Here is a 53,759-nt window from a genome sequence, read left to right as displayed (position 1 = left end):
CCAGGAGAAGGAGGAGGAGGAGGAGGAGGAGGAGGATATTTTGTTTAATTACAGCAGAGAGGACATTTGTCTAATTTGCTTCAACAGACATCAGTATCTGAATGTCACAAAGGCAGCGAGATAAAGTCCTTGTGGTACAGCGGCCCTGTAAGGACAAAAAGGTGAACATTTAAGGGAGTGTAAAGAGATGTCGCGCCTTTTTATGGGTTTATCCACTGACCTCCAGCAGCCAATGAGACGGCAGCTTTGGATACTTGAAGGTCCAGGCTTCTCTGAGGAGGACGGGACAATGGGATTACACACCACACATACACACACACACACAGAGCAGAGACATGGGAGAGAGGAGAAATGGATATTTGTGTGTATGTGTGTGTGCGCTCATGCATGCTTTCCTGTATGTGTGGGAGGACCAAAGCATACAAGAGTGTGTAGTTTGGTTGGAGGTGTGTTACTTACAGCATAGTGCACTGTGTGTATATGTGTGTGTAGGCAGGTGGGTGGTAGCTTTTCAAAGAGCAGACCATTTAATTGAATTCTGTGCAGCTCCTTGTTATTCTAGTCATGACTGAGAGCCGCTCCATGTTGTCCCAGCAGTGTGGGAGGGCCGGCCGTACCTGCAAACACTGGCTGGTTTGCGCTCTGTGTGTGTGTGTGTGAGTGTGTATATATATATACGTGTGTATGTGTGTGTGTAGAGGAGGTGATTGTGGTCGCACTGGTATTTTTCTAGCGCAACTCGAGTCCCGATGTGGTAACGAGGAGGGGAAGTGGTGAAAGTCAGCCCTGAACCTCACCCTGAAAAGAAAGCACAAAACTGCCAGAACATTAATACTAAATGTGTCTGTCTGTGCGTGTGTGTGTGTGTGTGTGTGTGTGTGTGTGTGTGTGAGAGAGAGAGAGAATGAAAGTGAGAGAATGTGATTTGAGAATGGGTGCATGTAAAGCTATCAACTTATTGTCCATATTACAAAGCAACCCAAAACTGCACAAAAGAGGAGAAAATAACACAGTTACTCACACACACATTCAGCTCAGCAATAGAGAAGATGCAGGCTAATAAAATGGATAGTCTCTAAGCAATTACAAGCTTAAACGATGATGCATAAATTTCATTTATAGATAGATTTCACCAGGGCTTATCTCTGAGAAACACTGTAATAGGATTCAGCTGGAAGGCAAGAACATAAAGATGTGTGGAGAGGTGTGTGTGTGTGTGTGTGTGTTTTTATGTGTGTATGTGTGCTAGGTAGAAGTGAAGCTTTATTAGCAGTTGAGGTGATTGGTTAAAGGTGACCAGGATTCAGCGTAATGACGTCCTGCTAAACAAGGACACCTAAAACCTCGGTGGATCTCAACATGGTTAACGATTGGTTTCATATTACTGTAGCTGAAGGGTAATTCTCCAGGGAGATGTTTAAGGTACGAGCTAAATACAGCACAATGACAATCCAATCAACCCTTGGCTACACGCACACACACACACACACACACACACACACACACACACACACAGTGATGGTGTCTCTGACCTCCAGCAGTGGTGACCCTGGAGTCCTTTGACCGCTGCAGTTGGACGTACGCTTGTGTTTTGTGTACGTGTGCATGTGCTGAAGATTGTTTCTTAGAAACTAAAAGAATGACAGAAAGCAGGGAAGCACCTTTCAAAAATCTCTGAAGGTACAATTGGGTGAAATTTGTAAATATGAAAATTATAAATGCGCTATGGCAAGCCAGATGGGTCAATATAGCTTTATACTTTTGATAATGTGCAGTCAAAGTGATTTCAGTATTGGACTGAATAATTACTTCTTTGCTTGCTTTTGCACTATATTATGTTTTTCTTTATGTTATGTTTTGTTTTTTTACATTTTGCTTTGTTATATTTTGTTTTCATACTTTATTATTTTATATTTTGCTGTGTTATATTTTGATGTTATACTATGTTGTGTTGCTTATGTCATATTGTTGTTTTATGTTACGCATAGTACAGTTATGCTATGCTTTCTGTTAGTATGTTATACTTTGAGTTATGTTATATTTTGTTATTTATATCATGTTGTTGAAGTGAAACATGTATGATGAAGACAATCATACTTGTTAATTTTTTCACCAAAACGTCAAAGTAAAATCAGTGAGACGTTCACTGAGCGGTGAGACTGACAGACTCCTTCTTTTTTTTATGATATACTCATAGGTATAGTTATTATTATACAAGTGTAAGCCAGACATGGAATTTTTGTCATAGAGAATTAAGTTTAGAAAACAAGTTCTATTTTGATTGCTACTTGAAAGTATAATTGTTTGTTTGACAGCTGTGACATATTGAATGTTTTTCTTTATGTCTCAAAGGTCATATGAGTAGATAAATAGATTTTCAGCTATGTGTGAGCTTATGCTGACCAGCCTGTTAAAAATGGAGCACTAGAATAACAATTTGTCAGGTGAAGTGGCATATTAACCTGCCCCTTTACACATATGCACACACAGTTACACATACACACACACACACACACACACATAATGTCTCTGTGTGCGTCCTGCTATTTAGTGGTTGAGTAAATGAACATGATATTTAAGTGACTGCTATTTCCTGAGTGCAGGCTTTTCTTTCCTCCTCCTCCTCCTGGCTTTTCTCTAAATTTCCCCGGGGAGCTTCAGCCCCCTGGGTTTGGCTCAGTGTCAGAGTCCCGGCAGCCATAATACTTCATCAGGCTTTTGCACCATTATTGGCAAGAGCACTCCATATCCTCTTAGCAGTTATAGCTTTTCAATTTTCCTTTGAAATGCTGAGCCCAGCAGAACATATGGCAATATCTCGGCTTTAAGTCCTGGATCGGGGTGAAAGCCTGTAAAACGGCCTTGCATCCCGAACATGCAGCCGCAGGCTACACACTCTTTGACCTTTTAGGAGTTTCAGAGCGGTGCTTCGGTGCTGCTGTGACCACTGTTAAAGACATTTATAATAGGCACAATTACAAGATGCTGTTGGACGGTTTGACACAGTAATGTTATGGTGTGAGCTGTCCTATAAAGCTTTATTCCATCACCAACCCCCTCCTCCACGTGTCTCCGGGGACCCATTTAGCATGATGGCTGAATCAAACCTCTGTCAGATTATTCTGTCACAATGTCCCCCCTTAACACACACTCTTGCAAGCTCAGGTACTAACAGTTGTACAATTGCACGGTGCGCAGAAGCCCACACACAACCATGGAAACTGTTTCCTTACTCTGCTCCCACTCCATCCTCACACAAAGAGAGGCTGTGGCAGGTTGAATCCCCTTCCACCCACAACTGCTTTCCCTTAAAACAAAGACACCAAATCAGCAGCACCTTTATGCTTCTAAAAGACTTTAGGACTTAACTGAAAATGCCCAAAGCTCTCCTCTGGAAACAGAGTGAATCTGTGCTTCTGGGAAGACAAAAAGAGCAGAGAGAGAGAGAGAACTATCAAATATGTTCAGCAGCTATTGTATCATTTTCAGCTCCTCAACAGACTATGGATTTTTAGTCCATTCCATTACTAATTCATGCTGGTGGAGGGGCTGGATGTGGGGTGTGGGTGGCAGGAGGAGGGTCGGCCCTCCTGGAAACCTAATCTGGATCAATAGGGTTGACCTTGGGCAGGGCTGCTAACAGGCAGACTGGATTGAAAGGGGGTTTCTGACTGATCACTGAGGGGTGAGGGCAAGACTTTTATTCACATAGTCATATGATGTAGTGTAGTTTAAAAGACCAGTTTGACATTTTGGGAAATAAGCTTATTTACTTTCTTGACAAGGGTTAGATGAGAAGATTGATACCACACTCTCTGTAGAGAGAAATGGATCTTATCTGACTCGCAGCAAGAAAGTGAATAAGTGTATTTCCTGTTTCCTGTTTCCTGACATATTGCTTTCTCATTTTTGAGTGCAAGCATTAATTTAATGTCTCAATAACAATATCATCACAAACCCAGCAGCTTGTAATTCATGTATTTTATTGTGAGATGGGGAGTCATAAAAAACGAACAAAAAAGAAAACAAACAAAAACAATCACTATAAAAAAAGATGAGGGTGTTAAAGGGGGGAGGAGCATATAAAAGTGGGCGTGGTCTTGACACTGACATATAAAGTAACAAATTGGCACAAATAAAAACATAAGAACATACATCAATATTATTTTGGCTTGGCAAAAGGACAGTTTGTGTGGTTAAGGATCATCCTTCAATACAACAGCACACTCATGCTATTAGACATACAATTATTTTTCAAAAGTTCAGTAGCTTCATATTAGAGAGGGGAAAGAAAACTAAACTAACATGAGAATGGATGCAGAGAGGTCACAGGTTCCAATTTTCAGGCTTGCGGGGTGCGAGTTTCTTTTTTCCCGAGGAAAAACATCATTTATTTGTTCGAAAAACATACTTCAGTATGCCGGAGTCTCATTTTTCCAGGCTTGTAGTTATTTGCCTTTGAATCTTTTTTTTTCCATACTAAAATATATTATTGTATTAATACAAACTACAGTATTGTACACTACATAGTGTAATAAATAACCATAAAGAAATATAAAAAATAAGACACATAAATATAAAAGTTCTCTATGACTAAACAGACATACCCATCTCGTTGGGGGAGGGGATAATACTGCAATTGCTGAAAACATACAGTACACACACTGAAACAGAACATAAAACAACAAAAGACAAAAAAAAAATAATACTGACAGGTAAAAACATTGTTGAATTAAACTCATGGGATTCATATTTACCTACATTTTGTTACCTGAAGAGACATCTGAGCGTTTCATGGTGTGTTAAACAAGTGCACTGAATAAGCTTCGAAAAAGGCAGGACACAGTTAACAATTAGAAATCATACTTCATCATCATCATCCGTTTGAAAACATGTGCATTGTAATTCTTTTAGTCGCTCAGATTAGAAATAAAAGCAACTTATCTAAAAACTATGGTACATGAATATGTGGTAGGCTAGATTCTACTCTCTCAGGTGTGGTGGCGAGCCAAAGTCAACAGTATTTCCGGCTTATTGGTTGATCTGGGACCCGGCAATACCTGATCATAGCTGCTAAGCTTCAACAGCAGTATTCAATGGCACTTTTGATATGCATGTCTCTCTTTTTGTTTGATTTTTTGCATAAGGCTCGGAGTGGGGGGGGTGTGGGGGGGTTGGGTATAGTGAGGGTCAAAACGTTTTCTACATCCCCTTTCTGCTTGCTCTGAACATTGATTGAACAATAGTTTGACATTTTGGCTTTGCTTAGTCACTCTCTTGCTTAGAGTTGAAAAGAAGATTGATACTCTGTACAAAGAGTGGTATCAATCTCCTCATCTGACTCTCATCAAGAAAGCAGCTTATTTCTCAAAATGTCAAACTATTTCTTTAAAACACTGATTTCTAAAAGAAACATTGACAAAAATGAGTCTGAAAGAAACTAAATGGCTGAAAAGACCCGTCCGCTCTCCGTTGTTTTTCTTCTTAAGGCTCACAATCCAATCAAAATAACAGCAAAAAGAAATGTAATGCTAACATCTGCTAGCGTGATGGCGTGGTATCTCTAGTGCGGTAATACTGAAGGGTAGACAACACAACTCAACTGCTCAATCCATAGGTAAACCAAGCCACTTGTAGTGCACAGGATTTTTCTTATTTTCCTTCCAACTTAATAAAATACTGACTTTTTTTGTTCATTGGCAATAAAAAGGTATAGAAATATCTCCCAACTGTACAGCTTTTAAAGGTTAAAATATGAGTGATAAAATTAGTAACACTGATAAAAAGAAATGACCCAAGGTGTTTTAGTAATAAAACATTATCTAAAACGTGTCGGCTCTAGCTTCCAAAGTCTGTATAATGCATTTCCTTCGTTTGTTAAAATTCATGTTCGTCTTCATCTTTTTCTTTACAAATGGATTTTTCTAACAGTGAGAAATTGATCTCCTGTGGAAAAGTCACTAGTATTTTTTCAGGCACACCTGGATTTCTACACAGTAGTGAACTGAAACAAACTGTCAAGAGGAACCAGACATCATCTCCAGCGTTCTTCCTCTGTGCGGGGAGAGGAGGAATCTGATTGCGTCTCATGGAGGAGTCGGATTCCTCTGTTAGTCAGTATCTCCTTTCTCCTGCAGCGTCTGGTTCTCGTCTTCAGAAACTGTGTTCCTGTTTGTTTCGCCTCCGCTCTCCTCCGTGACCTCCTCCTCTGCTTTTCCCTCTTCCGTCAACCCTTCTTCTGTATCCATCGCCTCTCCTCCTTCCACCTTGACTTCCTCCTCCTCCTTATCACTCCCGAGCACCTCCTCCTGCCTTGTGTCAGCCTCCTCTTCCTCCTCGTTCAACTCTATCTCTGTCTTCTCCACCTCTCCTCCCTCCACCACTACAGTCTCCATCTCTTCCTCCTCCTCCTCATCCCCTCCTTCGTCTCCTATCTGCACCACCTGGATGTCATCCATGTCAACTGCACCTTCTTCCTCCTCCTCCTCATACTCCTCGCTCTCCTCGTCCTCTCTGGTGCTGCTCCCTCGCTCGTCCGAGTCCAGCTGGGAGGGAGCCAGGCGCAGAGGCAGCGCCTGGCTCAGTGCCTCCAGCTCGGCCTGGGCTTCGCCGTCCACCTCAGGGCTCTCCCTGCCCTCTCCTTGGCTCTGCGTCTCCTTCTTGCAGTAGGAGTAGCGGTGGTTCATGTGCTGGGAGTAGGAGCCCGAATGGGAGAAGCGCTTGCCGCACTTGTCGCACTGGTACGGCTTCTCCCCGGAGTGGAGTCGCATGTGTTCGATCAAGTGGTGTTTGTGTTTGAAGGCCTTGGTGCAGATGCCGCACTCATGAGGTCGCTTCCCTGCAGAGATAAAGAAAATAAATACGCGTCAACATATTTCAGAAACACGAAAATGATGTTGGGTAAAAAAGCACAGACATGGGAGGAAAACAATAAACACGCAAGTGCAATTGCACTGAATCCCCCATATTGTGCCAAAGCTTGAGAAGGCCTAACAATATCTATCATCAATGTATCCAAGGTGAAGATTTCAAAACAATACAACAAAATCTTAACAATTGAGCTCGAAAACCTTCAAGGAAACTTTATCCAGGCAGGGAGCAGCTAGTTTCACCTAGGATGAAGTCATTTGGAGCTGAAAGTGATGGTTGCTAGCCAGGTATCAGAGTAATAAAGAAAAAACTAAAACGCCTCTGAGAGCATTGACCTGCGCTTGGCCACGGCATCATCATCTCAGAGCAATCCAAATCACTACCAGAGCTCGCCTGTTGCAACATTTGGTACTACACATGAGAAGCTGGCAATGCAGAGGTGGGGAGTTGGCGGAAAGAAATTCTCAGACCTCTTCTGTGCATGTTGAGTAATACCTGCTGGAATGGAGGTGTCCACCCTTCTTTACGCTGTAGCTCAAAATCCCCCTTCACTTGTACTCTGACTCATCTTTCCCAGGACCCAACAGTGAGTGATGGTGAGACATGTTCCGGTTCTGTTTTTTTCATGTTAGTCCATCTGTGATTGTTGGCTGGTTTTACATGTAGGTCTGGGAAACACATGAGAGTTTCAATTTACCTGTGTGTTCGTATTTGTGTCTGAGCAGCGAGCTACTCTTCTGGAAGATCTTGTCGCACAGGTCGCAGGCGTACATGCCGCTGTCCGTCTTCTTCATCTTCTTCCTCGGAGGGCCCGAGTCGGAGTCGTTGTGCTCCTCCACGGTGGATACGCCCTCTGAACCCGTGTCCGGCTTCTCCTCCTGGAGAATATGAGAAATCATGGATGTATTAATATGTTGGGAATTCAAAGTGAGTTTTTTCTGTTTGTTTTTCTGCAAAAAGACAATGAATGAGTATGTGTGTAAATTGCAGGAAATGATACAATAGGCCAAACTGTGTCATATCCTACTCATAGCTGTCTCTGGAGGCGGCTGTGAAAATAAAATCACACTCACTTTTTGACTTTACTAGTCCTTTCCTTGGCGTGACAGATAACCACACTCTTCACTTACGAGCACACCTACTCTAGCTCTGTGGTGTCCCTGAGCCGCTAAAATTCATCCACTGATGCAGTGAGAGAGCATGTGAGACATTATTAAGGAGCAGATATATACACAGGGCTCTTTTTTTACAAGGCAGGTCTATGCCAATCCACTTAACACGAAAGTATAATACAACAACAATAAATCAATGAGGCAGGCAGAGGTGCGGCGTTTAAACAGATTCCAGCAGATCAATATGGGTCTCTGCAGTAAAGTGCAGCCTCATGTCCTCTGGGTGACAGCCCAGGAAGATCATTCACATACCCACAGAGATCTACATCCATCATTACAGGCCCATTAGGTGTCTGCACAATGAAGAACTATTAAGGGCTATCATTTTTACAAAGAGCTGAATTCTGACATTTCTATATATGACTTATTGATTAGATTTTGGATGGTTTCACACTATCTATCATGTTCTAGTGGTTTTGAACAATAAGAAGTAATGATCTAGACTGGGGCTTTTTGACTGATCACTTCAAAAAGAGATAAGCCAACTTGATTCTTCCCAACATGGCTACTGGGTTGGACACTGAATTTTTTGCTATCTGTAAATCAGTTGGTTTACAAATAAGAATAAGTTTAACCTGTTTACTGAGGCTGACCTCCAGAGAAACTACAGGGATAAAAACTGACTCTAAAAAGTTGAGGAAACTAACAGAGCTGTGAAAAATGAATAGTTTATACAGAAGTAACTGATGAGAACAGACAGAGTGAATTAAAGTAATGGATTGACATTTTAGGCATTATGCTTACTATCTATCTAGCCCAGAGTTAGATCAGAAGATTGATGCCACTCTCATATTTGTACAGTAAATATAAAGCAACTGCCAGCAGCTACTTAGCTTAGCTTTGCACAAAGACTTTAAACAGTGGGAAACAGCTAGCCTGGCTCTGTCCAAAGGTAATGAAATACATCTAACAACACCTCTGAATTATGTTACATGTTATATCTCATATGGAGTCTCAGCTTGTTGCCTGATAAACTCACAGTAACAACAAGACTCCTGGAAGTCACTGCAAACTGCCAAGAAATGGTACCATGAGATGTCATTTTTATACTTAGATTTGTGTATGGTTTAAACAGACAAAGATATTATATAATACTTTCAGACCAGAGCCAGGCTAGCTGTTTCCCACTGTTTCAAGTCTTTGTGCTAAGCTAAGCCAAGTGGCTCCTGTTGAGTAGTATCGATCTTCGATCTCAACAAGAATGCGGATAGGAGTATTTCACAAAATTATTTTAACAAAGACAGGAAAGCCCAACTGTTTGGGGGCCTAAATGGTGCACACCTTTATGCCGTTGAGGTGGATGGTTTCCTGTGTCTCTGTCCCAGCAGGGCTGTTAGCTGTAGTGGTATAAGTGTAAGCCAGCTGCGGGATCAAGATAGTCTGTTTGTTGTTGGTGGTTAGCGCCCTTAGACATTGCATGCGGCCCTGGTCAGCAATAGTCACCAGAGTGGGGAGCTGAGTGGTCACTATGTTGAGGGGATTGGCACTTGGCTGGCTGGTGTACATTGCAATAGGGCGGCTGCCTATGGCTGAGAGTGGCGATGCCTGTTTCTTTGTGCAAGTTAAATTCAGAGGTTCATCCTGATTGGTAGAGCCAGAGGAAGGGGAGGGGTAAACACAGGCTTTAGTCACCGCTCTCTCTACTTCCTCTCTGTCGGGCTTTGGCAGCGACAGGTCTAGGGGTCCCTCAGTGCTCTGGGGGGGCTGGGCTGGGACAGGACCGTCAGCTGTCAGGTTTAGTGGTGAGGGGGAGGCCGGGGAGCTGTGAGAGCCATTGACCTCAGCTGGGGTTGCTTCTGTAGGGCTGTCCTGGGTCACAGAAGGGCTCATAGTGGCCATGTCCTTTCCTGGGACCAGAGACACCACACTGTTAGCATCACAGGTATCTTCTTCCTCTGAAGGAGGTGTCGGGGCACCTAGTGATATCTGACCTTCCTGCATTTTGTCAAACCACTTCTTGACCACATGGATTGGCAGGCTAACTGAATCAGAGATCTTGGCCAGCTCATCCTTGGTGGGCTCTGCGTTCAAGGCAAAGTAGGCCTTGAGCAAAGACAAGAGGTTCTTGGGCTGGTTGCAAAGTCCTCCCTCTGACAGCAGGGCAGCAACAGCAGACTCAGACTTATCCAGGCCTGCTCCGTTCAGCTTGAGACCATCCTTCTTGCAGTGCTTGAGGGCATGGAGTGCTTCCAGCCCACCGGGACAGTTATCACACAGGAGACAAGTCTTAGTGGTCTTTTCCTCTTCTTTAGTCTCAGTGGGCCTGGTGCCCCTGATGGTAAGATCTTCTGGGAGTTTCTGGGACTTGTAGGTCTCAGTGAGCTGAGTTGGTGAGATTGGCTCAGGCTCTTTCTTCAGGTTTTGGGCTGTGAGCTGGCCCTGGTTGGGGTCCAAACTGTAGTTTATAATGATTTTTGCATTTCCATCCTGACCCACAATAGGCAGACTGATGGCTGAGATGAGTTGCTGCTGCGTGGGGTGGAGCGTTCCAGTGGTTAACCCAGAGTTCACCTGCCCCTGGCCTTTGGCATTGCTTTCCAGCACCTGGCGAATGACGTTACCATCCACTGCCACTTTGAGGGCATTCTGCAGGTCTGCTAGGTTGATGCTGATGGGCGACACCAGCCCCACAGTGGGCAGGACCACCGCCTGCACTGTGCCATGCAGGGGAGCTGCAGCACCTCCGTTGAAAACCCCACCATTCATGCCAGCCACAGCTGGAGACGTCATTACCGTCGGCTTGTACTCGTAGTCCACAGGCTCGTTCTTGATCTGGTTGAGGGGCAGCTGCTCCTGTAGGGGTTTGCTGTGCTCCAGCTTCTCCCTGATCTGGGTGCGGAGGACAGAGGGTGATGTGGGAAGGATTGGTGTTGGACCCTGGGTCTGGGTTTTGCTGTTGCCCAAGCGTGGTTTGCCGTTAACTGAGATGAGGCTGATGCACTTCTTACTGCTGATGTGGGAGCTATATGAGCCCGAGTGGGAGAACCGCTTCTTGCAGTTGGAGCACTCATAGGGTTTTTCTCCTGTATAGAAACACAAGGTGTACAACAGAGAGAGAAAGAAAAAGGTGGTGGGAGAGAGAGAAACAGATTTCCATTAGTGAATGAAGCTAAATGAGCAAGCTACGCTATGAGCGGTAAGGCAGAAAAAAGCTCTAATGCATTTCAATGATGCTTAAATGCTGATGTAATGGTACCATTGGGAAATGCCCCTCTCTAATTCTTGTCCCATAATGCCAAAAGAAACACAATTATGGCACATTAAGGAAGAGCACACAATGGATTGAAATACGATCAAGGATATCTAAATACAGGGAATTGGCTAAAACATAAATAAAACACAAATATGTTTTCAATGGAGACCTAAACATCTGTGACCAAAAGAGAATCATGGCACAGACATATACACTAGACCTGCTCACATGCACACACACACACGCGCTGCCATGGTGATTGGAGTTGACCACTCACCGCTGTGGATGCGTAGGTGCTCCTTCAGATGGTGCTTGTATTTAAATGCTTTGCCACATTCAGTGCACTTGAATTTACGATTGCCTCCCGACTGTGTGATGTGTCTCTGTCAGATGAGGGGAGAGGGGTCATTCAGTGAGATACACAATGAAAACACAACCTTTGAACTGCTACTAATTCATGTCACAATGTCATTAATCAATCGAGGGCAAAAGTTCATGTTTATTTATCATGTTTGGAAGTGAGCCGCTGAAGAAACGCAACCGAGCTTCCGTGTAGGGCTGCATAATTTAGAATCACATTGTCAGCACGTACAGTAATTACAAGTAGAATGCTACTGAAACAAATCACAAGTAATCCAGCTACACTGAGTATTTGAAAATGAAAATGTTTAGTGTAGACTGATGCACATACATATTAGAACATTAAACTGAGGCAGAGAACATGTTTAATAAGATAAAGAAATATATAAATGCTGATTAGCTGATACCTGGTTTCATTCATTCTTGCACAATGAATATACTCCATGATGTTCTTAAAATAGGATTTAAGGATTCACAAAGCATCCAGCTGCATTAAGTATTATATCCAATAAAGGGGCATTTGCTAAAAACTTTCACTTACTAAAAAAATATTTAAATCATTAGAACATTAGAAGATAGCAGTTCTCCGGTTCTGACTATGTTGTCTGTCAGTTCTTACCTGATCCCGTCCGGGCTTGTGGGCTGTCATATGTCTCTCCAGTTGAGAGCGGTGTGCAAAGGTGTAGCTGCACTCGGGGCAGCTGAAGCATTCCTCGGTTTTCTCGTGCCGATACTTGATGTGCTCCTTCAGGGAGCTGTAACGCTTGTAGCCGCGCGCGCAGTAGGGACAGGTGAGCAGCTGAGAGAATGAATCTGGAGTTCCTGGGTGACAAAAAAACAAAAGAGAGAGAAGAGAGTGTTGTAATGACATATGTGAGAGCAGAGGGGGGAAGGAAAAGAAGGGGTTAAAAACACATGGTCAATAGAGAGAGCTCTTTGATGTTACACATGGCCTGCCACAGTAACACTCCTCTGCTATTTCACCAATCACTGAGAGATCCTCCCCCACAGGTAAACAGCACCCAGGTAACCAAATGGATAAAAGCTGATTACTGAACCATAGTAACACCTTCTTGTCTTCATAAAAAAAAGCCTTTAGAGGACTGGATTTTATTTTTGCTTTTGTCCTTCTTGCTGAAACAAAGCCTGGCGATTACAGCTTTCACAAGCCTTTCACCATTTTAATTGCCTATTATGCATTAGAAGCATTTCAAAAACACCCACACATGTAAGGAAAAGTGAGCTTGATAAACAACAGCCGCCTGCCAGGATCCTGGCTGGTTAGCAGCAGAGGGTCTCAGTTGCCCAACTCCCACACAGGTAAAGCATTACTTCGTTAACAGGTGATGTATTAAGTTCCCCTGCGAGACAGGTGAGGGCCTCGGGATGGGAATGCACACACATTATCGCACAGGTAGGTGTGAGTCAGAGCTCGCACAGACGTGACAAATTTACTCAGGTGTTGCTGTTTCTCTTCCTCCCCTAACTCCCCCCCCCCCCTCTCTCATCCCTCTCTCCCTCCTGCCTCCCTCTCTTTTTTCCTCTCTGTGGTAGCAGGTAAAAGCCAAAAGCCCAGGAGCCATAAAGGCCCCAGTGTGCTGCACTTAACAAATAGCGCTGTGTGTAATGATGTCGGAGAGTGGCGTTAATGGGGTGGAGTTAACACCTGAGGTGAGACAGGGAGCAGGTAAAGCCATCCCCAGGGGGCAAGTAATTACTGGGTAGATGCAGTAATAGTGTGACTGAGAGCTCTCGGGTGGAAATACTGCTGGGTGTTTTAGTGTGTGTGTGTGTGTATGCTATTGTGACTCTACACCTTTCTTGATATGATATGAATAAAATTTCCAGCAATTAGTTCAAGTATCTTACAGTATATCTGGAAATGGACATCCACATGAAAATAACTAATAAGAATATTTTTATAGTGTGAGAGTGCTTCTTCTTGGTGAAGTCCCGTTACCGTTCTCGTCATGGATGCTGGCGTCGGGGGTGCCGTGGCGTTGTGGCTCGTCCTCCGGGGCCTCTGGGTAGATGACGGCGGTGTCTCCTTGCTGGAGCATCTCCTCCACCAAGGCATCTGTGCTGTCATCCTCACCGTCCGACGCACAATCCTCCTTCACTGTGAGGGGACAAACACACGCTAATTAGAGTCATGCCTGCAAAAAGGTACTATTGATTATCCTGTATTTCAAGACTTGCATGTTTTTTTCTATTGATGTATGCTGTGCATGTGAAACCATAACCTCTGTGTATGAAATGTGATAATCCAATAATGTCACAGTGAGTGTCATTACAGTTGAACCGGATCTTACAGCCCAAGCCCTTGATCATGACATGTTCACCAGCATGGAACGAGGTGTGCAGCGCCAGGGGAAAAAACAAACATCCTGAATGCTTTTGTTCGCAATAGGATGAGAAAACTAATTAGCATCAAAGGCCACAGGCTACTGTATGAGCATTGAGCTCTTTGTAAGAATTGAATGGTGAGCCTCTATTCACAGTGTTAGGTAAGGTACTTGATGAGACTGGGACTGATAATTAGGTGATGAATCTTGTCCTGATGTATCACAGTGGATAGATATCATGCTGGAACGGATGCACATACACAAACACACACACACACACACACATCACGGTCTGCTCTCTAGAGAGGCTTGGCCTTCGGACTGTGCTTAATATCCCAGCAAATGAGAATCTGCACGTGGGAGCCAAGCGCGTTCCTCCTCCACATCACATGAGCCTGGCTAGCTAGCCTAACGAGCACTAATTACCAAGCTGTGGCTTATAGGAAGTGTAACCTGAGGATGGAGTTTAAGATGCACGAAACCTTCCTTCCCTTTTTCCATCTCTGCTCTCTCAGAGCTTCCTGAAGTGGATACCGGAACCAAGTATAGAGTGTCCACGATTAAACCCAGCGTTATTCCTCTATGGATATGTCAGTGTGCTTATGTGTATCATTGCAGAGTAATTAGAAGGCTGAGCTATTAGCTAAAAGCAAAGTTAGCGTACTGTAGATACTGCGGTGATGTTCACTGGGCAGATGTTTTGAGGATAGATTTAAGCACTCCCTTGCTTGGTGGAGATTTGAGTATTGTGTTTTGTGAATTGTGTGTGTGTTGAAAGACAGGGCCAGCTGTGTTCTCCACAGAGATGGGAACAGGTGTAGCACTTCATGACTCACCGACGCACAGTGAATACCAGTACTCTTACATACAGCAGTACTTCCTCTGGCGCACCTTAACAAAGCCATGAAACAATATGAGTGCAGACATTTGTTGCTATGGTTATTAAAGATCATTCGAAGAAACCCTCCCGCCCCATAACAAACCCGCGAGACATAATCCAGAGAAAGAGGTTGTCTGTTGGTGAACATATGTGTGGGTATGTAAAGCAGGAGCCAACAGCAGGTGCTGAGAAAGTCGAGTTGAGGAATTCTCATCCCACAGTGGAAGGTCAGGAAGACATCATATAACACAGCTTTTCTCCCATGACCTCAACAGCATCAAAAACACCCTAGACATGTTTTTTTCAATCTTAAAAAAAAAAAAAAATAGTTTCACAATTTGGGAAATACCCTTATTCATTTTGTTTTCAAGAGTCGAATGAGAATGTCAAAGCATTCCTTTAAACTGATTTAGACCTGAAACAATTAGTCTATTAATTAAATAGTCAATCGACAGAAAATTAATCTGCATTAATTTTGACACTCATTTAATTGTTTAAATCATTTTTCAAGCAAAAAGGCCAAATATCTTCTATTCAGCTTCTTAAATGTGTGGATTTGCTGCTTGTCTTTGTCAAATGTGACAGTAAATTAAAAAATTTGGACTGTTGGTTGCACAAAACAAGCAAACTGTAGACATCACTCTGAGCTCTGAGAAATTGTAAATGACAGTTTTTAACATTTAACAGACTGACAAATTAATTTATTATTTAGAAAATAATCAGCAGATTGATCGCAGCAGATTGAAAATATTTTTTTTTAGTTTGTTGCAGCCCTAAATTAGTTGTCTTATATTTAAGTTCTGTTGGCTGTTGACAAGACATTGAAAACCATGTGCTGCATGTGGGGCTGCAAGTGTTGATCTGACATTGTTTGGCTCCCATCCTCTGCTCAAAGGCAGCATCCAAACACTCAAACACACCTCTAGGCTACTAAATTTTGAGCATGTGCGTGAAGTACAGTCCCAGCTGGGGGTCTGTGGTGCAAAGGTATGACAAGCTGTTGTTTTCACTCCTTGTCTGTGTGTGTGTGTGTGTGTGTGTGTGTGTGTGTGTGTGTGTGTCTCTTCTCTTTACAGAGCAAGGCCAGAAGGGTTCACAGCCACGCTGAGGCGGCTCCGTGTTATCAGGCTGCTCCCCTGACATGAAACATCACACAAGCCATTTATGTGCTGACGCAGGGATGTGAACGCACCATTGCACAAGTGGAAAATCACTTAAAAAAGCCCCAAAACGCACACCCTGTGAGGCTGTCACAGGACGTTCTGTTGCAGTTGCAATTTAAAAAAAGTAGTTTGTTCAGTATTTATTTCACAGTGTAACATAACTACGTCTTAGAGCAAAATCACCAGACCACCCACTCTCTTCTCTTCTCTTCCCCTCGCTCCTCTCATCCCTCTCTGCCCACCTCTCTGCAACATGATACTACGGTATCCCATGATGCACTTCCTGGCTGACCTTTGCCTCCACTGCTTCCTGTGGTCGTGCATCCAGAACCCTTTTTAGATTTATATCGTCTCCTCAGTGATAAGGATTTGCACAAACAGCTCAAACGTTCCACAATCATTCATAAAGATGTTACACTTTTATCGCTCATCAACAGGAAGTAAATCAGAGAATAACTATAGCATGTATTTCCAAATCTAGGATGATTTGTTTATCCTTGGCTTCATGCTATTAAATTGTTGCTTTGTGTGTCTCCACTGGACTGTCTTCCCAGTTCTCTGGAGATTCTTCCTTTCCTGTGCAGAAGGGTGGCTCAGTTTTAACATCACATCATGACATAATGCACGCAGGAATGTAGGTGTTCCTGTGTGTCTACAGAATCCCTGCTGCACAAATGATCCAAATGGATTTGAGACCAATTTTAAGGAACATCAAATATCATCACTGCATCTCAGGCCAACAGTGAAGAAATAGTGTATATACAATAAGCGTCACTGTGCAAGAGAGCCTTGCAACTTGACTGCTTGCTGGAAAAATGCAGTACAGTATTAGTGCTGATCAAACACACTCAACGTACAACCAGATCATCTTCTGAAGGTCTTAGCCTATATTTCCATGCAGTTAAACCCAGCCTTTTGCTGTCATTAAGTGCCTTCGCAGCCTCATGATATCAAAGCTCTCCAGCTCCACCCTGCCCATGTAATCATGCTCTACAACTCATCAAATATAAAGGAGAGAGCCCTCCCAGGTCAACGCTCTCTCTACCTTTTCCTCCCCTGAAGTTAGACAGCCTGTTCTTAGAGGAGAGCAGGCTGCAGTTTGCTGCACCAACACTGGGCTGCTCCACCACTACATAATCATTTAGGAGTGAATGAGTAATGACAGCGAGCAGGGGGCCCATGATACCATATAATCAAGAGGAATGATTCAGAACAAGAGAAACAGTGAGAGAGCATGGGAGTGTAAAAAAAGAAAAGGTGGAAAGGAAAAGAGAGATGGCAATGCGCTGAAAAACCACCTCTTGGTTTTGGAGCGCGGCAGTCCCAGGAGAAGGGGTGTCAAGGCTTTAATTTGAAGCAAACTGGGCTACGTTGAGGAGAAGATTAGTAGGTGGTGGTCACTTTTCAAGGCTGCACCAGAGACTTCTCTGTTCTCAGGAGTGAAACCAACAGAGGGAGGAACGGAGGCGGGAGAGAGGAGAGAAGTGTGTTTGTTTAAGGCACTGCGGCTTTCCCCGTGTTTCATCAGTCCGATCCAGAGTGACAGCAAAAGATGTTGCTTGATGTATGAGATGAGGCTACAAAGAGTGAGAGAGTAAGAAACAGAGGTGTGTGTGCACATGAGTGAAAGCCAAATAAAATATGCCTGATCAGGCATAACTGTGGAGCGCAGCCAGCTCGCTGAGCTGTTTCAGTCTAACTCATGCTTTTGAAGTATTTAATGTTCACAGGTCCTGGCCAAAACCGATGACATTATTCTTCCTCCAACTTTCCCTTTATGCAAGGAGGTACAGCTGGAGTGTGGTGATGAAAATGACAGCATGGTCTGGGGAATAGGTGGCTACACTGTGCAAAGGTCTGCGGTTTGAGTGTATACATGTATGCGTGCATGTGCAACCGAAACCTTGCAACTGAAACTGACTGAACTGAAACTAAGGTCAAGTCACTGGAGAGGATTTTTTTTAAAAATCCCTCCCTAAACCGAAAGTGATAGGTTACTGGACGTTATCACATGTGCTGACTTGACCTGTTGCTAAATAAAAGCCCCCCCTCAGTCTCACACATCTCTCACTGCTGAAAATTCCAGCCAAAATCTGCTTGGAGCAACACCCTAAAATAAATACTCTTATGGCTCAATATCAAGTTAAAGTGTCTAATTATGTTACATACGGGCTTGTCACAGTGTTGCACGTACTGTACTTGGCCCAGACCCAGGCCCAACAACATTACAAGTACATACACGCAGATTTATATGCACATGTAGCATGAGGTCAGGAGCGCAGCGCAGAGAGGTCGTAGGCTCAGGTTGAAACACTGACATCCTTCAGCACCTGCAATTGTTGTTTTGGAGGGAGGAGGAGGTGTGACGTCAGCCCTTCCTGTGGGGATGGGCTGTCTCTGATGTCACTTCCACATGGTTTGAGGTAAAGAGAAGTTCACGGTGGCCCCTCCAATGCCCACCAGTGCCATAAACCTCTCTACTGGCTCTTTGGTGGCGAGGCTATTTTCTGTACTTGAAGGTCTCTCCCTGTGTTGGCATTGTCTTTGTTTAATATCGTGCTTCCTGCCTTAGTTGGAAACCCACCGTGTGTAGTACCTGTTTCCTTACCCTCTGTTTCACAATGAGACAAAGCCTGGTACTTAACTGTGTACAGATGTCAGCAAGACATTTCTTAACTTAGCCTGCATTATGTCAGCTGAGGTCAAAAAGAGACAGCAGCAGTCAACAATTGATGTTGTAACAAAAAACCAAGTCAGTGTATGACACATTGGTAACAAATGCTCTTATCCTGAGGAGGTAAGAATGAGTTTCATGTTCAAAGACACTTTGCCATTTGAATCAGCCTGGCCAGCAGAACTGAAAGTGAAAGAGACAAATGCTGTAAAAGTATATGTCTTAAAAGGTCAGATACTTAGGCATCAAAACTTGCTGTTTTTATGTAAGTAAAAATTTTCCAATGTAATTTTGATGATGGCATGAAAGACTTCACTTTGCCTTGTTTCAAGATGCTGGCACTTGTCTAAAGACAATTCTGGCACACAGTGAATAAAGAGCTGTTATCCCCACTGGCATAATTTTTTCACATTTTAGGAAAATAAGATTTTAAAGCAGAAAATAAGATTAAACTACATCCTGTGCTGAACTTTTTCTGCAATGCAGAAAGTGGAACATGTCACAGAACACTGCTGTGTGAACACCGGGTAGGACGATGAGGTATGCATTTGCATGATTCAATGAGGATGTGTAATAATAATAATGCGCCCTATGAGTGCACGTCTGGTCTCACCTCGGTCCCAGCAGCGCTCCCTGGGGTGCTCATCGTCTGGCAGGGTGCTTTCGCAGTCGGCCCCGTCCGCCAGGCTGCCTTCCTCCTCCACGATGTGGAGCTTGTCCTCGTCATCTGACTCTGAGCCGGCCTCCACCACATTATTGTAGTTGGTCACTGTGTAAGGAGACAGAGATAAGAATGACTGATTAGATTGAGTCTATTTCTTTAATTAGTCTTTGAAGAAAAGTGAACAGGCCACTCACATTTAGTATTTTTATCCTTTATAAAGATAACGGGAGGTGTTCTGTATGCATTTCTTGATTATGAGTACTAAATGTGAAAGGCCGTGAGTTGGAGAGGTTAAATATATGTACTGTCATTTAAATGTCAAAACTATTAAAGGACATAGTTGATGGAGGAGGTGATATGGAGATGGAAACCAATTAACAGACCATGGCCTAACTTCAATAGATTAGATGAAACTTTAAATGATCCCCGTGAGGAAAGTGGGTTGTTAAAGCAGGAGAGAATAAAACCACCAGGGCACTTAGAACAAAGTGGATGGGGGCTATTAAAAACAATACAACTAACGATTTTAAAGCCTTAATGTAGTAAAAGTATAAGAATGAAAATCTGAAAAAGATTTGAATCATCAGTTAAAACCAAAACTCCGGAACAACAAGCTCTATGTTAGGAAATAGAGCGAATTCACACTTGCAGACACACATACAATACCGGTGTGTGAGATCATTAGATTGCAAGCTGAAGTGGTGTGTGCGCTGTGTGGGAGTCGGTGTGACCTGGTCGGTTGTGTTATGGGCTGAAGGAGCCAGGAGACACAGAGACAGCCAGCCTACAGAGAGGGTTATTAAGGGGAGTAAATTTTCCTGACCGACTGTCTGCTTCAGATGTGTTAGTGTGTGTTCCTGTGTCTTCTTTTCATTTCCACCCTGTTCCTCCATCTCTCAATTCCACCTGTGTTACTTCCACCCACTCTCCTTCCATTTCTGCTACCCCCCCCCTCCTCCTCCTCCATCCCTCTGTTCCACTGAGAGAGCTACAGATCCTCTCGGAGGCCAAATCAATTCTCCAGTGAGAGCAGCCCAGTCAGCAGAGGGCCCGGGCTGCAGCACTGAAACTACCTCTCCGGCTACTTTATCTCACATCACACACACTGAACACGGCGCTTGCTTGCACATACACACACACACACACCACCTGCATTCACTCACTGAATATGCACTGCCAGTACAAAGCACCTCAACATTTTCTCTATATCTTCGCTCTCCCCAACCCCACTCGCCCACCTCTTTCTGAAGTGGCTGCTAATGTTTTTTTCTTTTTTGTCGGGAGGAGGCATATCTGGGAGAATCATGATCCACAGTTTCAATCAATGAGAATTGTTTTGGCGAGGTCTCTTCCTTTCTCTTTGCATTGTGCAGGTCATTACAACTGGTTGCTATTCACACAGACTCGGTAGACGTACAAGGTTCAGGCTGAGGGGGAGGCGGGAGGACGGAGGTGTGGGGGCGGAGGGATAAAAGGTGGCGGAGGAGGAGGGAGAAGCACTGTTATTTGGCGAGTCGTTCATGGGGTCAACACCGCTGTGCCGCAGCTGCGAAATCCTATCGGGGTTCATCAGGAGAGCTATTTCATTTTCAACCTCTTTCCTCTCTTTCCCTCCACAATACAATGTGTTTTTTTTTTCTTTACCATGATGTGATTGCAAGCACATTGTAGTTTTCAAGAGATACATTCAGCTCAGCCAGGGGTGATGCACAGCCTTTGTACCTGGATTGCTATCCAGGCTTCATACCATCGTCTGTTAAAGGTCCTTGACAAGTAAGCCAATAGAACAATTAAAGACCCACGGAGCTGAGCTTCCATTCAAATAAACTGATAATTAATGAGATTTATATAGCATCATGGGACTGTATTAACTAGTCTGTACTTAAGGACTGTTCCCATCTCCACTTGTATGCCTTACACCACCTCTCACACCCTTTCCCTCCCTCTCTTCTCTGTCAGAGTGACTCTGCCAGGTGATGTATTGTCCGTTCAGCAGCCCAAACAGGGCGCAACACTTCATGCTGAAACAGAAGGTACTTTAGGACCGGTCTAAGAGGCTGTTTAGGGCCACAGCCACTCAGGTGTGGAGCTGAGGTCAGCGATTACAAAGGCAACACTCTCCACCGGCAGTGTCAAGAGAAAATGATCAACTATAAAGCTGTAGAGAGAAAATCAATGTGCTGGTGTGTGCAGACAGGAGGTGGCAACAGCAGCCGGACAATAAAAGTGGGAGCTGCAAAGTAAAGCAAAGGGGGTGAGAGAGGTAAGACTAAAGGATGGAGGGCAGTGTTGGGTGTTTGTGTGTGTGTGTGTGTGTGTGTAGGGGGTGGGGGGGTGAACAGAGATGATCTTCCTGTGCCAAATGGTTGGCGGTGTTGAAACAAAAGTGTGTGTTCCAACAGGAGATGTAACACCTAGCATCAACAAAGGCTGCAGTCCCTTCTGGCTGACCGGCTGAGCGTTTGGACAGCTGGCCTCATTAGCGCTAGCATGCTAGCACACAACAGGAGGACAACTCCTACGCATCTGAGAGAGAAAGCATTAGTAGGTGGAGGAGGTGAAGAACTTACTTCTGAAAGTTTGCTTTCCTACATAGGTTGTAGTGTGTTGAACACCTGAGAAAATAATAGCCTGTAACCATGGTTTTGGCTTTAAGTTAGTCCGTAACCCCAGGCCACAGATCACACCCTTATAATACCTTCCCACACAGAAACATTATATGGATCTGGGTAATAAAACACAATTAATGCAAGCCTTGTCTCTGTTACTGCCATCTTTACCTGGGCAGACATAAAGCATCCTGATACCAACTGTATCTGTTTCTATTCCTGACATAGTTATTGATGCTACCAGACAAGCTGGTGTGAAAATGAAAGGTTCTCATTATGTTATTTACTCTTCGCTGACATATGTTTTCACATCTTGTAGATTCATGGTGTAGCTGGCAATGGTTGGGAGTTCCAAAGTAGTTCCTTGGTAAATGACTGAAGCCGAAGCAGGTTGTATTTCTCCACCCTCACCATCACTCGTCACCCTCTTTCCCTCTTACAAAGTTCCCAGAGTCTATTGAAAGACAGTGCCAGGCTGTCCATGTCAGCCACACTTAAATACGCCTGCTGGAGAGAGGGCTGTGTTGTTATGACACCTGCCAGGCTATATCAATTCCTAGCAAAGGAATGGGTGACTGGGTGGGTTACTCCCAAAACAGTCCCAACATTACCCCATTGGAGGGGATCACCTTGTCAGACGTGTTGTCGCTGATCTGTCGGCACAGAATATAAAGCACCATATGTGCCTCGACAGAGGTTCATTTGTAGATTCTGTCTTGGTATTCAGTTTTTTGAGTTATCTCAAAGTATACAGTAACAGATGGGTACTTACTTTCCTGCAATTGTGTTAACTTGCTGGCACTTCTTTTAGACTCATGTTATTTGATCCTGGCCTGATGTATGAATAAGAGACATTTCAGGAACTTAAAATCACTGTAGAGGAGTATTAGTACGACCTCAGATTGCTTGCTTTGTGCTTTCATACACTAAGGCTTGCCAGATAGCAATGGCAGTATCTCAACCTCTGTGGGAGTGAGCTATCTCTGTGCTTTGAGGCCCTCAAGGTGTGACTGACTGGCTTAATAACTGAGCTTTAGATGGGGACACACAGAAACATATATAGCCTGTGAACAAACACATTACCGTCTGAAGTAAGCTTTTATCTTGATTGATTACCTATAAGGACATCTGTAAGGAACCCAAAACCTATACGTCTTATGTGCAGGCCAACAGCCCCATACCAGAACGTGTAGGAGGTATGTCTGGAATGTCCAACCAAAACACTTTTCCCTGAGTTTTGCTCTTAAAGAGACAGATCAAAGGGTGTGTTCTCTCCCTGCTACTAATTTTGAGTCTACTGACTGACACATATTTTGAGGTCCTCTGTTGTTCTGCTTGTGATTAGACAGATTGACTCATCATGAGCAGCAGCAACCTTTTGTCTGCCCTTCTACCTCTCTTCTGTCTCTATATTTAGCCTTGATACAGGCTCCCTCATTGAGGTACGCCACTTATCTCACTCGGAGCTCAGGGCCAGGCAGGCAGCGGCGCAACTACCACAGGCATCCTCAAAGAGTACAGACTCTGCCGTCACAGAGTCTGCCCTTGCAGCTCTGCAGTGCCATTTTCTCAGGGAAGCCAACCACTACAAAAAACCCCAGCTCGAACCAAAGTAAAACAAAGCCGTGCCATTCAAAACCTCAAGTATGCCGTCTCAAGGTGAGGCGCCTCATTCAGCACTGAGGTAAACGCTGCTGGTTTTGTTAAAACAACAGCCTTCCTCCAACAGAGTCAGGAAGGTCAACTCAAGTGCCGATAACAAAACAAAAGAATTGGGGATTTTTCATGGTTAGCTTGTTCACAGTCTTCCTCCTACTTGCTAGGCCATTTAGCTCAGCCAGTTGCTGTTTGGTTCCAGTAGTTGAGAGATGCGACTGTGAATACATAGTAGTGTCCCTTAACAAAGCTAGTTAGCTGTAGAGGGCACTAGGGGTCCCAAGAGACTGTTTCCTCATGGGTTTAGCCTTGCCTAGCAGCTAATGCAAATAGTCTCCACCACAAGTGTCTGCCAACCATTCCAGAGCAGGCAAGTCACACCTAGGACCAGTCATATCCTAGACAGTCTTTCTCCACAGATACACAGCACGACATTCAGCCCCCAAAATTCCCCAAACAATATGAAATGACTGTTACTCATTGTTCTAAGTTTATCTGTGAGGGCAAAAAAGCAGAAGCACTAGCATGAACTTTAGGTAAAAAAAATAGTACCGAGAAGTTCTGAGAATTAGTCAGCTTTAAAGAAAATACAGTGGTGTATTTATTTGTGCCACAATTGCTAGAAATGTTTAGTGTTCCAATGATGGATTCAGGCATCTTATTCAAATAACCCAATAACAATATAAGACTAACGCAGACAATTGGTTAAGATTATTCCATCAAAGTCGAAGCACCGCAACAACCTGTGGAGCAGAGCTCTTCATAGGAATCATTTCAGAGGTGAGCCAGAAGACAATGGGCTCTTGTCATCCTAATGATGCTGATCAAGGTTTTAGCACGTGAGATAATGGGCCTCCATGGGTCACTCATCTCCCATCTGATGAGCACTTTCCATGATAACACTAATGCTAATGGAGGCTATTGTTCTCTTAATCTGCATGATGACACTTGGAAGTGTAAGGGAAGTCAGTGGGTGTTAATGAGTGTTAGGAAAAGCAAAAAAGACTTAACTGCACCTCAGAGATTGTGGAATGCTTTTCAAAAAAGAAAATTACTTAGCCTTGCCTATTATGTACTCTGCTTATTGGGCCACATGCTTTTATTACTCGGGGTTAGTCCTAATAGTGCTGCTGTGTCTAAATGACACTCAGGCAATAGACTGTATTTCTACTGAGGGGAAGTCACAGGCTGTTCTGGGTACGAATCACAGTGGCAAGCGATGGTATTTGTCTCCCAGGCTAATGAGCATGGTGATGAGCCACACACATTCTGTTACACTGGGCGTCCTTGGAGAGTTGCTGCTTCTGGCTCCTCTCAGCTCTTCTAAATAAGGCCAGGTGGGCTGGTAGGGACCAGAGGGTGTGATCACACACCACACACACACTCGCACACAATCCACAGCAATGCCCTGGCCACCAAGTTTACACTAGGCTCCAAAGCCATGTTTATGTTGGAGGTGAGACAGCCCCATCCACGGTAATAACAGTGGTACACCTAAGTGAGAGTGAAGAGTGTGTGTGTGTGTTCTGTATGTTAAGCCGTTAAAAGGCATGCTTGGCATGTAGAAGGCTTTAAGTCATTATGGGTGGTCACATGACCTTGGCTTCGTATCCATCACAGAAGGCCATAATGAACTAGTTGATTAACAAATTAACAATTTATGCACAAAAAGTCCTCAAAAGCTGATGACATCCCACAAAAATTGCACCGACACGTACACCTAAACTCTATGCTACCCACTTACAGTATCTCTGGACCATCCCTCCCTCCTACTGTCCATCAGTGAAGAGGCCTGCTCCTGTTCTCCAACACTCAGCAGGTCTGTGGTGAGAGAATGTCTAACCAGCCTACCAGCCCAGCTATATACAGTATAGGCAGGTGACTGCGAGAGCAGTGATGTAGAAGGTGGGTGAGCAGGGGGAGGCAAAAAAAGAGAGGTAAGGAGAGGAAACATCTGTTGTAGATTCTAGTAAGCCGAGAAAACCTGCAGTCACGCTTCCGGCAACCACCTTCCTTCTGCTCTCTCATCTACCTCTCCCTGCTCTTTCTCTATGCTTTTTACGGTTGATGTGTCACTGTATTTTCCCTTTGTCTCAGCCAAAGGCCAGTACACTGAGTAACAGCAAATTGTGTTACCTGAGTTCCTATATTTTTCAAGATATTATTCTCTGATGACCGCACCGGAGATAACCTTGAAAACAGAAACAACACCAAAACAGCAATGCAAATATTTAGCCAGCACAGGAAAGCATCAGCACACACCTGGGTAAACAGTTGTTTCCCTTCTGTTAGCGGCTGTTTCAAGTTAAGTACAACACCTCTGTAATGCCAGGCAGGCAACCAAACACAAACCCGGCTAATGTTGAGTAAGCCTCCGTCAAACCTCATTGGAGTGTCACAGGCAAAATGAAAGTTCCCTGTCACCTCTGCTGTCAGGTCCTATTCAGGCTACAGTTACAGACTGATAGGTTTTGAAAGCTGCGCAGTAGTATAATAGTCTTCTTCCCCTTTGATTTTGCCAGTTTGTATGTAGGGTTGACATTTTGAGTGGAGGCTCTGTGAAGATATTATTAGAGTCACTTCTTAAAGGTATTCAGCCCGTTTAAATGTAGTCAGTTACATCAGTCGCATCAAACTTCATTACATAGCTTGCTTTTTTTTCCATCAAGCACTAATGACAGTAACATCACTGGGTCAGCAGATACTGTATGAGCCCATGTGTGAAAATCATTTGCTCATGCATTGAGGCTGGACAGTGGTCACATGTATCCAGAGGTGTGATAATCATTTGTCATCAACAAGTGGCAGGCCAAACTGTTGAGCCTCTTCTATGTGTTGTCAGACAACAGAATCCAATTTCACAGCTTGATCCAAGCTGTCATAGATACTCATGGGTCAGACGGCTGAGCGCTTCTAAACTATGGCTAACATACTAGAAATGCTACCAGTCTGTCTTTGTGGCTGTTAGTACTGCATGAGTTTTACTGTTTAGAATAAATGTGTTTTATTTAAGGGATCATAAATATGTTCTCTCCCTCTGCATTTTGAATCTTTACGTACACATACGTACAATAATCCATCGTTTTTAATTTTGAAATATTCTTAATCATTCAGAATTACACATTTAAAGTGTAGTTTCCACATTGTAGGATTGTGGTATAACAGCTGAGCTGGGGCGTGTTGAGGTGTGTGTTTAAATATATGCAATGAGCAATAACGGTGTTATCCAACCTGCTTGTGTAGTGCAGGTCTATATTAGGTTAGTGTAGCACAGGGCTGTTGCATTTTAGGAGCAGGTGACTGGACATTCCTGCCTGTATTAGGCCTGACAGTTTACTGTGGGGGAGTACAGAGCAAGGAGAATTACACTAGCCTATGAAGGGGGAGGGAGGTACACTGCCAAACAATTCTCCAACTGGAAAATCTCATTAAATCTTGTTTACCTGTAAGTATACCTTACTGCACAGATTTATCACTGGCATCAGTAAATTCAAACCAACACCTCAGTTCATTAAGGAGACTGAATACCACCGTCATCGGCACTGTCACATATTTACACTCGTCAATTCTTCACTCTAGTCGAGACTGTGTTTGTTATGTAGATTAATACAAAGATTCCCAGTCAGCAGTGAAAGATGTGCGCACACAAACACAAAAGAGGGCATAAAAGGTAAACGGAGGGGAATGATGGCAAGGTGGGAGGAGAGGAACTGCTAATGGCTTAAAAAGACAAAGCTGGCCTGTCACATACGATGCTCATCTGAACTGATGGCTGCCCCAGGGAGGGAGTGTCACAAAATGTCAGAGAGAGACTGAGAGAAAGAAAGACGGAGAGAACATAGAGGGGAGACGGAGGCTGGGAGAGGAGACATGAAAGGTTGAAACAAGGGTGGCTGTTGAAAGAGGAAGATCAAATGAATATTAATAAAAATGATGGTAAGAGACAATAAGGAAGTGACAGATTAGGAAGACAGCGGAGGAGGGAAAGAAAGATATGAAGTAAAGTATAAAGGCGATAGACGGCATTAACGTTGGAGTGCGTGCATTTTCTGGTTGCCTGCTCCCATGTAAAGGTCAGGTGTTGACGCTGTGGCTCTGCCTGACAGATGTCTCATTGAAGGGACAGGCCATAGGGTGACAGGCACCACACACACACACATTTATACACACTCATCTACACATTAGCGGACAGGTGGAAGTGCAGAAATAACCCAGAAGTGCCGTTTTGTTTATTGGTTACATCTAATTTTACAACCGTTGCAAGTTCCCCATTTATAGCAATCAGCAGGTCAGCACACCTCAGTGAAGCTGTGGCAAAGATCCATGTTGACAACCTACTGTGGCTTCACTAATTCTGACACTAACACGCAAAAGTGCAGCGAGAGCTCTTCCTTTTTGTAGAAAATCCTCTCCTTTGTGGCATTTTGACAACAGCTGACCACTCTCTCATTTCTCCAGAATGTCAGCTCTGTCACAAGACTCCTGGGGCCAAACATCCTGGACAACCCCTGACACACACACACACACACACATAACACATAATCAAACACACTGCCTCGGGCTATTGCTCAGTTGTCACAGTGGTTTCTTGTTATTCATGTGAGGCGGGGAGAGAAAGGGGTTAACGCCGTAAACGTACATCCACAAAAGCTCTTTTGTCACCTCAGTCCTCCACCAACAGCCCCCCCCTTGTAATGTCCTTTCCTTTCTCCCCAGGCTGAGTGGCCTTTCCTCGTGTGATCAGGAAGGGTTACCCTCTCTCCCCGCAACACCAGCCTCGAGGGTGACTAGAGCTGAAGAGCAGTCAACCAGTACCACTCACACCATTACCCTTCTGTTAAATGACCATGAGGGTGGACTACAGTCGGCCTGTCGGACTGACAGTCACAGGAATCAGTCTTGCTAAACTAGGCGAAAAAGAGAGCGTGCATGTGTGTAAACATGTTGCGAGACCTCACCACAAAGCGTCCGAGATCACCTCCTTCTTCCTGCGTCATGGCTGCGCTTGCTCTGACTAACACATGAACTATGATTCGTACAAACAGGAGCGGGCACATGACAAATCGCAGGCTGAGTGAGCGGTGCCATTGTTAATGCGCCCTCTCAACGCGGTGCTGATTGGTGAAATGGCTGAGGCAGCAGGTAAATGCAGGTCGTCACGTTATTGATGTATTGATGGACCCTCTTTTGTCCATTACACCCAGAGGTGCTGGGAGTGTGCGTGGGCGTGTGTCTGGTTGCCACCGGCTCGGGAGACCATTAGTTCGCTGTGTCAGAATTCGAAGGGGAGTATCGACAGTCCAGCTGGGGCAGTCGATAGGCACAGATCTCTCACTCCCCTCTGCCATCTATGGTAATGGGCCTACAGTGAGTCAAACACTGCTGCTGAGGGACTCTGTTATAGCACCTCACTAAGTGTATTCCTGCATTGTAAACAGGAGAAAAATGAACTGTTGCTTGTGAGCTTTGAAGGGGAACATAAGTGAATCAGCCAGACTCCAACATGGAATTGACTGATTATGTTTGAATAGTTGGACAAATACTACTGCCAAACAAATACTGTTTGTCTGCCTGTATGCAGGTAGCATATTTCTGTCTTGTCCTTATTCTTTAAGCTTAGTCATGTTGTTTCCTGTGCTGGCCAGATTTCTGCTCTCTGACTCTGAGGGGCTGAATGATGGAGGCCAGACCAGGGCTTCTCGTTTGGGACAGCCAACAGGGTGGATCGCAGATTACCCAAGCACGCTGCAATCATTGGAATAGACTCTCGGGACTATCCCATGTGATGTCACCCATTATGTGATGTCATTCAGCAGGGAATAGCCAGATGTTTTCTAGGATAGAGGCTCCTCTCTTTTTCATATCAAGTATCACATGAAAACACACTTAAGACCCCTGTCTGATAACAGTTTTATCCTGGAGCAAAAGCTACATCTCTAAAGATTATGGCTATTTATCTTTACTGTCAGTTACTGTGAGGAGAGTGAAGCATTTGATCAGAACAACCTTTCTTGTTCTATCCAACTAATATTTTCTGGTTAACAAGTGACTTGCGCTTGTGTTCCCAATTTTAACGTTTTATATTACATAACACTATTCCCTGAGTTTCACATGTGGACACCATGTACCCCTGATCCCTGCTTTAGGACAGCAAACATTAGTGCTGATACCAACTCATCGCTTCACTGTTAACGCTGTTAACAAATTTCCTGACTCGCGTTCCCATATCAACTCATCAGGGTAGTATTCTGAAAGAGCTAAGACAGTTTTGGGAGGGCAAACCAGAGTGGATTGAAGACAAGATTGCCTTTTGTTTCTCTGACAGTACGGTGGCTGAATTGGGTCAAACGAAGCTGTGTTTTGCCTGTGTGAGTTCCCTGCGGTTCAGGGGGAATTCCACTGGGCAGTGCGTGACCCTGAACACTGGCCTTCCTGTACGACTGTGGTGATGTGCTCTGTAGCCGAGAGGAAGAGGAAAGAAAGACAGTCCTGTCCAAGGACTAACTCTTCTTGTCACACCACCAACATGAGTGTGACCTGTGATGATGGCTGATGGCTGTGGTATATATCCATATACATATATATATATATATATATACATACACACACACACACACATCCATACATATATACACACACACACACATATATATATATATATGTGTGTGTGTGTGTGCAGCTGTTGTCAGACAGATCAGTGATAACACTCTGGCTTTTAATAAACTCAGCAGGAGTGTGTATGTGTTAGTGTCTTAGTGTGTGTGTGCAGCTTGCTGAAAGGTTCTGGGCGTGTGATTGATGGGAGCTTTAGCACAGTAAACACATGCACACACACACAGATACACACACACTGGAGGTGGGTGGAGAGAGGGGTGGTCATATGCAGCAATGCTCCGCTAACATTATTCATCCTGTGTTCATCTGTTTGAGCTGAGCCCACCATTCCCCATATTGATGAGCCAGGCGGTGTGTATTAGTCACTTTATTTACATGGCTACCCACACACACACACATGCGCGCACATACAGGAACACACATTAATACAGCCCCTGTGAGACTGAGAGCAGAGAATGAAGGCAAATTGGAACACTTCAGCTCTTTTTTGTTTTTGGTCTTTCTTCTTTTTTTTTTTACTTCTTACATTCAGCACTTCTTACATTTTTTTTTGTTATCTGGATGATGGAATGAATCAGAGAAAAGGAGGCTGGGAGAGGGCATCTGAGAGGGAGAGAATGGAAAGAGAGAGCAGGCAGGGAGGAGGGGAGGTTATTTTGGAGTCTCTGAACTGTAATCACCACCTACAGCTGCTTCCTCCCAGGTGCTCCAACTGGACATCAACACAGAGAGGGAGGGAGAATGCGGAGCGGAGAAGTAAGAACAGAGAGAGAGAGACGCTGCTTCTCCGGAGGAATGAGAAATACTCATGTAGTAAAGCTACTTGTGTTTGTCTTGCTCATAATCAGTTTCCATTTATCACTACATAACTAAGCCATCCACCACAGACACAGTGTGTTTCCACAGCTCTTCTCCTGCTGGGCCCCTGCAGGCAGAGGGAAGTTTTATCTTAGCAGTAGGAGGAAGTTGAGAGGGCTATCACAGAGCTGACACCACACTTCCAGTACCTGCCAGAGGAGACAGGATGGTGACTACTTTCAGAGGAAGCTAGTCTGGCTCCTAATTCTGCCAGACAGCTTGTGACTCGCACAAAGACATCTGATGACCAACAGGTGACACCAGCTAAGCAGCTGAGTTTGGTCTATGTGGAAACTCAGTGTACAAATTCTGTTTGTTATTTATTATTTTATGTGGCAGGAAATGATTGAATAAATGAATGAACATTGGTTGGTGTATTCTAATACCTTATATATACAGTTAAAATCTGTGCTTAATTCCACAGAGCGCTAATACTGTGTAGGTGCGTGTCTTGGTTAAGCTGATAACTTAATACTGTTAACTCATTAGCTGGATCACTTCATCCCAAAACCACCTAATGAACTAATGAGGCCTGACTTCTTCTGTGTTGAACATTCAGAACTCAGAAATAACCTGAAGTCTTGTCCTGATAGGGTGGAACTAATACCAGAGCAGCTTGTCCACCCAGTTACGCAAGCGACTGTGTGACATTAAAGTTACACAAGAACTGGGACTTTTAAGGCATCATTAAGCAGCTGCTGATGGCTACATAGCTTGTGACAAGTACTTTTACCATAATCGAGGCTTACAGGGTGTGACTCACAAGCGCACGCACATAAACACACTCACAAACACACGTAAGTATGCACATGAACTCTTAAAAAGTAATCAACAAATGTATTAGCACTAATGTTCCACAGTGCTTCACCTTCGAGGCATGTTTCAAAAATCTTCCACCATGAGGCACAAACGCAATCAATCATACACCCAACAGCCGCACCCACACACAGTTATAGGTGTTGCTGTGTGAAGCCTTACAGGCCAGAGAATACATCATGCAGCAGTTCCCGTGCGTTACAGCAAAACCATCCACACTCAGGCATCCTGTGTTCAAATAAAATCCCTCCATTTGGTAGATTGCGGGTGCGTCCCTCTAAGTCATCCATGGCAGCCTCCCATTATTGTCCTATAAAAGTGGTTGGCGCCATGTGAGCCATACATGTCACCACCAACAGCACCACTGTCTGCTTCATTTCCAGTCTGCACACAGTAAAGCTGAATTTATACTGAAGGGGTTACGCCATACCATGTGCAGCTACACATATATGCTCCAAACATGTGTACCTGCTCAATAATGGGATTACAAGTCAGAACTATGGACTACAAGAGCTGTGATTGGCTGAGTGTGTTCTGTCCTACAAGTTTCTGATTGCTAGAGGTTGTTGAGAGTGAAGACAACATGAAGCATTTTGAAAGAAGACTTATATTCTCTTTTTCACTTTTTAACTGCAAGCCCTCTGCTCACTGCAATCTCCGAATGACACAACGTACACATGGCGACTGCAGAGCATTGCCTCATATTCAATAATGAAGCAAGCGGGACCTTCCCGCTGTCATAGAAACCCAAGTCAAGCATAAACACAAAAAAAGAGTAGTGCAGGAAAACCACCAAAGGTTAACAGCGCAACGTTGTTATCCTGTTAAAACCAGCACTCTGAGCCTTTGATGCAGTGGCATCAAAGCCTTACAGATTATAGATTACCATCAAATCAGCCCTTGCACTGCAGCGATGGACAGGCACCTGCTACTTTGCTGTAATGCCCCTTATCTCATTCTAGAATGCACAGACCTATCCAGTCACCTCTCTGTTAGTTCCAGTAAATGTATGCAAATTTATGCTCTTTACATTTATTTTTACAATATTAGTTGTACTTTTTGTGAATAATACTGGACAATGATAACATATGACATATGGTCAGCTCATCACTTTGTAAAATCTCCTCCTGCCTTCTCTGCTACCTGGCCGGTCGACGTTTTCAAATGTAAATATCAGAGTAAACATCGAGGTAAACGTGGAGAGAATAAACACTGGTCAAGGATTACATCTGCTCTACACTACCCAGCACACTGGACCCACTACAATTTTCCTACCATCCCAACCCATCAACAGAAGACACCTTAGCAAACATCCTCCACACCACCCTATCTCACCTGGACCAGAAAGAAAGCTATGTGAGATTACTGTTCATTGACTACAGTTCAGCGTTTAACACCATAGTTCCCTCCAGGCTGGTCACAAACCTCAAGGACCTGGGATTAAACACCTCACTGTGCATGTGGATCCTTGACTTCATGATGGGCAGCCCCCAGGTGGTGAGGGTAGGCGGACACACCTCTTTTACCCTCAACCGTAACATCGGAGCACCTCAGGGCTGCGTTTTGAGCCCCCTTCTGTACTCCCTGTACACACAGGACTGTGAAGCCACTTTCAACTTCAACACCAGCATCGAGTTTGCTGATGACACAGCTGTGGTGGGCCTGATCACAAATAACAATGAAAAGGCCTACCTGAAGGAAGTAGAGGACCTGACCTGCTGGGAGCTGATAGTGGACTTTGGGAAGAAGTAGGGAAGGAACTACGCCTGCCTTAATATCAATGGATCCTCAGTGGAGAGGGTGGACAGCTTCAAGTACCTTGATGTCTACATCACTGAAGGTCTGACCTGGGCACTATATACTGACTCAGTGGTGAGAAAGGCAAGGCAGAGACTGTTTCACCTCAGACACTTGAGGAAATTCAAGGTATCCCCTCAAATACTGAGGCATTCCTACTCCTTTACCCCTTCCAATCATACACATATATTTATTTCTGTTCGTATTCTATTTAAACTCTTTTAATGCACAAATTGAAGGAACCGGCAGGATTACATTTCACTGTGATCGTACCTTATATGATTTCATGTGACAAATAAACTTGATTTATTGATTATTCATGGGGATGGTGATTAAGGCAGGAAATGTGTGTGTTTGTGTTGGAGGGGTGATCTGGACCTCTACACACAATAGCTTTTCATAAAGGAGAGAGGTCTCCATGAAACAATGGGATGGCGGGTGATATCTACACAAGATGGACTGGTTTTTTTTAAGCCCTCTGCTGTTTGCATGTCTGTGTGTGAATGTGTGCCAACATCTTTCTGCAGATGCCGGTTTTTCAAACACATCAGAGAGTTCATGGCTAAATATCCATCTGGTCTGTGCTTACTGTGTTCAGATATGTATACCATATAACCCTGTGCCATGCTTACTGATAGTAATTAGTGTCCAACAAGAGAAAGGGAGATCTCTCTTTCTAGTTTTCTACATAGTGTGACAGTGGCACAGTGCCAACCTCACCCCTCCTAAAACATACAGTCACAGTAGTGTAGTTTTCTGCCTCTCTGCCCCCGTCACTCTGCTCTGCCAGCAGCAGTGTGAGGATTAAAGGAAAATCCTGACCTCCTCATCCTCCTCTCTTTAATGCCTCTGCTCATTTTAAATGGCTCCTCCAAAACTAACCGGCTGGATTACTGCTCGGGTGCTCACCTCTGCTGAACATAACAGAACATCACATTTTGCGTACACACACACACACACACACCCATGCACACAATGAAACACACACCCCTACACTAGTTCTTTGAGGCATCAATGATCTTTGTTCCCAGAGGTCTCCAACCCATTTAACCATTTAAGTTACTAGATTGAAACGCTGCCTGTGCAGTCCAGTGAGGGTTAAGAGGGAGAAAGAGTGGGAGACAGCCTGAGGATGACAGTCCATATGATATGCTGATATTCAATTTACCTGCCCTCCCCTCCTCTGAACACATACACACACACACACACACAAACAGACACACACCTCCCCGCTCTCAAAATTCCACCAGCAGGGCAGAAATGCTCACTCCTGTCCATCTCCCAGCCAGAGTCGCTGGCGTAGCACTTTTCTCCATTTTCATCGCCATTCTTAACCTTTATCTCACTCCTCTCCTCCCATCGTCTGCTGTCCTCCTCTCTTTATCTCTCCTTTTTTTTTTTTTCAAACAGGCTCCTCACAGCGAAACAAGGTTGTAAAGGTGGGAGATACTGATATTGTTTGGCCCGTGTGTGTGTGTGTGTGTGTGTGTGTTTGTGTGTCTGTACTCTACATGAAGTACTATATAAGAGAGCCTAGGGGATTATATCTAAAGGAAGATTTTGGCACGCTGCCGGATACAGTAGATGGCATTTGCTGGAGGCATTTGTGTATACTTTACACATACTCCTGTTTTTTGTGCCTCTGTTTTGCAGTATAAATATTTCAAGATGTATGCAAGCTCCCTCGAAATGAGGATTTCAAGGTATTTACTATCTTTTTATGCCAATTTGGAAGTAACATGAGACCAAATTTAATAAACAAGAAAACAATTATCGAAGAACTGAATTCTTACTGGCCTGCTGAGAAACATTCTGAAGACCTACAGAGCTGAGGAAATGTTACGACATCAGATGAAGACACTTAAAACTATTTCAGTGCAATATAATCTATACCCCTGCACTGCCTTTGTGTCTGTCACACAGCGTCATATGGTCTGTCTTGTCACAAACTGAACTTGCAGGTATCAGGAGATACCCAACATGTATATTTCATTCACGCCCACCCATTAGTTATGTGTGGAAGACTAGCTACGTACACTCACACTGTGGCCGTTTGTCTTTCTAATGGAGGGGGAAACAGCAGCGACTACAGGCAGAGAACAACTCTCATGCTCCTTTAATGGGAATGAATAAAGGATGAGTCGAGGCTCAGACACCAGGTTAAGACGCCGCTTAGCACCTCTGGCTCAACGCCAGGTGTTGGAGGCAGGGATGGAAGGAGAGGGATGGTAGCAGGAGGACAAAGAGAGGGATGAGAAGAAGGCATCAGCAAAAGCAGGTGTAATATCAAGATGGATTGATGAGCTGGTGAATGATAGATTAGATATATTGTTGGCTTAAGTATGAAATAGTTTAAGAGGAGGACATCATGGTGAAGAGATACACCAGTTTTCAGTGACTAATGTAACTAAATATATTCTTTAGAAGTTGTAAAGGCATTTTTTTTCACAATAACTACGTAAAAAAAAACAGGAAAAGCGAATGGCCTGCAGAGCTAGAGAAAGCTACTTGTTGACACTGATGCTGGCTCCATACGCCTCCACAGACCTCTTCTCTTTGATCCACCTTGGGAGAAAATGAAAGGCACTGGAAGAGAGGAAAAAAAAAAGAACAGGGACCTGGGAAGACAGATCTAAAGCAGTGCCTTTGAGAAAGTGCTGGTGATGTTGGGGAGAAGGCTGGGGAGACAGGTGGTAGTGGGACTGTGCCAGGGTAGCTAAGCTTAGTCAGCTATGTCAATAGTCATCCATCGGTAGCCATTGTGGGCTGGGAGATCAGGCCAAGAACGGGCTCTGGGATGGTGATGGCTAAACCTGCCAGTCTGCTACCTCAGACAGAGCTGTAATGGCTGCCACCTGCCCCCGGGTTACGGCAACTAGAAAGACCTCGTAGCAGCAGCCGGCAGCACCTGTGCTCAACAGTCAGATCACCACATCAAAACGAGCCTGAAGGATTAGTATGTGCTGGGGGTGGAGTCGAAAGGCGCCTGAAAAAGCCACAGACAGAGAGGTGCTTTTCTAGACACTTTTCTTCCTGAACTGGAACGAGTGGAAAGAAATTTGTAGGTGCTGTAAAGACCAAACCTGTAAATGTGAGAGGTAAACCGTCAGACAGCCATAAGTTGTACTATAAGTATAGGTATAGCTTTACTAGAGCTAATTATTCCAAAGAAGAAGAAAGGTTTAACAGGTCATAGGCACCTGAGAGGTTTCAATATTATTCTGAAACTAGACAAAGGTAGCTGTACAATTACTGCTCTTATCATAAAATATCTTAAGTACAACGGCCCCAACTGGGCAGTACTTTTTCCACAAAAAACAGAACAGAACACTGCCTCCTGCACTTTGAAGCTTTCAAAGTCCAGGGAGTATTTGAGGAGCTGTGGGTGATTGCTGGTGCCATGTGACATGGTGTGAGTGCATCTTATTTTAGAGTGAGAGGTTGAGATAAGGTGTTAAAAGGAGGGGAGGGAGAGGAATGCCGAGCTGTCCTTGTAAGCCTTGATACACGGTGGATGTCACCTCCCCTCCCAGGTTAAATTCTTTGATTGCAGCCACTGCCAACTAATGGCCATAGAAAATCCTCTTTATTGCATTTGTCCCGATCCAGAGCCATTTACGCTGAGATATATTCCACTTCAAAGTGCAAAAATGTACCCTGTAATACTGAGTCCTTTTCTTTGACTGATCCTGACATCCACTTTCTCAAAAGCACTCTCTCTCTCTCTCTCTCTCTCTCCTCCCTCTCTGTCTTCTTCTCTGTCTCTCTTTCTGTGTGCCCCACGCAGCAGTTTATTTAGCTGTCATGTTTACATTCCTGTTCAGTCAGCCTCTCCCAGGGGAGGATGACTGGATCTGAGCACTGTGGCTGAGCCTCTCTCTCTCTCATGGCTCAAGTCAGTTACACCATGGTTACGACAGATAGCACTGGCTGATACACACAAGCATATACTCAAGACTATGGCTATTTTTTTTGTGGCTAAGAAAGGAATATGTATATACAAAGACAAACAGGCTTAAAGGAAATTACACACATACACAAAATATGAAGTCAGCGGCAAAACATCAACTAGAAACCTGTCGCTCATAGAGAAGCACTCGGTCGATTCTTTCTCAGTTATTAAAAAAGCTAAATGAGGTGTCCATCTCTCAGCTACCCTGCATGGACTGAGTAACAGTGACAATGGGCGGGGCTGGGGGAGGCTAATTGGATGGAGCTATAGGAAGTCCTGATCGCTCAGGACCCTGGCACTTCACTGGCCTCATCATTAGACTGACTGGCTCCTGTGGCCTCCGGCAGAGTGCTGTCTGCACACCCTAATGACCGCTGACTCACTCAGCACGCAGCACCGTCGCCACATTAGCCCAGCCCAGAATAGCCCCAAATAAAGAGAGATGAGAGGGGAGCTGGGATGTTAGGCGCCCATACAGTCTTATAAGATGTTACTCCAGGCCACACGCAATATGTTGTTCAGTTCATTTCTATTGTTTTGCAACCTGTTGTTCAGTTTCACTGTTTGGATCTATGCTGCACAATTTTGTGACTTATTAGTGAGTCTTGATACTACCGGTTAATACTGAGAACACATGAATTTAGAACTGCTTAAGCTGATTTTTGTTTTCTATTTATTTCGGGGCTGTGATGATGCACTGTAGCTGATAGTGATCAAAACAGGCTCATCATGGATTGATGTTAGTGAACTGTGACAAGGACAGCGTTCATTTTCCAGCATGAATAAGTGTTGATTTTTCACTGACAATTATTCAGAGTTGAAAAGTGTTGACTGGAGAGTTGTTTACCGAGTTGATGTGTCTCTGAGTTGGCTGCACTGAATCTGCCTACCATCACCTCTAAAGCTCACTAATTAACACATTGTTGGCCAGGTGTCCTTGTCTTGGACTCGTCACCGTGAGGTTCCCAGGCAACCAGCTGAGACTCCAGAAAGTCACTGCAACCAGTGGAAAAAAGGTAAACCTGCACATAACTCGTAAAACCACAAAATGTCATTTTTACACATTTTTTTTTCTATACAGATCAAACACATGAGATATAATGTGTTAAATTCTGGTCCTCATGCTAAGCTAAGCAAACTGGCTGCTGGCTGTAGCTTCATATTTAGCATACACACGACAGAGCATGGTATCAATCTTCTCATGTAACTACTTGCGAGTAAGCATACACACTTATTCCCCAAAATGTATGTTAACTATTTATGTACCTGAGCAAAAATGAGATACTAAGCTCACAGAATGAAACACTGTTTGGAACAATATAGACCCTGGCTCAGCAGATAGCTATGGGTTAACCAGGCTGATGGAGGGACAGAGGGCTGCTCTGTGTTCAACTGACCATGGGGGGGTGGGAGGGAGTCAGTGAGAGGGAGGGAGGGACAGAGACAGGGAGAGTTTTGTACTGTTGTCTTTCCAGTAGGAAGATAAATCTCCTCCATCTATGCAGCTTCCCTACTTAACAAGTGTTAAGTTCATAGATAGTTTTGGGGATGGACGAGACAAGACAGTCTTGACAGAAAAATGACAGTAAAATAGAGATGGTAATATATCATTGAAGAGGAGAGGCACTATTTTAATGTCTTTGAATGTCCACCTGTGTGTGAATGTGCGTGTATGACCCACAGAAAGAGAGAGAAAGGACACATCTGCTTGGGATTTGGGACCGGGCGATTTCACCTTCTGTCAGGAGAGAGAAAGAAAGACAGAAAAAGAGAGGGGGAGCGAGTGTGAAAGAGACATGGCCCGTCTAAAATACACCGAGTGCAGTATCAGCCAAAAATACTCCTCCTAACAAGTCAATACTGTGTATTGATTACTTCTGCGCAGGGCTTATGCAACATCACCACCTCAGTGTACAATTATGGTGAAATCACTGTGTGCAGGCAGGGGTTTGCACAGCAACCTGCTTGCCCAGTAGAGACAGAAAAGTAAACTCTTCATGTGTGCCACAGGGTCCTTAAATCAAACTGCACAATGTGAACTAATGGCCTGGAAACACTGAGAGAACTGTGCTCGCGTACACCCATATATAGAGACAGACGCGGTGAGAGAGTACAAAGAAGGCAGGAGGAGACACAGGCGTGTTAAATGTTTGCAGGGTTCTGAGCCATGGAAATGACTTGTTGATGAGAAATATTCTGCGTTTGTAAATCTAGAAGAGATTCAGACCAACATGGAGCTGAATTGGTACTCCAGTTGAGGTGGACAGAGTGGTAGAGTGGAGCCAAAGTGTCGGTGAGACACCTCTGAGTGAGATGCAATCACCTATACTCATCGTTGTCCTTCTCTCCTCTCCTCACCTGCTCCTCCCTTTTGCTCCTGCCCTCTGTACACCTCAACATCAAGTCCTCCTCCTCCTCCACCTACCCACTACCCCCCCCCCCCCCACCCCCTTTTCTCCTGGAACCTAACGCAGCACCATTTCCACCGGGACTCTGTTGTGAGCTCGGAGATGGCCGCGCTTAATCGATAGTGCCAGGTTGCCAAGACAACCTTGATTTCCTGTCACCGTTTTTGCAGAGCGCCGGTGATTGCGCCGGGTGTCCGTTGCACCTGCCGCCCTCTCCTCCTCCTCCTCTTCCACTGTCTCATCAAGCGCTCCTTATCCCTTGCCTCCCTCCCTCCCTCCCTTATGCCACCATAGACAAAAGAGGGAGACAGATATACAAAGGCAAAACGGATTAGACCCAAGAGGTTGGGTTTGAACAATCAAAACACAGAATTGAGTGTGAGGCCACATGTATACACATACACACACAAGTGTGCACACAAACACACACACCCTGTCATCCCTAACAAAAGCAAGCTGTGACAGCTATCATATCTACCTTGGAGGGTGATGTCATAGCACCTGGGGAGCGTTTACTATCAACCCCTCTCTCACACACACACACACACACACACCCTCCCCCCCTTCTGCCTCTCTCTCCTCCAGGAGGGGTTGGCACCTCGTGTTTTTTTTTCATTAATGGAGAGCTCATTAATCGTGGCTGATAACGAGGACGTGGGACAGGGACATGATTAAGGGGCTCTCTCTCCTTTAGCTGGGCGCCCTTGGGGATAAACAGCCTAGGGTGTGTGTGTGTGTTCTAGTGTGCGTGCGGGCCGCATCTTAAAACAGGTAAAGGACACACACCCAGTGCTATCACTAGGACATCTCTGGGATAGGATGCTACACATGTTTTCACTTTTTAGTGATTACAGCCGCAGTCAACTTAGTCGCTCACACAGATCGCGCCTTTTCTCGTACTTGTGCATTAACCCTTCTCCCCTTAAAGATCTAAGTCTGTCTTTCTCAGAATTCCCTCGAGGCTACAGTGTAAGGCTAAGGGAGATGGACCGGGGACTCAGAGAGAGGAAGTTGGGACTTAAAACTAATCTCTGGAGTTTTTCCTCTACTTTTGCAGACTGAAAGGATGGTGACTCCTCAGCTTCCCAGCGCAGTCTCTCTCATAACTGGGAACAAAGAGAGGAACGTCTTGAGGGAAATGTTTACTTCTGCAAGACACATATTCTGATAGCAGCATGCAAAAAAAAAAGATAGAAGTGATTAGTGTTTTAATCAAAGTCTTTTGAAGGAGCCTTATTTTTGTGTGTTATCTTGTAATTGGTCAATTCAATAGTGCGTCAGGATGAAATGGAGTCACATCAGTTGCTGGAGTGAACGATATATATGCCAGACTGGGCCTAATTTCTCAGAGTCAAGCATGCCGCAGACTATGAAATTGTTGATTGTAAGTTAAGAGACTAATAGGATTTTTTTTATTTGCTTGCCTCTGCCTCTATTCTGCCGACGTCCTCCTGTTCTGTTTGTGTCCAAAGTGATCTGTTTCAAACTTCACTGTCACATAAAAGATTTTCAGGCTGAGGTTGAGGCTTGATGGTATCCTGACCAGTAAAAGGTATACAGACGCAGGCAAACCAGTTTGATGCTTTCATAGGCTGTGCACCCTTTTGGTGCAAAGGTAATGGGTCAAATTTGACCCAGTGCAAGAACAGGCACAGTTCAGGTTTGTGCCTTGTGGTAAGGCTTTGCAAACGCACACATACTCGCACATTTATGCACATTTATCACACACATTATAACCTGATCACTACTCATCAAAAATGTGTTTCATGATAAACTATGACATGTGACCATGCATTGTTGGTTAGTTGCAATTTGATGGCAAATATTTATTTTGATACTATTTATAATAATGATTTGACTATCTAAAAGGTTACCTTGTAAGAAAAATGATATATTGTACTATTACATACATTTTGTATGTAAAAGCTGTAGTTGTCCATTTTGTCAAGTCATCAAGACAAACAAAATATCAGATATTCTAGAAAATGTGTTCTTATTAAATCTGCATGTTTGGTCAAGCCAATAAATGTTATATAATGCAAAAAAAATCCGATTTGTACAGGTTGTGACAAACAAAAATGAGAGTGTTAGCTGAGTACCTGGGTGGTGCAGTAAAAATAAGGGATGTAATAACTGAGATGATGTTTGTGTCACACTGCACCACATCAAAACTGACCTACAAATGTAATGAATGAAAGTGATCCAGAAACACGACAGGATGTTATGACGTCTCAGCCAGAGAGCAGAGATCAGTCTGTACATACATAAGGGCTTTGTAGTACAGCAATCGTTTAGTCTTACACACACATTAAATCCAATCTGTCTGGACCAGGACCCTAATCCCCTCTCCACGGCCATGCAGACAAGCAGACAGTAATCCTCCATATTTGTATATTAATAGCCAGAGTCTCAGGGGGGGCCTCTCTATATATCGTGATGTATGTTTTATTAGTTGGTTAATCTGCTTGTCGATCAGAGGACCTGGTCCATTTAAACCTGGGTTTTAATAAAAATACAGCCAGCCCCGCCTGAGGGATAAGCTCCCCAAGGACAAGGGAAAGAGAATGCCTGGATTCAATAGACTCATCATCAACAATAACCAGCTTTACATCAATGTTATCTGTCACAAGGCAATACAATTATTAGGTGGAATCCAGCCCTGGGCCTCTGCCCTTTCCTAAGAAGAGGGCTAGATAAAGCCTGACCCAAATATAAGCCTGCTACCTTGTTACCATAATGCACGCTTCAATCAACTCTAATGTTATTTCTGAGGACGTACTTTAGAATCATTGTGTGTGTCCATAACAATCCACATTGCCCTGAGAAGCTCTCCCTGTCCTCCTGAGGACTTGACCCTCAGATACTCAGGTGGAACAGATCTGGTTAAAATGCCGTTCCACGTCAGTGGACACAACCAGCACACTAAAGGAGAGCGCAGAGGTGAGATTCCTTTAGATCTGAATCACGTTGGAGTCGTCTGCTCACCTCTCAACCCGTCTAGACGCTGTGTCACTGCCACACCCCGCCGGACATCTATCCTGATTCAATAGATTTATCAGACAGCCATTCGATTAGAAGGGCACTGCTTTAAATTAGCTGGCAAGTCAGAGAGTGATTGAGGTGGACTGGACAGGAGGGCCATTACAGCGTAAGGGACATTGTCCTTCCTGCTTACCGATGGTCGTCAGTCGCCAGTGATTACGATGATGTCTGTAGTCATTTCAACTACAAGGCCTGTGGACAACTGCTGATACAATTACATTGGTAAATTTATACATGATAATCTCTTTAAAATATTTGACTCTAATACAGAGGTATGTGGCATCAGCGTGCAGGCACAGTTTTATGGTAGGCATCAATCAAAGTGACTTCCATTGGGTAAACAAACAAACAGCTTTTAAACATCTGGCTAGGAGAGATAGAGAGGGAACGAGCTAGGCACCCTAGGGAGATGTGTGGTTTTCCTCTGAGATCTGTAGATTAGGAGGAAGGATGGAGGGAAGGGCAGAATATGAAACAAAAAAGAATAGGAAGAGAGCCTCAGAAACAGTTCACGCTCAGGTCAAAATTCAGGTGGAGGTCAGGAATGCACTCAAAAACCACGCTTAACACACTGAACCACACACACACACACACACACGCACAGAAAGACACAAAAAGCATGGCCTTTAAATGCATTGCAGCCAGACCATGTGACTCTCACGGGGTAATCTCATGGGAGCATCCCCCACCCCTGATCTCCCTGATGGACTATAACAACAGGAAGTCAGCTTGGCCTGCAACTAACACCACACCACACCTACAGATAACTGTTCACTCTCTCACACACAGCACATATTAACACAGAAACATTCACACCCGCACAGAAACACACATGTGCAGCCATGTCTTGCACCACTCCAGCCTTCCTAATCATTCATACGTTATATTAACGGCAGCCATTTATCAGTCATCACAGTTAAGTCTAAGTTTAATCCCTCTAAAAGTGTGCTGTGTGGGGCAGAAGAATCGATGGCAGGGTGCCCACTGCTGCTGGCGTCGGTGGCGAGCGAGACGCGCTGCAGCCTGGCACTGAAACAAGGAGAGACCAAGGCTGGCAGGGGGTGGGCTTTCAGTGGCTGAATAGCCCTTGTTTATCTAGGTCCCTCTGGGAAGTCAGGACACTGCAGTGAATAGGAGCCAGTTAGCAGCGATGGCATAATAAGACTGGGGGGAGGACGGGGGTCATTGAAATTCAACGCAGGCTACTGTCAAGACAAACCACCCTTGCCAGCTGTGGCAGCAACTCAAAAGGAGCAAGGGAGTGTTTTCTAAGGCTGAGGTTTTGGGTTAACAACACAACATTAGGTGACGGAGAGGCTTTGATCGGGCAATGCTTACTCATCAAAAATCCCAGATGAGACGTGGAATCCGTTGTTGTTTAAAAGGATGGAGGAATCTCAGCTGCTTAACCAAAGCTGAGCAGGGCAGGCACATAAATGTGTCTAATTTAAGTCATGAATTTCCCTCTGAGAATGACACTGACATGACAGGCAAAACAGCACCAGGCTATTTTCTCTTTGGGCCTCTGTGTCATACTGTGTCCAGGCACTCTTTGCCCTGTATGGGCAGGTCAGAAGTGACTGGAAGCACTCTTCATTCCTTTTTCCAAGTCTAAGCTGGATAGCTAGGTGCTCTGAAGAAAAAAATGTACTTTCTTCCTGGGCTGACCCTTCAATTTACACAGCCAAATCTTTTTAATGTCTCTGAAAAGAAATGCTGTTTTTCTCTGCCTTCTGTGAGGTGTGTAACAAGCGGGTCTTCATCTTAGCAATAGCGCTAATTCTTTTTCCAGGCTTTCATGTTTTCTGCCCGGTTTGTGGTCTCGGCAGCCCCTGATGAGGAGCCTTAAATAGGCTGCCACAGGTGCTGGGGGCCGGGTGAGTGAAGGAGGAGGGGGAGCTGTCCTGGATGGGAGCAGGGCCGCAGGAAGCCTCTTGTTTTCACAGAGATAAAGGGCTTTCAGGTTGCATCCTGGGCCGTAATCTCTCACACACTTCCTGGTTTTGTTCACGGTGAGGCAAGAGAAAATGACAAACTAACCTTGGCCCTGAGAGGCTGATCGATAGCTTCTGATGAGACAGGATGTGTATCTGGCGTTCGTGGATTTGAAGAGCATAAAATGACAAAGAGACAGCCCGGATTTGATTTTGAGCCGTGTTCATTAACGGCCCTTGATCGGGGCTGATTTATGGGTTCATTTATTCCGAGTGCTGGTTCATTACTGATGATGATTATAAAAGTGTGCATATAATTTCTTTCCTGACCTCTTCATTTGCTTTTAGAGCACAATTATCATTGTTCAAAGCTCTTACATCCTAATTACAGAAAAGATAACGCTGCCTTCCTTCAAATTCAAGTTCCTCCTTAACCAGTCACTTAGTGCCAGCCCTGTGTTTAAAAAGATCCATTTACTAGAAATTTGCATGAAAGGGGTTTATTGAAAAGTTGGCATTGAGGAGCAGCACAAACTTCAGAAGAACAGGCAACACACTCACAGTCAAAACGCTCACATTCCTCCTCTTTTCTCTGCTGCTCTTACATTTTCTCTCTTTATTCTGAACATGTCCTTCTTGAGAAGGCCAGTATTTGACCGTGAGCCACACCCTGTTCTCCTGCCAGAGGAAACTTTCAATCTCTGCCTCCCTCCCTCACTCTGTCTGTAGCTCTGGCTCTCTCATACTTTTGTCAGGTGTTATTTATGAGTGCTGTATAGCTGAGTTGCTGCATGCCTACAGCACCTGCTGGTTTTGGAGAATCAGAGCCAAGGCAGCTGCCGGACAGAGGAATGATAGAAAGAGAGACAGAGCAAAAAGGAAAGAATACATACTGTAGGACACAAGAACAAGCTAAAGAGTGTGACAATTTATGAGAAAAAGAATTAGAGGGTTACGGAAGGAAAGCAGAGGCAAGTGCCCAACGGTGGTGCAACAGCGTGTGGTGATGTTGTAAGTGCCCTGGCATGCAGCTAACAGATCGTACAACTAATGAAGGGTGTTATGATGGGAACACTAGGAGAAAACAAACAAACAAGTGATGAGTGAGTGGTAATTAATAGTGTTGTACAACTCCATACATGATCAATTAAAGGCCATGTTTCATTGACTTGCACGCAAAAGTGCCGGCGCCAGTGTAACAAGAGAGGGGAGGGCCCTGTCAGCAGGAGTAAGAAGACAGATGTACAATCGCCTAGCTACGGAGATCCGAGGGTATCTACTCCCCTCCCTTCACTACCCTCTACACACACATTACACCCACCTATGTATTTATGGAACGTGCTCAGGAAGGCCCCAGTATGTTTTGACTGTAAACACCTGAACATTGGTAGCGGTGAGCTGAGCCAGGACAGGTGGGCTGAGAAAGGTCAAGGGTCGCTGGCTGAATTCCAGTTCCCAGAATTGACAGAGTCATAGAGACACAGTGTAAAAAAGTATGAACTATGTACTTTGCTTTTGAAGGTCTTTGATTGTGTATCGCTGGTGTTTGTGTGGTACGATGTTTGAGCAATACTCTGAGAATAGCAGAAAGAACAATGATACCAAGGTAGCAGAAGTGAGAAAAATATGGGTTGATGTAACAAGGAAATAAACGGATAAATCATGGAGGTAAATGCATTCAATAACAGATATTTCTCAAACAGGGTCCAGCTTCTTGGGGAGGAACTTGATGAAACCAAATGACGAACGCAAACTTCAGGAAAGACACAACTGTACAAAGACAAAACACTGGCATCTTAAGGAAATACAGTAAGTCCCAATGATTAATCTGAGTACTGACCTGAGTATTATCTAGGCTACGTAAAACGTTATTCCTATGTTGCTCTCCCCTGTTTTTCTGCCCTGCTTTGTATTTCTCATTCACAAAGACATACTGTAGATCCTTTTTACAGCAGTCAGTGAGTGTGTCTAGGCTTGGCTGCCTCCTTAGGTTAGGTCACACTAGTGGGGTCATGGGGAGCTCAACAAAATGCTCATGGGTTAAATGGGGCGATGCGGATGCTCCATGCCTCCCTCTATTCTGCCCTCCCTCTGTTTTCAGGCTGGCCATTCTCCTCTCATTAATCCTGTGTGGATGTTTATCCATGTTGACATTCAGCATAGCAGCCGGCCCTCTCTCTGACTAACAAACAGGGTGACTAAGGTTTTTTTTTGCCTGAGCTGTCACAGTGTTAGCTTAGCCCGGCTAGCTCAATGCACAAGCTTGGGAGACAGAGGGGCACTCGATTTGTTAGTCATCGTGGCCCTTGGGACATCACAGCCAGGCTGTGCGACTACAATCAGTGTGTGAATATGAATGCATACCCCCTCAGGAGGGCCATTATCAGTTCTGTGTGCTACGGAGAGGAAAATCAATATGGTCATCATAACAGGCTGGCAAAAAGCCAGCCACTAGGCTGTGTTCAAAGCATAATACATGGCAGCAGATTACTCCTCGTCTGATGTCATCTAATTTCATCCTTGTAGACAGAGACACTGTGGGACTATAATAAGGTCAAGCACATTTGGAAGGCACTAGCCATCCAACATCTATGTCAAAAAAGACAATAAAAAAAGTCAACAAACTGACAGTCAGGTGGTCTGAAGTGAAGCTACAGCAGAGGTTTGTCCTGATGAGTTTTTGCCACAAACACAAGCTGGTGTAAGAGCCCCTTACCGGGCCCGCCTTCTGCCTTTTGTGTCAGTCCAATCTTTTTCATTAACCGGTCCACTGAAGACCACAAGGAGGGGAGGGGATGGATGGACGGGCGGGAAGAGAAAGAAGGAGGTGGTGATGATGATGGGGGGACAAGGAGGGGTCTGCAGGCAGCCCCAAAGGGACTCACTGTGGGCCTGAAGAGCAGCCACCAAATACATGATTAAAAACACACATCAACAGGCAGCGCTGGGCACACCGTACACAATATTTACCTCTGCAAGGATGGCAATTTAGAGGTAATCACTCCCTCAAGTATACACACTACTAGAGAATATTATCTCTCACCCCCACACCTGTGAGGAGGGGCTGAGAAGGAGGAAGAGACCGAGAAAGAACAAGTGACAGTTAAGGTGAAAGAAAAGAGAAAGAAAAGAAAAGAAAAACATAGTTGGAGAGTGTATGAGGTTGAAATCATCTTGCAAACACACCTGTCTGCCCATGACTCACTGCTTTGGAGTCTGGAAAGGAGAGGAGGGCAGAGGAGGCTTTTCTGCTCAGTTAGCTTACATGATACACTTAACTGAGCTCTCCTCCCTACGCTGCACTGCAACAAATACCTGCCTACACCACATTCTGTGTCAGTATCAGTGTTTAGGGTCAAGACTGTCTAGGCTGTTGTAGACCAACACAACTTAGTAACAACAAGCATGCCAGTATGGATGTTGTTCCACATTTTGTGTCACGTCAAGGTAGCAGCTGTGGTCACTACAGTACCTAAATGCTGAAGAGAAGCAGCCCGGGCTCTTATTCTGGGGGGCCACATTTTGCTTCAGAGCAACGGTTGTGTTTTTGTTCAGTTCACTGAGCTGACGCGTCGCTACAACTCCCACCGCCTCATCCTTGTATTACCCCCTACTACGCCCATTACTCCCCTCCCCTACTCAGCAACTCCAGGATGTTTCTGTCCTTTCAGGGACAGTGTTGCCGATCTGCGGATGGCTGCGTCATCGTCAGTTAGGGAGCCTCCGAGGCGTGCGGCCCCCATCATATTGTCCTGTCATGCAGATGGACCCCTCATGGCCAATGCTGGGGATTTAGGGAAACTCCTGCCTGCTGTGCCAAATTAAGCCCTCACCCTGACATTAAAAACAGCACACTGGGTAGCACACATCTGCACTTTAAAACACACAAGACAGAAATGCCACAGGGATGCGGTGGCGTTAATGTTAAGGCAAGCGAGCGTGACGCAGACGTAAGCTACATTTCCAAGACAAAAATGTCAAACAGAGTGCTGCAACGCAGGCCCTTGAGGGCCCGAGGGCCGTGTGAGAGAGGGATTTGATGAATTCTGTGAACGTTCCACGGATTCCTCCCTCGCGGGGACCTTTGGGAAAAGAATGGGTCATATGCAAATGGCATGCACAGTATGGAGGAGAAGTTTCCCACAAGCCGAGTGTGAAAAGGGCTCTCCCTCCCCATGCCGGGCCCGCTGAATGGGCCTTTTCTTCTGCCACTGAAAGTGTATGAGGTAGAGCAGGCAAACTGCAAAGGTAACTAGGCTCTTTCTCTTCAGGCTTTCTCACTAAAGCCTGAACACACAATGGTTCATTTAAGCATTCAGCCACACAAACCCCAATAAAGCACATCCAAGCGCAGTTAAGGGGGTTACTGAAACTGACTCTGGGTTTAAAACTCCTTCCTTACTGAGAGAGAGCACCTTTTTATAGGCTAATGCGCTCAGCCTCCATGGGAGCAGCTAATCATTAAGCTTCCTTAACAGAGGTGGGAGTGTGGTCGTACATCACATAATTTTAATTCCCCGGAATGGTCAGATGAGGACAGGCCTCTTCCCATCCTGATGGACATATTAGATGAAGCTAAGCAGGAAGCAAAACTTTTTTTTCCCAAAAGGTTTATAAAAAAGACTAGTTATAAACTTTACCTGTACAGGATCAAAAATTCTTTTTGAGTTATTTTTGCTGATGTATGTCCCAAGCATAACATACGCCTGGTTTTGGCCCTTAAGTCTATATTCGTCCGCAAGATAGCTGCCATGTGTGTCATGCTGTTTATCTGCCAGCACCAGTCCTTCAGCTGTCACCTGTTGTAAAAATCTTTGGTCACCTCAGCCACTTCTCACCAACTCTCTCCATCCCCCCTTCTCGACTCCACAGGGAACATATAGTCCACAGTTTAAGGGGTCAGCGAGGAATGGACAGAAAGAAGGAGGGAGTGTAGAAAAAGCTGAGGGCTCCAACACTCCCTCCCTCCCACCCTTCTCTTCCCCTTTCATTGAACAGACTTAAACACAAACACAATTGGACATGCTGGAAGCCTCACAATGGCACAGGGGGGGAAAGTGAAGTCATACTCTAGGCACGCATGGGTGCCTAGGTCAGGGGGCAATCAACAGCACCCCTGGCTACTGTGTCTTAACCCCCCAAATAAAGGACGAGCTCTGGAGGGAGGAGTGAGAGGGAAGAGACAGAGAGAGAGAGCAGAGGCGGGGGATTTTCTTCTTACTTGGCACTTTCTAATGAAGCTGCTGAGGAAGTTGCAGTGAGATAAATGAAAAATTTCCTCCTCTGCTAAACTCTTCACACAACAGGGGTGGACCTTTTAAATGTAAACAGATGTCTTTTAAAACACTGAAGTGGCATGGGGAGCTACAGAGCCAATCCCCACCTCCTCTGAAGCCTTTACTATAGCCTGAAACATTGCTTGTTTCAATAAACAAATAACTAAAGCACTGTTTTTTTTATTGTTCTCCAACACACTTATAGCATGTAGTTGTATTCAATAGTTTCTAGAGGGGGTGAGTGAGTCCAGGACACTAAGTATAGTTTAAGTATAGTTTTACCAGGCCAATAAACATGGTCTTCAACATCACATGAGTTGTTGCCAAGTGCCAAGCCCACAACCTCATTTTCCTTATTTGATAGATGATTCATCAAGGTGCAAGTAAGTGTGTGAGTGTGTGTCAGAAAGAGCGAGGAGGAAAGAGGAAGAGAGAGACACAGAGTAGGGAAAAAGACAAATGATCCTCGTGATATAGTCAAATAAATTGAAATCCTAGCTACCTGTATGCACACTCATTTCAAAGTTTCTTTGTAACACTGTTCTGAAATCATCAGCCCTGCTCTCGAGCATGGGTACAAAGCTGTCCTAGCACAGCCCTGTTTATTTTTGCAAAGAATGTTAATACCGGGCGCATTCCTCTATTCCCAAATTGCTGTGTTAAATTACCATTGCAGGGAATGGCTGCTATTCCTGAGGGGAGCTGACATGGGGAGAAGCGACAAAGGAAGCTGTAGTATCCCACCGATTGCAAACACCTGTCGTCCTGCAGGCTGTTAACACCTCTCTGTTTACAGCAGGGAATGGAGCTCACCTTGATCTCAGCTCCCCCTGCTAGCCAGGGACCTGGCAAAGCCACTGACCAAAACAAGCTGGGCAACACTTGATGGCTTGCTTAATTATAAGAGCCCAAGCAATGGCTGTTGAAAGTTTTTTCATCATGTGGGGATGGCTATGCACAGAGACAGATTTCAACAAAGACAGAAGCCTGTATAAAATGCCAAAGTGTTACATGAAAATGTAACAAATCCAAGGCTATGACAACATGCAACACCAGCCTAACTTCATGTATGAATTCCCTTAAAAAAACAGCAATGTTAATTTACATAACAGATCACCAGCCTTGTCACAAGGTGGGAGGAAGTGAGGACTTAAAAGCAGACCTTGGTGGCTTTTTGAAGCAAATGCAAATGAGGCAAAGTCACAAGCAACACATCTGTTTGGTTACGGGATGTGACTTTAAATAACAATAGGCTTGTGTCATTATTGAGAAATGTTAAATAAAACCCTGTTAAGTTACAGGAAAAAGGGACCACATGACAAGTACACATCCTGGAGTCTTTCCACAGCAAATAAGGGTCCCTTTCTCACACAAACCAAACAAATATCCACACCTTGACAGCAGGACCGTTATCTGAGGTGTGTCCACATATTTACACACAAGTTCCAGGGACGAAATACATAACTGAACACGCCCCATAACAAACGAGCTGCCAGTGGAACACATCACTCATCGGGTATCCGCAGAAAATTCATAAGAGACCAAAGCCGCACCAGAAAACACCGTTTGGTTGCATTTTTAGCACAACCTCAACTATCGTTTCTTCCACTATCCCATATCTGACGATGCAGGTTCGTTTTGACTAAATAAAATATACCTAGATTTCCTGCATCACCCTACACTGAGTGACACAACACATACGTGTTGATACACAACACGTTGTCAGAACCGCGACTGAAAAAGAAAAATGCTTTCTTACTCATTTCAAAGAATTAAAATAAATGAAACGTATTGAAACCCTCTGCGGTTTTCAATACAGCTCACGACGTAAAAACAAAGAAATGTAGCAGGAAAACAGGTAACGTCCCGAACAAGTAAAATTAAATTTACATTTACGCTTGTTATACAAACAGATGAGAAAAATAGAAACAAAGTATCCAGACAAGCACCGTACACGCTACTTTGTAACCATTTAAACATTATTTCCAGACCACAGTAAGGTGGCTGAAAACCCGTTGAGCTCAACATACCGAAACTATAAAACGCAGATTATGTAGCACTTCTTCCGTTTTATGAATACGCCAACTGTATCAAAATAAGTACTAACGGAATAATAAAGAAAAACTGTCTGTTTAAAGGCTCGCTCGCGTCGCGTCCGCGGTCCTACAAGAATCAGGATTCCCAGCGCGCGACTGGAGAGGATCCGCTGTCCTTATATGGGCTGCTCACACAAACAGCGCGTGAGATATCCCTCGTTCTCCGGAACCTAAGTTACCCCATCCATGTTTCTGCTAAGCTTTCTTACTTCACCATGAAAACCCCGCTGTTAAAACAGTAAAATGAGCGATGAACGCAGCATTGAAGTAAAACACTGTAATAAGTTGGAGGATGAGGGAGGAAAAAAGAACTGCTGGAAATGTAACCTACAGCTCAACAACACGAATTTCTTGTATTTTCTTCTTCAAAACAGCATTAAGGATTCGTCGATAATATAAACCTAGCTAATTTAAAGAACATAGTAGATAAGATTAAATCGGGTAAAAATGCGTTTTGTCCACCTCGTAGTGCAGCAACAGTGTCCTGTCGCTACCTGCTATGAGTACGCAAAAGAAAGAAAGAACAAACAAAACAGTTGTGTTTTCCCCGTTTGAGAAGCAAAGACGATGTTAACGACGTTTTCGACAAAAGCACAGTTATATCTAATGTTTTTTCATAGGAAATTGTCAAAGACCAGTCTGTCGAGGCTGCAATAACAACCAGGTAGCCTGTTTTCCCACAGAAACAGGTCCGAGTTTGGTGGTGGGCTTTCAAAACTCGACATAATGTTTAAAAATCAATGAATGGCGAGTCTATAAGGAGGGTTAAAGTGTATTAAAATTAATAAAGAGGTCTAAAGTGGAGACAAAAGCTGGTCCACTCATAACAGGGTGAGGTGCGAATAACGGTCTCCGGTGCAGCGGACCGCTAGGCGGAGGGAGAGACGCGACCCAGGTATAACGGTACACACATAGGGCTGTAATACAGCGCTCACTTGCTACTTCCCAACACTTTCTGTTACTGAAAACCGGACTTCTGGGCTGCCAAAGTTTTCGGCGAAATTACCGGGAGACAGAACAGCCTTTCTACCCTTTCCCCGAAAGAAAATCCCCGCGTCGGAAGTAGTTTTACTCACCGTTGTTCCTCCTCGGGTTCGCCTGCTTTCTGCGCTTACACCTGGGGCCATCCGCCATGATCCTTTCGTTGTGTCTAAATGCTGCCGGAGAGTCACCTCCTCTCTCACCCCTCTCCCCCCCTCCTCCTCCTCCTCCCTCCCCTTCACCTCCCCTTACCCGCACCTGGTTTACGACACTCAGCTTTACGACATCACCTTCCCGCACCTCCCAGACCCACGCTGCCAGCACCATTCATACTGGGAGTGAGAGATGACTGTATGTGTACTGTACCTGCCCAGCCTGTTAGAAATGTGTCATGTGCT

General features: G+C 44.5%; 1 protein-coding gene across 1 annotated transcript; it reads right to left on the bottom strand.

Annotated features, from left to right (window-relative positions):
* Positions 1–3,985: 3,985 nt before the first annotated feature.
* On the bottom strand, positions 3,986–53,548 carry zeb1b (zinc finger E-box binding homeobox 1b). Its single transcript, XM_042399804.1, has 8 exons — positions 53,457–53,548; positions 19,271–19,426; positions 13,556–13,714; positions 12,215–12,417; positions 11,513–11,618; positions 9,324–11,065; positions 7,568–7,748; positions 3,986–6,838 (listed from the first exon to the last, which is right to left on the bottom strand). Exons 1-8 carry the CDS (start codon positions 53,512–53,514, stop codon positions 6,111–6,113), a joined length of 3,333 nt encoding a protein of 1,110 aa, XP_042255738.1. The 5' UTR covers positions 53,515–53,548; the 3' UTR covers positions 3,986–6,110.
* Between the last annotated feature and the right edge of the window lie 211 nt (positions 53,549–53,759).

Source organism: Thunnus maccoyii, chromosome 21 (genome assembly GCF_910596095.1).
Source record: "Thunnus maccoyii chromosome 21, fThuMac1.1, whole genome shotgun sequence".
NCBI lineage: Eukaryota > Metazoa > Chordata > Actinopteri > Scombriformes > Scombridae > Thunnus > Thunnus maccoyii.
Note: the sequence above shows the minus strand (reverse complement) of the source record. Positions and strands in the feature narration are given on the sequence as shown.

Excerpts from the sequence above, each read along its gene's own strand:
- zeb1b (XM_042399804.1), bottom strand. The coding sequence starts at position 53,514 with ATGGCGGATGGCCCCAGGTGTAAGCGCAGAAAGCAGGCGAACCCGAGG. Across the intron at positions 19,427-53,456 it reads GAACCCGAGGAGGAACAACG|TGACCAACTACAATAATGTG; the intron begins GTGAGTAAAACT and ends CTCCTTACACAG. Across the intron at positions 6,839-7,567 it reads ACACAAATACGAACACACAG|GGAAGCGACCTCATGAGTGC; the intron begins GTAAATTGAAAC and ends TTATCTCTGCAG.